The sequence below is a fragment of the Eleutherodactylus coqui genome, chromosome 3 (assembly GCF_035609145.1).
Source record: "Eleutherodactylus coqui strain aEleCoq1 chromosome 3, aEleCoq1.hap1, whole genome shotgun sequence".
NCBI lineage: Eukaryota > Metazoa > Chordata > Amphibia > Anura > Eleutherodactylidae > Eleutherodactylus > Eleutherodactylus coqui.
Window position 1 is genome coordinate 246,055,149 of NC_089839.1, and position 72,089 is coordinate 246,127,237.

The following is a 72,089-nucleotide window of genomic DNA, read 5'->3' on the forward strand; positions in this document are numbered from 1 at the left end:
GTTTTTTACATGCTGACTGGCAGTTCCAGAGTGCACATTTAAAGGAGTCAGGGAGGGTATGCATGGGCTAGCAGTTGGGCTTGGGGATTTTATTAGTGAGTCAGGTAGGGGGTAATAGCTAGGAGCAGTGGAGGGTGGGCCAGGATTGGGAGAGATATCCCCAGCAGCTAGTAACAGCAGAATAGTGAGGGTTAGCAGATGATTAGGAGATTTATAAGGAGGACTGTTATGTTTGTTAGTGACATGAGGGGGTTTGAGGCTTAGCAAGAAGGTAAAGAGTGCATGCGAACTGTGCATTGGTGAAGACAGGAGAGAGGGGCTAATGTGAATAGAGTGCCCCAGAGGTTGGCACAAGAAAGAAGTTCTGAAACTGAGAGCAAGGATGAGAACAGAAGTGACAGCATTAGCGATAGCTTTGAAGTGTAAAGTATTAAGGCAGAGTTTGTGGCCTACCTGTCTCCTACCATGTCAAACTGCCGTGGTCAAACTGTATCATACTTTCTCCAGCCCATACTTAATACAGCTCATATACGCCTGGCAGCCACCCACCATTCTGACAGATAAGGTGCTGGTGCATTTCTTTATATTAAGGCTTCATTCCCACGAGCACATGTACGTTGTGTTTTTACGCCTTGGTGTATATACGCTACCCATGTGAAGCATTGGTTTGCAATGCATTCGTTCACATGGGCGATTATACGGTGCATAAATACATCAGCACTGTGAAAGATGGAACATAAGCAGCTGAAATAGCGTATATACGATGGCCAAAAAGATAGCTCTGGAACTATACGCCGGCTGGTCCCATAGATTCCTATGGGATAAGGGAAAAAGAAGGGGGGGGGGCATTTTTGCAGCATCCAACGCTGCGAAAAGCTTACAGGTGCCTCTATATAGGCACTGGAAGGCATCCCGAGGATTTTGGCAGAGCGAGGGTTGTCCAGGGTGCGGCATATTTTTTTGCTAGAAATGACACTTGCAGTCGTGTGCATGATCGAGAAAATGCTGGCTGTGATCGCGGAAAAATGCCTATTCAGGCACTTGTACGGAGCAGGCATTAAAACGTAAAAATGCCTTTGCCATGTATTTGCTTGTGGGAAAGAGCCCTAAGGTGCATGCATCTACCATATCGTCTGCTGTGGCCATAGTGATTACCATCTCTTTATTGGCACTCCTCGTTTCCATCTAGGGACAGTCTAGGTGACCCAGGTTCGGGACATGGGGCTGTTCCTATCAGAACAATGACCGCACCATAGGAAGGGAGCTTCCCACATAAAGCTGGTTCGACTAGACTTCCCCTTTTTCCACCTTTTGTTGTGTTTGGTGGTGTTTATAGTGTTCTATGCATTATTTACTGATGTATATTCTTCCCATGTGGACTTTGCCTTACATCCGATCATAGTGTGGTGCGTTACTCCTCTGCATGGATGTAACATATAGGCATTGTTTTGAGATGTTCTTGGTGAAGGTAATTACAAAATCCCAGGTGTTATATTTCAATTTGGTTAGATTCCTATCTTGACCAGTCTGGGTATGTATGTGGGCCCCAGACTTCACTGCCATACAGCAGGAATGGGAAAGTAATACTGTCAAAGATTTTATGCCAGAATGTCATTGGTGAATTGAGATAGTACAGCCATCTTTTGAAAGCATAGATTTTACATGCCTTGTTTTTTTTAGAATCTCTATGGCTGATTTAAGACTTACAGATTGACTTCTGTCTAGACTCAAGTAGGTGTACCTGTCAGTTGCTGTAAGTGGGCAGCTGTTCAGCATAAAGGTAGGTTGCCTGGCTATTTTTTTTTTTCTGGAACATCAAAACAACATTTTTGTTTGGGTTGATGTGTAGTGCTGAATCTGTCCATAATTTGCAGGTTGTTCCAGAGCCCTTTCTCAATTGGTGATAGTATCAAGAGGTCAAATGTATATAGTAGAAATTTAATCTTGGTGTCGTGTCTTAGTGAAACCTAGTGCAAAGGACGACTCTGGGACTGTAGCCAACTTTTGATGTAGACGTTGAAGAGCATTGGGCTTACGCTGCAGCCCTGTCTGACTCTTCGATACTGCTGGACATAAGCCGCTCTCTTCCAATTTACCCCCACGCTGCATCTCTTCCCAGTGTAGGAGTTTCTGATGATGTCGTAAATTTCCCCTCCTACTCTGCTCGCCAGTAGTTTCAGGAATAGACCTGGGTGCCCCAAGGAGTCAAAAGCCTTTTTAAAGTCCACGAATCGGGCATAGATATTTCCCTGCTTTGTGTTGTGGATGTGCCTTCTGATGAAGCTGTGTGGGTGTAGATGTGGTCATGGTGCAGTGAACCACGCCGAGGACGTTGCGTTGGGCGAGGAAGCTGGAGATCCTCATGTTAGGGGTGCTGTTGAATAGCTTTCTCTATCTATCTATTGATCGATGTATCTATCAATTTTTTTTTACAGTATATTAAAACAGGCATCTCTCTTCTGCTGTCTATTAGTATATATGTGTTTGTGCATGGACAGGATGTAGATAATTATAACACATCTACAAAAGTACTGAATCCACTATGTAAAATCTTATCTGATATTGCATTAAACCTTTGTTCAGTAAGTCAGATACTTTGTTTCGATAACCTGTTGGTTTTAATTATGAGGCTGTGATAATGCAAGTTTTAAGGGGAATCAGAGAATTAATTTAGCTGCAAGAGCATCCAATTACCCACAGTAAACCAGGTGAAATCTCTATGAATAGTAAATGTAGATTAGATGGAGTGATATGAAATTTACCGTCTCTCTTGTGCGCCGTGTGTGAGATGTAAATCCATTGGCTGAGAGGAAATAACACAGGCATCCAAAGTCAACAAGAAGATGATATTACCAAGAAAAGACTTGGATTTCTTGAGCTCTCTGTATGCAGTGTAATTCTGTGCTATCAAAAGCAGGATAAGCCTCATAATATAGCAGAAGAACATCACCTCCTGTAGAAAGCATTGAGGCTTATAATGACACTTTTCCATTACCATATAGCAAAAACGAGGTTCCCAAATTTAGTAATCAGATAGAGTATCTGCTACCGTCTTTTCTGCGATGGCCTTTTAGGGATAATGGACAGTTGCAAAATTAGCCAAGAAAATGAAGCTACCTAGACTAATATTATAATAACATTACATTACAATAAAATTATGGATGTCTTCTAATTTTATAAATCGATCGTACATTACAGCCATAAAATGCCTGCAAATGGTGAACTACGTATTTAAAAATAATGCTCAATATCCATTTATACATCGCTGTTAGAGAGATTGCTTTTCCTCGACCATAAGCTCTTCATTCTCATGCTCTTTAATATGAGCAGTGGTTTGGAACTAGACTGCATTTAACACAGCAGACTCTTTCTCTCCTGGCTACTATTAGACTAACTGCACACGGGTGAGCGTGATATCGGGACGAGAAACTCAGCCCGATATTGCGCTAGTCAATGTGTGTTTTATCCGCGAATGTGAGGTAATTTTCGGGCAAAAACGGCTTGCGTCGCTTCTGTGAAGTTCCGATCCTCTCGCACGTAGAGGATCGGAAGTGTTTCCCATTCATTTCAATGGGATACTTTGCATCGCCATGCGATGTATTGAATGCCCCATTGAAATCAATGGGTGATGCGTTCTAAGGAATGCGAAAAAATAGAAGAGGCTACAAATTTTTTTCTTGCAGTATCGCTGTGGGTGAAAATATCGCTCGTTTGTATGACTCCATTCAAAAGAATGGAGTTCATATTTTTGTGAGTCTCGCAACGCACAACATCGGCACATGATTAGGGCTCGTGTGAAACTGGTTTCAGACCTTCGTCACACAAGCATTGTGTTGGGCATAATAGAAACGGATGACACATGGATCCATAATGTTCAATGAGGCAGCGCACATTATCCGTTTTTTTCAAGTAGACATGGACTGCATGAAAAACTCATTGCAAGTCCTATTCTTGTCCATGTCACGGACGAGAATTAAAACATGCAAATCTATGTCAATGTGCAAGCAGTCCATGTATTGGGCAGCACACGGACTGGTGCAAGGGTACCATTTTGTTCCACAATGGATGCCAGTAAATTTGTCCTAAACTATTGTTAGTTCTGTATGCGGTGTGGTTGTTTTCTCATAAGTGGTCCTGCCCAAATGCAGATTGTATGACCATTTTGTATATGATGGGGATTGTTTAGGTGTATCACAGCGTAATTGAAAAATTTTACATGATAGCATAGTATAGCACAAGGCTGTATTTATAAGGGAAACTTTCATGTACACGTTCTGTGTATTTGCAGGAAGCACAGAACTTGTGTGGGATAAGAAGTTCCATTATTTTCAATGGGCTCATTTACATGAGAGATTTTTCATTTACACTGAAAGTACCAAATTGAAAGCATGTCCTATTTTTTGAGAGAATTGACCATTCTTTCCTATTGGAGTGTGAAAAAGAAAATCGCATCACACTTGCATGCCATGTGATTTGCATGTGAGTGTGATGTGCTTTTTCCCATTTCAGCTATTGGAATAACATACAAAAATGCCTAGTACAGTGATGAGAATCATGCATTTTTATCCCTAAAATGCACTAAAGAAGTCTGAAAATTGCCGGTTTAGGAGTGCAATATAGGTCCGATCTTTTTGGATCTACATCACACTCACCCATGTAAATTCAGCCTTACAGGAGGACATCTTTTCAAGGGAATGTATCACCTAGATTTTTAACTAATTGAAGCCAGATACTAAAACATTTTAATCTGTTTTAGGGCTGACACCCACTGGCGTTTTTTTTCTCTATTGCACTGTGAGAGCAAGTGAAAACACTCGCCTCGCAGCGCAAGAAAAAAGCCGGGATGACGCCGGGATATTGCCAGTCTTTTCAATGGGGCCAGCATTCATGAATAGCTAAGCACTAGCTGTAATTGGCTGAGTGCTCAGCCAATAGCTAAGCACTAGCTGTTTTTGGCTGAGCGCTCAGCCAATCAGCGCAGACCTTTCAGGAGGTGGGGATTTTTAAATCCCCGCCTGCTGAAAGTGCTGGACAGCAGTCTCGAGGATCCAGCCGGAGGATGCGTCTGAGCAGCGGACAGGTGAGTATTTTTTTTTTCTTTTTTTATCACTTAATGATGATTTATAGGGAAGGGCTTATATTTCAAGCCCTTCCCCGAAAATCATACTGCTGAGTTTGCCACAAACCATTGCTTTCAATGGGACCGGGAGCAGTATTCTCCCTATCTTTTCAATGGGCCAGCACTGCTGCTGCTGGCCCCATTGAAAAGACTGGCGATATCCCGGCCTCATCCTGGCATCTTTCTTGCGCTGCGAGTGTTTTCACTTGCTCTCGCAGCGCAAGAGAGAATAAAACAACAGTGGGTGTCCAGCCTTAGGCTTCTTTCACAAAAGCGCATGTTGGGTGGCATTTTCACGGCTGGCCAACAAACGCTTCCATCTGGGGCAGAGGAGCTCATGAATGGGCGCACAAATCTAACGTTTGTGCGTCCGTTCACATGGCATGGGGTTGCTCATTTCCCCACCCTCCCCATCACAGGTTCACCTCTCGTCTCCTCCCCGCTCGTTCTTTGCTAAGTGGTGGCCGCCCCGCCTCCTTCCATTGATGGCTGTGGGCAAGGGGGGGAGGGGGTGGTAGCTTAGCTCCACCCATGGCCCGCCCCTTGTCCACAACCATCAATGGGAGTAGCTTAGCTCTGCCCCCACCCCGCCCCCTTCCATTGTACAGAACGAGTGGAGGGGAGAAGAGAGGTGAGCCTGCTAAACTCCCTCCCACCTACGGCCTCTGCTCCCATAGGAGCCCATGCAGTGGCAGACTTATTCCAGCCCAAAAGATAGTTCCAGGACTATCTTTTGGGCCCGATGTAAAAACACCCGGTGCTATATTTGCCTTGCCGGGCGCTTTTACATCTCAGTAATACGCCCATGTGATCTGATGCATTGGAATCCAATGCATCAGATCGCAGCGCATATCAGCCGGCCGTGAAAAAGGCGGCCGATATGCGCTCCTGTGAAAGAAGCCTTGCTTTTATGATTGTAGAATTGAACATAGCCTTAGATGGCTGAATGCTTTGAGTGTTTTTTGTCTATTATTTTGTAGGTTCTCTGCCAGTCCTGGATTTGCACAACCATGCTTCTATGTATGGATTCTGGTACCCCACATTAAAAATACCATCTGCAATGCATCAGTGGTTAGAGACTATTAGAGAATCCTCTAGGGGCGTGTGTTAGGGGACAGTTTGTGCAAAGTCTATATTTCAGTATGGCATCTTATAATAATACATATTATGCAGCACTTTACATCACTTAATATTATGGGTTCTGTCCCCATTGGGGCTTATTATTTTTTATTATTCACCTATTAGCATGTTTTTGGAATGTGGAATGAAACTAAAATACCAGAAGGAAACCCACACAAACATGTGGAAAATATAGAAACTCCATGCAGATGTGGTGCCTAGTGTTGCAAGGCAACAGTGCTAACCACTAAGCCACCGTGGTGCCTAAAGGTAAAAAGTCCAAAGTCTTCTTCCTTGTGTGTATTGTAGGCTGCTATCTTCAACTTTTACTGAGACTTACCAAGACTTAGGTCCTCCTACATCTTTTGGTGCATTGGGTGACAAAAGGATGCCATAGTTTGGGCATCATCTGATGAAAGATTGATAGTATGCAAGTCCTCTATATGTGTATATTGCCGGTAATCTTTTCACTTCCCACCAATGCTTCTCATTTTTTGGATAACATGCCATAGCAATTGTTGCCAGTCTTGTCTTAGGGAGGCGTTGAATGTGTCCAGCAAAATAGGTGACCCTTCATTCATAACTAGAGATGAGCGAGCACCAAAATGCTCGGGTGCTCGTTACTCGGGACGAAATTTTCGCAATGCTTGAGGGTTCGTTTCGAGTAACGAACCCCATTGAAGTCAATGGGCGACCCGAGCATTTTTGTATATCGCCGATGCTCGCTAAGGTTTTCGTTTGTGAAAATCTGGGCAATTCTACAAAGTGATGGGAACGACACAGCAACGGATAGGGCAGGCGAGGGGCTACATGGTGGGCTGCATCTCAAGTTCCCAGGTCCCACTATTAAGCCACAATAGCGGCAAGAGTGCCCCCCCCCCCCCGCACTGTCAGCGTAAAGATCGTTCTCCTCTGCCATAGCTGTAACAGCTGTGGCAGAGAAGAACGATGTTTGCCCATTGAATTCAATGGAGCCAGCAATACAGCAGGTTCCACTGAAAGCAATGGGCTGCCGGCGATCGCAGGATGAATTGTCGGGAAGGGCTTAAATATATAACCCCTTCCCTGCAATTCATCCAGAAATGTGTTACAATAAAAATATATACCGGCGTATAAGGCGACGGGGCGTATAAGACGACCCCCCAACTGTCACCTTATACGCCGGCAATACAGTGGAGCAAAGAATAAAAATCATTACTTACTTCTCCTGACGTTCTGCGGCGCTGCTGCAGGCTGTTGCTCCCTCCTGGTCCACGACAGAGTATTGCTTTCTGGACGCAGGGCTTGAAATCCCCGCCTCCAGAAACACAGCCAATCACAGCCATTCAATGACATCATTGTCATTGGCTGTGATTGGCTGAAGGCACGTGTGTTTCTGGAGGCGGGGATTTAAAGCCCTCTGTAGAGAAATCAATGCTCTTCCGGGAACCAGGAGGGAGCAACAGCCTGCAGGAGCACCGCAGAACACCAGGAGGGAGTGACAGCCTGCAGGAGCGCCGCAGAACGTCAGAAGAAGTAAGTAATGATTTTTATTCTTTGCTCCACTGTATTGCCGGCGTATAAGGTGACAGTTGGGGGGTCGTCTTATACGCCCCGTCGCCTTATACGCCGGTATATATTTTTATTGTAACACATTTCTGGATGAATTGCAGGGAAGGGCTTATATATTTAACCCCTTCCCGACAATTCATCCTGCAATCGCCGGCAGCCCATTGCTTTCAGTGGAACCTGCTGTATTGCTGGCTCCATTGAATTCAATGGGCAAACATCGTTCTTCTCTGCCACAGCTGTTACAGCTGTGGCAGAGAAGAAGGATTTGTCTTCTATATGTTCTCAATGGGGTCGGCGCTGCTGCCGCCGGCCCCATTGAGCGCATATAGAGAAGATTTATGGCCTTAAGAAGGACCGTTGGGGTTCTTGAAACCTAAAATACTCCTAACACTCTCCCTATAGCAGCTCCACCAAGATACCACTTTCCCTGAACTAATGTCAGAATGCATCTGTGGCGAGCCGCGGGAGGGGCAGATTTCAATACTCGGGAGACACCTAATCTCGCCAGCCACTCACAGCAGGGGGGTGGTATAGGGCTTGAACGTTGCAGGGGGAAGTTGTAATGCCTTCCCTGTATTTCTATTGGCCAGAAAAGCACGCAAATTTCTCAGGGAAGAAAGTGAAAGTAACTCAAACATCACGTGGTACTCGTTACGAGTAACGAGCATCTCGAACACCGTAATACTCGAACGAGTATCAAGCTCAGACGAGTATGCTCGCTCATCTCTATTCATAACCCAATCATTGTAAGTTACCTTAAAAAAAGCAACAAAGTCATCGGTGTTAGAAAAAAAACAACAAGTCACTGGTTGATCCTTGTGGTCCCTTTCCATGTTTCGGATGCATGTAGGGCCGTTGGTATCACGTACTATATAATATTAATTAATCTACAACCTGCCATGTCTGACCTTCCTGCCAGAAGATTTTCCTGGTCATATCCTTTGTACAATAATACTTTTTTATCTTTATGATTGCTATTAAATTTTATTTACTGGAACTTGATCAACTTCTTTACTGTCGTCAAGATTGATATAAGGTAATATTCCAAGCAACATCGTACAAAGAATACTGATATTAAAACTGCCATTAAAAGTCATGAATACAATTGTGGATATTAATCAGTGTAATTATGCCAGCCTTCATAAATGTACCTCATGGAATTGCAGTCTCCAGTGGACCTTACAGAGGTATAAAGTACATGTGAACGGATCATCAAACCAAGTGGCAGAAAATGGGTTAAGTTTCCTGAGCATATTATCTGCCTGGTTTATACAGCACAAGGGAATGCTGATTTCTAACAATTTGTCTCATTTAGTTTGTACGAACACAATGAGAAAACAACAAACAGATTGGCCTGAACATGTCCCAAAAGATTTGGCTATTTCCGCAGAACAGGATATTTTATGCCAAATACAGAACTTGTTGATGCTCTTTTGCAGCAAGAGAAAAAAAATGGTTTTCTACAATTATATCTGCATTTTATTTATTTGTTATTTTAAGATATTAAGCCATGATGGGGTTAACCTGCAGATATTAAAGGCCATTCGTTATAAAGCTATCCCCAATATATATCAGTGAGCTAGTCTTACCTTGGTTGGTTATTTCTTTCTACCTGAAATTCCCAGTTTTTTTTCCTCAGATGGTCATGTGATCTAAATACTGAACAGCTCAAATTTACTTGGGATTATATATTCATTTTCTAGTCAGATTCTCTATCTGTGTGATGCTGTGACATTGATCTACCCCTGTAACAGTTTACAGGAGGATACAGTGATATTTGTCACAGTTACTGATGATGATCACACAACTCTTGTCACACTGTTATAATAGAGGAGATCACAGCTCATCCTCTTGACTGTATATTTTATAGCCTTTGTTGGATTCCAATGCATCAGATCACATGGCCGTATTTCCGTGATGTAAAATCGCCCGGCTGGCCAATATAGCACCAAGCGTTTTAACCTCAGGCCCAAAAGATAGTTCTGGAACTATCTTTTGGGCTGGGACACGTTGGCTGCTACATGGGCTACTATGGGAGCAAATGACAGCGGCCAGAGAAGGGAGGTGGGAGGGAGTTTAGCAGCGTGACTGCTAAACTCCCTCCCTCTTCTCTCCTCCGGCCAATTCCAATTGGAGGGGGCGGGGCAGGGGCTAAGCTCCTGCCACCTCCCCACCCCTTGTCCGCAGCCAGCAATGGGAGGAGGCGGGACTGGATGGCACTTAACTCTGCTCCTGTACACCCCCCCTCCCCATTGGAAACAGCTAATGGGGAGGAGAGAAGAGGTGAGCCTGCGAGGGGCAGGAAAGGGGAAGGTTTAAAGGCATGGTAGCCTTGACTTATATGCGCCGAGGCCCATGCCGTCGGAACAGGCACACAAACGTTAGATTTGTGTTCGCGTTCGCAAGTTTTTACAGCTCACATCGTAGGGTATATCGGGCGGTCGTGAAAACGACGGCCGATATACGCTTGTGGGAATAAATCCTCAGGATGGTGCATGATAAGCATCGGACAAGATGCTGCACTGCAGGGAAGTTACTGGAGTAATGGAGTACACAGATGAGACCTCTACAGTGTAAAACGCAATCAGGTGAGGGGGCAAGGACGGAAAAATGTGTTTAGACTGGAGTGCCCATTTAAGAATAACAATTTCCCATGCTGCCAATGTCTGCATGTAACTTAAGACCATTTCAGGTAATAAGCAAACAAAATTTCCAGAGAGTAAATAAAGTTGCATCACAGACATATAGAAAATGAACTTACCTCACTGAGGAAAACTGGAAAATCTCCCAATACCCCATCCTACATGTCTGTAAAGATATCAAGCCCTGAATGCTCCTCCAGTCTTGTATGGCAATCAGGAATTCCACCAGAGGTAATTATTTTATGTTTGCGGTAATTTACATTGTGGGTGACAGGAATGTATTAATGTAACAATACATTAGTTTGTTCTACACCAACTGTATCTGCTTTACCATCTCTGCTAAAAATGTTCTGTAGTAAAATAATAATCATGTTCAGGTGCTACATCTAAATCTATGCAAGGAAGCTTCATTCACAGAAGAACTTAGATAGGTTTTATATTCTCACCCCTATAGCGATGTCATGCATTACTTAATGTACGAGTATTTGACATCACTATGCATGGGATAATTAGATTATTCATTTTGGGGGTAAATATTAATTGAACAAACTACCTTAAAACACAATATATAAATCAGTATTGTTTCCTGTTTCTGACTATGTTTCTCTTAAATGGGTTGCCCAGTTGTAAACTATTGATGCCCTCTGTTTATGACAGGCCATCAATACTAGATGGGCAGGAGTCAATCACTCAGGAATCCTGCTGTTCAGCTGTTTCTTGTGCCAGTATGCTAACTCACTGAGCTGATTTCTGCAGGCAGCAGACAGCTCTATTCTCTCTACTGTGGCCAGGCTTGGTATTACAGGTACAGCTCTCATTCACTTCAATGGGAATTTTGCCTGTAATACCAATCATGGCCACTACAGAGAGAATGGCACTGTCTGCTTCCTGTAGAAATCAGCTTTCTGCACAAGCACACAGGTCTGATAAATAGCTGATTGGCAGGGGTCTGAGGTGGCAGACTCCTGTTGAGCTGCTATTGATAGCCTATCCATTGGATATTTCACTGGAAAAGAGCCAAAAAAGCAGTACTTGATAAGTTGCAGAACAGGCACAATCGCAATAAGTCTGGCACAATGGCTGGAGACCCTAACAATATGCAGCAAGCCAGACTATAAACCGGAGGAGCTAAATTGTCCACTGCAGACTTACATGCAGTCACCCACTCAACCCAGCCCAAATTGGAGAGGAGTGACTGCAGATAACCAAATCTGCATTGTGAACGACACCACAGAAGTGGTTTTGTTCACATTGCAGATTTCACCACAGAAGTGGTATCGTTCACATTGCAGATTTGGTTGTCTGCAGTCACTCCTCCCCAATCTGGGCTGGGTTGAGTGGGTGACTGCATAGATGTCTGCAGAGGACAATTTAGCTTCTCCGGTTTATGGTCTGGCTTGCTGCCTATTGTTAGGGTCTCCGGCCATTGTGGCTACTCTACGGCCACTGTGACGACCTTATGGCGATTGTGCCTGCTCTGCACCCTATCAGGTGCTGCCTTTTTGGCTATTTTCCAGTGAAATATGTTTTTGTGTTCCCCATTACCCCTATCCATTGGATAGCCCATAAATAGTTTTACAGTTGGACAACCGCTTTAAATAAGAGCTTCAAAAGGAATTAATATCTCCTCAAGTTTTTAGTAATAAGAAAGCCCTACATATCCCACAAAATAATAGTCTAAAAAGCGTCTGGGACCACACCCTTAGGCCTTAGTCAGACGGGCGTTTTTTCGCGCGATTTGCGCATGCGCATGCATCCGGCGATTTTATAAAACCATTGCTTTGCAATGGTATCGGACACATGAGCGCTTTTTATGCGCTCATCCGATAAATTATAGAACAGAAATCGCAGATCGCACCTATCTGCGATCTGCGATTCCTGTTCTCTTCTCTATATGCGCTCAATGGGGCCGGCGGCAGCAGCGCCGACCCCATTGAGAACATATAGAAGACAAATCATTCTTCTCTGCCACAGCTGTAACAGCTGTGGCAGAGAAGAACGATGTTTGCCCATTGAATTCAATGGAGCCGGCAATACAGCCGGCTCCATTGAAAGCAATGGGCTGCCGGCGAGCGCGGGATGAATTGTCAGGAAGGGGTTAAATATATAAGCCCTTCCCTGCAATTCATCCAGAAATGTGTAAAAATAAAAAATATATATATACTCACCTTGTCTTGGCAGACGGAGTTCAGCGTGGCCGGCCTGCAGTGGGTGTGAGTGGGTGTGAGTGAGAGCTGCCCCTGATTGGCTCAGCGCTGAGCCAATCAGAGGCAGCTCTCACTCACACCCATTCATGAATTCATAACTAAGGCCTTATAATGCAGAATTTCTAAAGATGAAATTTTGCAGTGGGCATGCAGGGCTAAAACACCCCTGGTCATTAAAGGGTTGAATAAATAATAGCGTACTTGCAGCATTCAGTGATATTTTCTTATATCTTAGTTGAGTTTTTCCATCCATGATTAAGTGACTTTAACATGGGCACATTTTCTGCCTGTATACTGTTGAATGATATTAGCATGTTGATTGGCTCTCATTACTTTCATTCATAGATGTAGAAGTGCTATATTAGTGCACTACTTAGTTATTGAGTAACGCTGAGCCATAACTCAGTGGGGCTATGCTAATTGAGTAGTGTGGCTGCTGTTCAAAGTGAATGGCAGCGGTTGTGCTACACAATTAGCATAGTATGGCTTATAGGTACTGTTGGAGTAATCACTTAATTTAGGTGATACTCGAAGGGTATCATAACCATATTAATCAGGTATGCCTAATTGTTTATACAAAGAAGAATACACATGAAACAGTCAAGATGGCATTTCCAGCTTCTTTTCTGAAGCATCGTAATTGCATACACCTTTTATAGCAAACTTTAGCACTTCTCAGGAGCTGGTCACGAGCTTGCCTCGCCTGTCACCATCCAATCATAATACAACAAGCATTTCATAGCAAATCATAGTAAGGTTATGGCTCGTGCACATTCATGTATTTGTATCTGCATGCAAATAGAGAATTCTTATACTGCAAGGACTTGTGTCACAATTCGACGACCGCGACAGCATTGTGGTATAACGGCCACAATGCGGAAATGCACTGGTGGCACTATGTCAGCCCAACCGCGTTATGACACTTTTTAGGTTGCATGTTTGTTATCCCTTTGGGTTCTCCCATTGTTACTAAAGGGTCACTGGAAGTCATATGTTGAAATTCCATTAGGTGGTTTGTGTTTTCCCTTGCTGGTCAATCTACTAGAGAGGGGGTTTATATTTTCCAGCCCCTGCTCTTAGGAGTTGCTGATTATTCATCTCTTGGTGAATTTGGTCTTGTCCTTATTTCCCTTGGTGCTGCCATCCTGATTAAGTTAAGTAGTTGGTGTATTTATTTATATCTTAGGGTTGCTCCTGTCATCGATCCTGCTGCCCATAGTTGTTACCATCTGTTTATAGACATTCCCTGTCTCCACCTAGGCTCATTGCAGGTGGCCCAGGTTCGGGACGTGGGGCCGTCCTTGTCGGGGCAATCGCCCCACTTTAGGCAGAGTTTTTTTCCTCTTCTGGCTGTTACGGTTAAATTCCCACTGTTCCCTCTTGGTTGTGTTTGGTGATGTTTTTTGTGTTATACGTGGGTCATATCGGTGTTTATTTGCCCTGTGTGAACATTGCCTTGCATCCATGCAAGTTGTGGTGCAGTAATATTCAGCAAAGACTAGAGATGAGCGAGCACCAAAATGCTCGAGTGCTCGTTACTCGGGACGAAATTATCGCGATGCTCGAGGGTTCGTTTCGAGTAACGAACCCCATTGAAGTCAATGGGCGACTCGAGCATTTTTGTATATCGCCGATGCTCGCTAAGGTTTCCATTTGTGAAAATCGGGGCAATTCAAGAAAGTGATGGGAACGACACAGCAACGGATAGGGCAGGCGAGGGGCTACATGTTGGGCTGCATCTCAAGTTCCCAGGTCCCACTATTAAGCCACAATAGCGGCAAGAGTGGGCCCCCCCCCAACAACTTTTAGTTCTGAAAAGCCCTCATTAGCAATGCATACCTTAGCTAAGCACCACACTACCTCCAACAAAGCACAATCACTGCCTGCATGACACTCCGCTGCCACTTCTCCTGGGTTACATGCTGCCCAACCCCCCGTGCACGACCCAGTGTCCACAGCACACACCAAATTGTCCCTGCGCAGCCTTCAGCTGCCCTCATGCCACGCCACCCTCATGTCTATTTATAAGTGCGTCTGCCATGAGGAGGAACCGCAGGCACACACTGCAGAGGGTTGGCACGGCCGATAGTCCACAATGCTGTACAGAAGCAATGAGAAATATAATCCTGTGCCACCGCCATCAGGAGCTGCACACGTGGGCATAGCAATGGGGAACCCATGTGCCACACACTACTCATTCTGTCAATGTGTCTGCATGCCCCATTCAGACCGCGTTTTTTTTATAAATAGTCACAGGCAGGTACAACTGTGAATCCCCAACTCCGCAATGGGAATTCCGTGTGCACCCACAGCATGGGTGGCTTCCTGGAACCCACCCGCTGTACATAAATGTATCCCATTGCAGTGTCCTGGACAGCAGAGCTAACGTCAGATTAAATGCTGGTGGGCTTCGGCCCAATCTACATGCCCCAGTCAGAATGGGGTTCTTTAGAAGTGGACACATGTAGTTACAACTCCGTGTGGACCGACAGCATGGGTGGCTCCCTGGAACCCACCGGCGGTACATAAATATATCCAATTGCAGTGCCCAGCACAGCTGATGTAACGTCAGCTGTAATGCAGGTGGGCAAAACATTTATTAGATTACATTGTAGGCGAGGGCCCCAAAAAATTGGTGTACCAACAGTACTAATGTACGTCAGAAAAATTGCCCATGCCCAACCAAGAGGGTTGCTTGGTTAATTGCTTTGGTTAATGTGGCTTAATTTGTAACTAGGCCTGGAGGCAGCCCAGTTAAAATAAAAATTGGTTCAGGTGAAAGTTTCAACGCTTTAATGAGCATTGAAACGTATAAAAATTGTTTACAAAAATTATACGACTGAGCCTTGTGGGCCTAAGAAAAATTGCCCGTTCGGCGTGATTACGTCAGGTTTCAGGAGGAGGAGCAGGAGGAGGAGGATGAATATTATACACAGATTGATGAAGCTAAGAGGTCCACGTTTTTGATGGTGATAGAGAACAATGCTTCCATCCGCGGGTGCAGCCTACGTATTGTTTAGGTATCGCTGCTGTCCGCTGGTGGAGAAAAGAAGTCTGGTGAAATCCAGGCTTTGTTCATCTTGATGAGTGTAAGCCTGTCGGCACTGTCAGTTGACAGGCAGGTACGCTTGTCTGTGATGATTCCCCCAGCCGCACTAAACACCCTCTCTGACAAGAAGCTAGCCGCAGGACAAGCAAGCACCTCCAGGGCATACAGCGCGAGTTCAGGCCACGTGTCCAGCTTCGACACCCAGTAGTTGTAGGGGGCAGAGGCGTCACGGAGGATGGTCGTGCGATCGGCTACGTACTCCCTCACCATCCTTTTACAGTGCTCCAGCCAACTCTGGGGAGCCAGAAAGCTGTCAAAGGCCTTAGAGAGTGTTCCCCTGCCTGTGCTGTACATGCTGCCTGATCTCTGCGCCTCCCTTGCTACCTGGCCCTCAGAACTGCGCCTTCGGCCACTAGCGCTGTCGGCTGGGAATTTTACCATCAGTTTGTCCGCCAGGGTCCTGTGGTATAGCATCACTCTCGAACCCCTTTCCTCTTCGGGTATGAGAGTGGAAAGGTTCTCCTTATACCGTGGGTCGAGCAGTGTGTACACCCAGTAATCCGTAGTGGCCAGAATGCGTGTAACGCGAGGGTCACGAGAAAGGCATCCTAACATGAAGTCAGCCATGTGTGCCAGGGTACCTGTACGCAACACATGGCTGTCCTCACTAGGAAGATCACTTTCAGGATACTCCTCCTCCTCCTCCTCCTCAGGCGATACACGCTGAAAGGATGACAGGCAAGCAGCATGGGTACCCACAGCAGTGGGCCAAGCTGTCTCTTCCCCCTGCTCCTCATCCTCCTCATGCTCCTCCTCCTCAACGCGCTGAGATATAGACAGGAGGGTGCTCTGACTATCCAACGACATACTGTCTTCCCCCGCCTCTGTTTCCGAGCACAAAGCGTCTGCCTTTATGCTTTGCAGGGAACTTCTCAAGAGGCATAGCAGAGGAATGATGACGCTAATGATTGCAGCATCGCCGCTCACCACCTGGGTAGACTCCTCAAAGTTTCCAAGGACCTGGCAGATGTCTGCCAACCAGGCCCACTCTTCTGTAAAGAATTGAGGAGGCTGACTCCCACTGCGCCGCCCATGTTGGAGTTGGTATTCCACTATAGCTCTACGCTGCTCATAGAGCCTGGCCAACATGTGGAGCGTAGAGTTCCACCGTGTGGGCACGTCGCACAGCAGTCGGTGCACTGGCAGATGAAACCGATGTTGCAGGGTGTGCAGGGTGGCAGCGTCCGTGTGGGACTTGCGGAAATGTGCGCAGAGCCGGCGCACCTTTCCGAGCAGGTCTGACACGTGTGGCTAGCTTTTCAGAAAGCGCTGAACCACCAAATTAAAGACGTGGGCCAGGCATGGCACGTGCGTGAGGCTGCCGAGCTGCAGAGCCACCACCAGGTTACGGCTATTGTCACACACGACCATGCCCGGTTGGAGGCTCAGCAGCGCAAGCCAGCGGTCGGTCTGCTCTGTCAGACCCTGCAGCAGTTCGTGGGCCATGTGCCTCTTATCTCCTAAGCTGAGTAGTTTCAGCACGGCCTGCTGACGCTTGCCCACCGCTGTCCTGCCGTGCCGCGCGACACCGACTGCTGGCGACGTGCTGCTGCTGACACATCTTGATTGCGAGACAGAGGTCGTAGGAGGAGGAGGAGGGTGGTTTAGTGGAGGAAGTATACACCGCCGCAGATACCAGCACCGAGCTGGGGCCCGCAATTCTGGGGGTGGGTAGGACGTGAGCGGTCCCAGGCTCTGACTCTGTCCCAGCCTCCACTAAATTCACCCAATGTGCCGTCAGGGAGATATAGTGGCCCTGCCCGCCTGTGCTTGTCCACGTGTCTGTTGTTAAGTGGACCTTGGCAGTAACCGCATTGGTGAGGGCGCGTACAATGTTGCGGGAGACGTGGTCGTGCAGGGCTGGGACGGCACATCGGGAAAAGTAGTGGCGACTGGGAACTGAGTAGCGCGGGACCGCCGCCGCCATCATACTTTTGAAAGCCTCCGTTTCCACAACCCTATATGGCAGCATCTCCAGGCTGATAAATTTGGCTATGTGCACGTTTAACGCTTGAGCGTGCGTGTGCTTGGCGGTGTACTTGCACTTGCGCTCAAACACTTGCGCTAGCGACGGCTGGACGGTGCGCTGAGAGACATTGGTGGATGGGGCCGAGGACAGCGGAGGTGAGGGTGTGGGTGCAGGCCAGGAGACGGTAGTGCCTGTGCCCTTAGAGGGGGGTTGGATCTCAGTGGCAGGTTGGGGCACAGGGGGAGAGGCAGCGGTGCAAACCAGAGGCGGTGAACAGCCTTCGTCCCACCTTGTGGGGTGCTTGGCCATCATATGTCTGCGCATGCTGGTGGTGGTGAGGCTGGTGGTGGTGGCTCCCCGGCTGATCTTGGCACGACACAGTTTGCACACCACTGTTCGTCGGTTGTCTGCACTCTCAGTGAAAAACTGCCAGACCTTTGAAACCCTCGGCCTCTGCAGGGTGGCATGGCGCGAGGGGGCGCTTTGGGAAACAGTTGGTGGATTATTCGGTCTGGCCCTGCCTCTACCCCTGGCCACCGCACTGCCTCTTGCAACCTGCCCTGCTGCTGCCCTTGCCTCCCCCTCTGAAGACCTGTCCTCAGTAGGCGTAGCAAACCAGGTGGGGTCAGTCACCTCATCGTCCTGCTGCTCTTCCTCCGAATCCTCTGTGCGCTCCTCCCTCGGACTTACTCCAATTACTACTACCTGAGTGATAGACAACTGTGTCTCATCGTCATCGTCCTCCTCACCCACTGAAAGGTCTTGAGACAGTTGCCGGAAATCCCCAGCCTCATCCCCCGGACCCCGGGAACTTTCAAAAGGTAGGGCATCGGTCAAGACAAACTCCTTCGTTGGGAGAGGAACCATTGCTGGCCATACTGGGCAGGGGCCTGGGAACAGTTCCTGGGAGTCTGCCTGCTCCTCAGAATGTGTCATTGTAATGGAGTGAGGAGGCTGGGAGGAAGGAGGAGCAGCAGCCAGAGGATTCAGAGTTGCAGCAGTGGACGGCGCAGAACTCAGTGGACGATAGATTTCTGGATGCACTTTCTGCCATCCACGACAGGAACTGCTCACACTGCTCATTTTCTAATAAAGGTCTACCGCGTGGACCCATTAATTGTGAGATGAATGTGGGGACGCCAGAAACGTGCCTCTCTCCTAATCCCGCAGCAGTCGGCTGCGATACACCTGGATCAGGAGCTCGGCCTGTGCCCACACCCTGACTTGGGCCTCCGTGTCCTCGCCCGCGTCCACGTCCTCTAGGCCTACCCCTACCCCTCAGCATGGTGTATTACCAGTAGTGCAGAAACAGAACGCTGTAATTAAATGTGCCGCTTATTGGCCTGTGGTTGGAGGCTGACTTCGCTTACGGAACGCACAGCAGAGCCAGGAAATAATTTTGCGCAAGCCTGCTGTAACACTTAGCTGGCTGCGTATGAATTAGGAGGACAACTACACCCAGCACAGACCCAGTACACTGAGGACAGTCACAGGCAGCCCAAATAGATTTTTTTTTCCCAAATGTTTTTGGAAAGGCCCACTGCCTATATTCAATAAATATATGTCTTCTGTCCCTGCCTCACCACTACTGGCCCTGGAGTATGTAAAATAACTGCAGACTGTTGCACTGTGGACTGGAATACAGCGGTGATGTAACAGCCAACACAGAGCCAGGAAATAATTTTGCGCAAGCCTGCTGTAACACTTAGCTGGCTGCATATGAATAAGGAGGACAACTACACCCAGCACAGACCCAGTACACTGAGGACAGTCACAGGCAGCCCAAATAGATTTTTTTCCCCAAATGTTTTTGGAAAGGCCCACTGCCTATATTCAATAAATATATGTCTTCTGTCCCTGCCTCACCACTACTGGCCCTGGAGTATGTAAAATAACTGCAGACTGTTGCACTGTGGACTGGAATACAGCGGTGATGTAACAGCCAACACAGAGCCAGGAAATAATTTTGCGCAAGCCTGCTGTATTACTTAGCTGGCTGCGTATGAATTAGGAGAACAACTACACCCAGCACAGACCCAGTACACTGAGGACAGTCACAGGCAGCCCAAATAGATTTTTTTTCCCAAACGTTTTTGGAAAGGCCCACTGCCTATATTCAATAAATATATGTCTTCTGTCCCTGCCTCACCACCACTACTAGCCCTGGAGTATGTATAATTACTGCAGGACGCAATGCTCTGCACGGCCGATGTACAAAAAAAAAAAATGTGCAACACTGCAAAAAGCAGCCTCCACACTACTGCACACGGTTAGATGTGGCCCTAAGAAGGACTGTTGGGGCTCTTGAAGCCTAAAATACTCCTAACACTCTCCCTATAGCAGCTCCGGCACCAACAGCACTTTCCCTCATCTATGTCAGAATAAATCTGTGGCGAGCCGCGGGAGGGGCCAATTTTTATACTCGGGTGACACCTGATCTCGCCAGCCACTCACTGCAGGGGGGTGGTATAGGACTTGAACGTCGCAGGGGGAAGTTGTAATGCCTTCCCTGTCTTTCTATTGGCCAGAAAAGCGCGCTAACGTCTCAGAGATGAAAGTGAAAGTAACTCGAACATCGCGTGGTACTCGTCACGAGTAACGAGCATCTCGAACACGCTAATACTCGAACGAGTACGTTTGCTCATCTCTAGCAAAGACCTAACAGACGGCTCTGGCTCAATGGAGTAGGAATATCAAAGTACCACTAAAAGGGCCATGCTTGCTCTCTACAGTCACATTGCAGTGGATATAAGGTGGTTCTTCAATTTCTCTCTCTCTCCTGGAGGATGAAACAAACTACACTTGGAGCAATAACTATGGACAGTGCAAATATATAACTTTTACAGCTCAGTGTCAAACTGGTGATGAATGCTAGTTACTAGTATAGATGTTCCTGGACCTGAACTGACAGCATTTTAGACTAGTTCTTTCACCTTACTATTTTTATACAGGTTCCTAATCATAAGTGCCTGTCTTTTAGCCATGCCATCTGCAAGGTTTTATTGTGTATGTATAAGGACATACCCCCACCACCACCACCACCCATTTGTTTATGGCATTTATTGCATTATGTTATTTTTGTTTAATCCCACTTATTTCAGGAACTGTTTGTGCTGTAAATTGGGTTATAAGAATTATTTAACTCATTTTTAATCAGTTGTTGTAACTTGGGGTTTACTCACTCACAGAGACTGCCATCTTCTTCACCTAGGATGGTTGGCACCACCCTCATATAGAACCGGACTTCTTGAAAACTCTGGCTTCTGCCAGCTTTATTGCACACAGTAAAGGCATCAGCACACTGCATATACAGTTGAACACAATACAACTTCTGGGTTGACAACCCGCAGGGTCTTTGTTGCTATACCTGACCAGGGTGTCTAGGGGGCATTCTCCTCTGTCAGGCTTGTGACAGACACAGTTTGGTGGGCATCGGACCTCAGATTTGCAGCTCCTGTAGCCTCAGCAACCTTTTCAGAGCCTTACCTAGCTCTGGCTTCCAGCCTTCAGCTGGGAACTCAATGTGTCTGGAAGTATTAACTCCTCCAGACACACCCATGCAGCTGTCCCTGCTGATTAGCACACTGTCAAGCTTCCCACTTAGTGTACCATGTTGCAACATTAAAGTATTAGGGTGGATTTAGACGACCGTATATTGGCTCGGTTTTCACGCCGAGCCGATATACGGTGTCCTCATCTGCAGGGGGGGGGGGGGGGAGGATGGAAGAGCCAGGAGCAGGAACTGAGCTTCCTCCCTCTCTCCGCCCCTCTGCACTATTTGCAATGAAAGGAGGTGGGGCGGGGCTAAGTAACAAGAATTAGCCCCGCCTCATCCCGCCTCTCCCCATTGCAAATAGTGCAGAGGGGTGGAGAGGAGGCAGAGAGGGGGTGGGAGCTCAGAGCACTGCTCCTGGCTCTTCCAGGCTCCCCCCCTGCAGAGAGAGATGACGTATATCGGCTGGGCGTGAAAACCCAGCCGATATACGGTCGTCTGAATCCAGCCTTATACAGTGCAGAAGTGCAGTACACATAGTTGTAAGGTTGTAATGTTAAGCTGTAATTCACAGCATAAATATCAGCACCATGAACTAAGTTATAATATTGTTAGGGGACGTAACAGGGAGGCGGGTATGCTATTTTTTATAGTTATCCATTACCTGGTTCTTGCAGTGACCATCAGTGAAGATCACATTGGCACTGCAAATCAGACTCTTATACAAGTCTCACCCCTAGGATGCACACCTATCAGATATTTATGGCATATCTTGTGGCAATACCCCTTTATGTGTCTGATTACATTCTTGTGATTGCACTATTAGAAATGTAGATGTGTTGATAATTATCTACAGCTGTATAACATTATTTTGCCTACATATAAAATGGATTTTGTGCTGCTGGAATGCTCAGAAAATGTTCTGAAACATCAGCGCCGCATGTTTAGCACAAAGGTGGAGCCCACACACCATTATAGTTTGTAGACATTAACATTTCAAAGCTTCAGCTGACAACCAAAAAAAAAACCTTGTGCCTTCTTAAAAGTGTTACTTCGTCATGATTCTAAAACTGATATTTTGCACCTCCTTTTATAACTTGTTGGGAAAGCAAAGCACTGCAAGTGTTTTACAGCTGCTCTGGTAATGAAAAGCCTAATTAAATTACATTACAACTACTTTGTAAAATGTAGCTAGTCACCTTTATATAATGTGATTTATACTTTATGTTTCTCATGCCTCATTTGTAATGAGGAAAACATTAATATTTGAATTCGCTACAATTTTTCTTTAGATCGATTTGCCCTATTGACTATCTAAGGCTTGTCATGTCCTCATATTAGTGGAATCGGCTGCGTAACTTTACAACTATGTCTCTGATGACTCCAACAATGTCTCTCTTTTCCTTCTACCCGTTGTTCCTTCTTAAAGAATCTTCTTGGTCTCAGTTCCCAGAGCTGTGAATGTGTCAAATGGGTGGTCCCTACCGCACATTGTCAATAGGTAATGTTAGACTTGATTGACAGTGAGTAGTGTTGAGCAAATCAAACCAGTAGAACCATGTTTTGGGTTGAACTTTGCTAAAAGTTCAGTTTGGCAAAAATCCAAAACATATACGCTTTGTTTCAACCAAACTGGAAGTTCATAAAAATATTGAACATTATCTCATAGCCATGAAACAATGGTGGTTGTCCTTCAATCCATGTGGCTCACTGTTTCCTTGCAGCACTGGACTTTCAGGTTTAAATCTGACCAAGGACAACATCTGCATGGAGTTTGTATGTTCTCTTTATGTTTGTTGTTCTCCTCCTCCCCCAAAAAAGGAAGGAGAATCATGGTGGCTCAGTGGTTAGTGCTGTTGCCTTGTAGCACTGCAGTTCTAGGTTCAAATCTGACCAAGGACAACATCTGCATGAAGTTTTACAAAGTCTATGCAGATGTTGTTCTTAGTTAGACTTGAACCTAGGACCCTAGTGCTGCAAGGCAACAGTACTATCCACCACCGTTGTTTCAGGGTTCTTAGACAATGTACACTACTGTTTTTATAAACTTCTGGTGTGGTTTGCTCTAGCCAGCCAATCCCCATGCCTCTTTCAGTGTCTTTTTGGTGTCCAGGGTGAGCAATCATATTTCCTTCTGTGTGACTGGTGTCCTGTTACCTTTGCGTTGTAGCTTGCTGTGTGAACTGTGTCCGGTGCTACTGGATCATGTGTCTCGTTAGAATAGGGACCGCGAGACACGAGGAACTTTGTTCGCTGGGCTCGCGGCTTAAATAACTTGGCCAATTCACAAACTAATGTATTTATATTACCGCAATGCCATCTGCTTTAGCATGCGGGGATGCTTGGTGAGTGTGTTCGTTGTTTTTCAGTTCTATGTAATGTCTGTCCGTGAGTCTGTCCGTGTGTCAACACATCCAGTCTGAAATCCATTTTAGGTCCCTGTGTTTGTCAATCCCCGTCCTTTTGGCACGTTTGTGTGGGCCTTGTGCTTATTTGCCCACACGAACATAACACCATCCTAAGGGCTTTTCCCTGTTCTAATTTTTAGGACATATCAATTGTGCAACTGGTGGGAATCCCAGGCAGCGCACTTTTATGGCATTGGCATTTTCTAATTAAAGGTTTCACTCGAACACATTGTATAAATGCCAAATGCACTTTATGGCAAACAAAACCAGAAGGGGAAAGCAGGGGAAATTTTTCTAAACCCTTTCCTGTGCAGAAGTAGTCCAATCAAGGCAATGCAGGTACAGTACATTTTTGCACACCTCCCTTGTTACATGGGAGGAATACAGGTGTATACAAAAACTATTTAATCTCTCCTACCCTCCTACTTCATATTCACAAAAACAGTCCAGATCCAATTCCTAGGTCAACGTGGGTATCACTGCATATACTGCTAATAGAGATGAGCGAGCACCCAAATGCTCGGGTCCGCGTTATTCGAGTCGAGCTTTCCGTAAAATTCGAGAGCTCTACTCGAGTAATGAACCCCATTGACTACAATGGGAGACTCGAGCATTTTTGTATGTGGGACACCAGGTCCCGAGCTTTTTTTTTCTTGGTTTGTGTCCTCTCTCCTCGACAAGAAATTTGCCAATGACGCGTGGCAGGGAGGCGCCAAAACAGGCACGTTACAGTGGGGAGGAGCCAAAAACTGGGGCGGGGTTGAACACGATTTGATGCTCGTTCGAGTAACGAGTACCATCGAGTACGCTAATACTCGAACGAGCATCAAGCTCGGCAGAGTATGTTCGCTCAACTCTAACTGCTAATGCTAGCCTGATTTATTTGTATAGCTCCAACTTATTCCACAGCCCCTAAATCTACTCCTCTTCCACCTCCAACTTACAGAGGATGCCATTTGCCAACTTTACAGAAAAAGTTTGCCTTATAAATAACAATATGGTTACAGCCACTGTAGTAGCCCAGTACATCATCCTGGTTCCCTCCATAAATGTCATACATGTGTGTATTCTGTTGATGCACTCTGCAAAGCTGTGATTTCTAGTATGTGTGTTGCACAGCTACAGCGCTTGAGAGGTTAATTGCTTATAAAATTTAAAGCCTGCATGTAAATGTATCAAGTATGTCATGTGATATGAGAGAAGGTTATAAAAGTGAGTGATTGAGAGCGGAAAAGGAGTCTATGTCGTCAGGAGGGTTGCTGTTCAGGAGGTCCAGGTACATGGGGGCACCTTCACCCTCATGTGCTGAAGCATGGAAGAGGAGGAGAGATTTCCTGTACGAAATGTGCATCTTTGAGCCTGTAAGAGCTGTGTGGGGGTACTAACTTCTGAAGTCTATCCATTTGCCTGCACTGTAAAGTCTATAATTGAACTGCCTTGTATTATCTGTTTTCAAGTTTCAAATAAAGTTTACGCCAGGCTCTAACCGTTTCTAGAGACCCATGATACTTAAGAACTGTCTGTGGCTGAATTTCTTATCCGCTGTGGGTCATACCGGTGTGTGTAGGAACGGTGGTGTCACGTGTGACAATTACCCCCTGTTATCCAACTTGGTGGGCTTTCCCTATCCTAGGGGTGTCCAAAGTGGGCTGCAGTATTACTCTGGCCTTGGCTGCGTGTGTCCCTTCGGGAAGGAGCACAGTAAGTGCCCAACGTGACGAGTCAGCACTTTACCCTCCTTGCTCACTTTTATTTCCCGACCCTGCATGTTTCGCGCCATTTTTTTAGCCAATAAACATGCGGGGAAGGCATTACCACTTCCTGCTGTGACGTGTCAGCCCTGTGCACGTCTACAGCAGTGAGTGGCTGGGCCGATCAGGTGACCGCCGAGTACTTAAACCAGTGCCGCCCGCGGCTTGTCTCAGACGCATGCTGGCAGAGGTTAGGGAAAGAGCTGCAGCTGAGATAGGGAAAGTATTAGAGTAGGGATCCTCTCTTCAAGAACCCCAACGGTCCTTCTTAGGGCTCCTCCTCATTGTGTGCATTAGTTTTGTGGCTAACTGGGAGCAGTAGTGCACCAATTTTTTTTTATTTTATTTTTTAAAGCATCTAGGCCTGTGTAGAGCATTTCACCTATACCATTCTCTGTGTGCAGTGCATTAGGCAGAGTTCTTATCGCTAAACAGGACGCTAATTTTCCTGGGCCCCTGCAGAGCATTTCAGCTATACTGTTCTCTGTGTTGGGTGAAGAAGCCACAGTTATCAAGACTATCCACTGGGTTAATTGTTCGCTGCCCCTGTGCAGAGCATCTCACATCTTACACTTTCCTTGTGTGCGGTGAAGTAGCCGCAGTTATCTGCACTATCCACTGGGTTAATAGTTCTCGGCCCCTCCATACAGCCTCTCTTATATACAAGTCTCTGTGAGTGGTAAATTATCCCTAGCTATCAGCGCAAGACAGCTGTTTCATTTTTTCTGTCAGAGCATAGAGCCTCTATTATATACCTCTCTGTGTGTGGTGAATTATCCCAAGTTCTCAGCGCTATACAGTGGGTTAATTTATTTGGGCTCTGCTCTATCCTTTATCCAACATGATAAGGATTAGGTGTAAGGGTGGAGGTCAAGGATACGGACGCGGGCGTCCAAGTGAGGGTGTGGGTACAGGCCGTGGTCCTGGGTGGGGGGAATCACAGCTGGCTGCAGAGGGATTAGGAGAGCGCCGCGACTCTACGCTACCCTTCATATCACAATTTGCGGGTCCGTGTGGCAAACCTTTATTACAGGAACAGCAGTGCGAGCAGGTCCTGTCCTGGTTCGGGGATAACGTGTCCAGCAATGTATCGACCACCTGGTCTTCCACACAGTCCACTACTACCGGGCTAGGGACTGCACCTCCAAATCCTCTGGCTGCTCCTCCTTCCTCCCAGCCTCGTCACTTCAGAAAAATGACTGATTCTGAGCAGGCAGACTCCCAGTAACTGTTCTCGGGTCCCTGCACTAAGTGGGAAAAAATGGTTCCTCAACCACCTCAGAATTTTGTCATGACCAATGCCCAACATTTGGAAATTTCACAGAGTCCGGGTGATGAGGCTGGGGACTTCCGGCAACTGTCTCAGTGAGGTAGTAGTAAGGGCAGTAAGTCAGAGGAAGGAGCGCACAGAGGATTTACAGAAAGAGCTGCTGGACGATGAGGTGACTGACCCCACCTGGCTTGCTAAGCCCTATGAAGACAGGGCTTCAGAGGCAGAGGCAAGTGCAGCAACAGGACAGGTTGGAAGAGGCAGTGGGGTGGCAAGGGGGAAAGGCAGGGCCAGAGCCAAGAATCCCCCAACTGTTTCCCACAGCACCCTCTCGCACCACGCCGCCGTGTAGAGGGCTAGGTGTTCAAACGTGTGGATGTTTTTTAGTGAGTGTGCGGACAACCGACGAACAGTGGTGTGCAACCTGTGCTGCACCAAGATCAGCCGGGGAGCCACCACTATCAGCCTCACCACCACCAGCATGCACAGGCATATGATGGCCAAGCACCCCACAAGGTGGGACGAAGGCCATTCACTGCCTCCGGGTCACACCACTGCCTCTTCCTCTGTGTCACAATCTGCCACACAGATCCAATCCCCCTCCCAGGATGCAGGCACGAGCGCCTCCCAGCCTGCACCCACACCCTCACCTCCACAGTCCTCCTCGGACTTTAACAATGTCTCCCAGCGCAGCGTTCAGCTGTCGCTAACACAAGCATTGGATCGAAAGCGGAAATATGCCGCCACCCACGCGCATGCACAAGCTTTAAACGTGCACATGGCCAGATTAATCAGGCTGGAGATGCTGCCGTACAGGCTTGTGGAAATGGAGGCTTTCAAAAACATGATGGCGGCATTCCCCAGTCGCCACTATTTTTCCCGGTGTGCCGTCCCTGCCCTACACCAGCACGTCTCCTGCAACATAAATCGTGCCCTCACCAACGCGGTTACTGGGAGGGTCCACTTAATCACGGACACAAGTACTGGCGCGCAGGGCCACTATATCTCCCTGACTGCACATTGGGTGAACTTGGTGGAGGCTGGGACCGCTGACGTGCTATCCACGCTGAGGATAGCGGGTCCTACCTCGGTGATGGTTTCTGCGTTGTATTATGCCACCTCATCCAACCCCCCTCCTCCTCCACCACCAGCTCCACCTCTCAATTAAGAAGTGTGAGCACGTCGCCAGCAGTCGGTAGCGTGCGGTGCTGCAGCACAGCGGTGGGCAAGCGTCATTAAGCCGTGCTGAAACTAATCAGCTTATGTGACAAAAGGCACATGGGCCCCCGAGCTGTTACAGGGTCTGACGGAGCAGACCGACCTCTGGCATTTGCCGCTGAGCCTCCAACCGGGCATGGTCGTGTGTGACAATGGCCGTAACCTGGTGGCGGCTCTGCAGCTTGGCAGCCTCACACACGTACCATGCCTGGCCTACGTCTTCAATCTGGTGGTTCAGCGGTTTCTGAAAAGCTACCCCCACTTGCCTGACCTGCTCGGCAAGGTGCGCCGCGTCTGCGCACATTTCCGCAAGTCCACGACGGATGCTGCCACCCTCAGGACACTGCAACGTCGGTTTCAGCTGCCAGAGCACCGACTGCTGTGCGACATGCCCATGCTCTGGAATTCTACGCTGCACATGTTGACCAGGTTTTACGAGCAGCATAGAGTAATATCAGCTGCAACATGGCTGGCAGAGTGGTAGTTAGCCTCTGCAGTTCTTAACAGAGGAGTGGGCATGGATGGCAGACATCTGCCAGGTCCTCGGAAACTTTGAGGAGTCTACCCAAATGGTGAGCGGCGATGCGGCCATCATTAGCGTTACCATCCCGCTGCTTTGCCTGCTGAGAAGTTCACTGCTAAGCATAAAGGCCGACGCTTTGCGGTTAGAACAGGAGACGGAGGGATGACAGTATGTTGCTTAATAGCCAGACCACCCTCACATCTATATCTCAGCGCGTTTTGGAGGAGAAGAGGGAGGAGGAGCAGGAGGGGAAAGAGACTGCTGGCCACACTGCAGAGGGTACCCATGCTGCTTGCCTCTCATCTGTTCAGCATGTATGGGCTGAAAAGGAGGAGGAGGAGGAAGAGGAGAAGGAGGATCCTGAAAGTCATCCTCCTAGTGAGGACAGTGATGTGTTGCGTACTGTGACCCTGGCACACATGGCTGACTTCATGTTAGGCTGCCTTTCCCGTGACCCTCACATTAGATGCATTCTGGCCAACACAGATTACTGGGTGTACACCCTTCTTGACCAACGGTATAAGGAGAACCTTTCCACTCTCATTCCCGAAGAGGAAAGGGGTACGAGAGGGATGCAATACCACAGGGCCCTGGTGGAAAAAGTGGTGCTAAACGTCCCATCTGACAGTGCTAGTGGCAGAAGATGCAGTTCCTAGGGCCATGTAGCAGGGAAGGAGCAGGGATCAGGCTGCATGTCCAGCGCAGGCAGGGGAACTCTCCACTTTGCCAACTTTATGGCTCTCCGGCAAGACTGTGTCACCACTCCCTAGTCAAGGCTGAGTCGGAGTGAGCACTGTGAAAAGATGGTGAGAGAGTACGTAGCCGATTGTACCACTGGCTCCGTGATGCCTCCGCTCCATACAACTATTGGGTGTCAAAGCTGGACATGTGGCATGAACATGTGCTTTACGCCCTGGAGGTGCTGGTCTGCCCTGCTGCTAGCGTCTTGTCAGAGAGAGGGTGTTTAGTGCAGCTGGAGGGATCATCACGGATAAGCTTACCCGCCTGTCAACTGCCAGCGCCGACATGCTTACACTCATAAAGAGGAACAAAGGCTGGATTTCCCCAGACTTCTCTTCTCCACTGGTGGAAAGCAGCGGATCCTAAAGATTCTTTTAGCTGCAACAGGAGAAATATGCATCCTCTATCACCCCAAAAAGGTGAGAAGTAGCTTGGTCTAATCCTCTCCAATATTACCCCTCTGCTCCTCCTAAAACAGCATGTCATCAGGGTTGCTCTGTTAAAACCAATGTTTTGGGAGGGCTGCCTCCAGGCTCTATTACAAATTAAGCAACAATGAGCTGTACGTTTAAAAAATGTTTATGGGTTTCACCTGCCCTCGGGGTTAAGCAATTTTTCAGGGGTACACTTGTACTCTTGGCACACCAATTTTTCTGGGCTTTTTCTATACTCTTGGCAAACAATTTTTTTTAGGTGTTCGCCTATATTCTTGGTACACCAATTTTTCAGGCCTTCACCTATACTCTTAGCCAACTAATTTGTCCGGTCTTCGCCTATACTCTTGGTAAACAAATTTTTTCAGGTGTTCGCCTATACTCTTGGTACACCAATGTTTCAGGAGTTTGTCTATACTCTTGCCACGAAATGTTTCAGGGGTCCGCCTATACACTTGCTACTGAAAGGTTTGAGGGATTCGCCTATACTCTTGCTACAGAAATGTTTCAGGGGTCCGCCTATACACTTGCTACTGAAAGCTTTGAGGAGTTCACCTATACTCTTACTACAGAAATGTTTCAGGGGTCCGCATATACTGTGGGTGCACAAAGGTTTTCCATAGCGGTGTTCAGCTTTCTGGCACAAATACACTGAATGATTTAGGCAGAAGTGTGGGCCGAGGCCTAGGTCCTGGGCGGGGTGAAACTCTGCCATGTTTGGGCACTCTCATTTCTTTATGTGTAATACTGTCTTTCAGTTTCATGGGCCTGCCTATGCTGTGGGTGCACAAAGGTTTCCCAGCGTGGTGTTCAGCTATCTGGCACAAATACACTGAATGACTTGGGTGGGGTGCAGACGGCTTTCCTATTGCGGTGTTCAGCTGTCTGGCACGAATACACTGAATGGCTTGGTCAGAAGTGTGGGCCGAGGCCAAGGTCCTGGGTAGGGAAAAACTCTGCCATGTGTGGGCTCGCCCATGCTGTGGGTGCACAAAGGTTTCCCAGCGTGGTGTTCAGCTATCTGTCACATACACAGAATGAATTTTGTGGGGACACATATATTTCCCATAGCTATGTAACTTACAGCACCTAGGGTCACACAAGGTGGAGGCTGGGACCGAGCCTGACCCTGGGCCCGCTTACGTGCTTCCCACACAGAGTACTGCGGTTTCTACCTCGGTCCCGGTTTCTCTGGCTTTTTATGCCACCTCCTACTCCTGCTTGGGTTCTGGAGATCAGCACTGGTCGACATGTATTTGCTCTCGTATTACCACAGTTATGTGAGACACTGGTTTGGACCAATCAAAAGAAGCGTAACTGAATTAGTGAGACGTTCACAGCTGTACTAGCATCCAAGTCCGCTTTATGCCCACGATTGCTCAGGATGTGGGCCGAGGTCTTGGGTGGGGTGAAGCTTAACCATGTTTGGGAACTGTAATTTCTTCATATTTAATACTTTCCTTGGGTTTCATGGGCTCGCCTATGCTGTGGGGGGTGCACTAAGGTTTGCTAGAGCGGTGTTCAGCTGTCTGGCACAAATACACTAAATGACTTGGGTAGGGTGCAGACACCTTTCCCATTGCATTGTTCAGCTATATGTCACATACACATAATGAATTGTGTGGGGACACATATATTTCCCATAGTATGCAACTCACGGCACCTTGGATCACACAAGGTGGAGGTTGGGACCGAGCCTGACCCTGGGCCTGCTCACGTGCTTCCCACACAGAGTATTGTGGTTCCTACCTCGGTCATGACTTCTCTGGCTTATTATGCCACCTTCTCCTTCTGCTTGGGGTCTGGGGATCAGCGCTGGTTGACATGTATTTGCTCTCGTATTACCACAGTTATCTGAGACACTGGTTTGGTCCAATCAAAAGAAGCGTAACTGTATTAAGGAGACGTTCACAGCAGTACTATCATCCGAGTCCGCTTTAGGCCCACGATTGCTGTGGGCAGAGGCCTATGTCCTTAGGGGGAAGTGCAACTGTGTCAGGTTTGGCCTGTGGGACTTCTTTGTTGTTCATCCAAAGCAACCGTAACTGATTTAATGTTTCAGGGATCCGCCTATATGCTTGCTACAGAAATGTTTCAGGTGGAGTCTGGGACCAAGCCTGACCCTGGGCCTGCTCACGTGCTTCCCACACAGACTATTGCGGGTCCTACCTTGGTCACGGTTTCTCTGGCTTATTATGCCACCTCCTCCTCCTCCTCCTTGGGTCTGGGGATCAGCTTTGGTTGGCATGTATTATGTCTCATGCTACAAATTACCACAGTTATCTGAGATACTGGATTTGAGCGTTCACAGGAAGCGAAACGGATTGCATGAGACTTTCACAGGGTCACTGTATACCTGTGTTGGTTACTTTCGCGACACCTCCTGCTTGAAACTGCTGCTGCATTGTGGAGATATGTAGAAGTACTGGCACCTGAGTTCCCTTTATGCCCACATTTGCGGCTCCTGACAATTTTGTGACAGAGGTGGCACGGGATTGGAATTATGATCGGACGTCAATTTATCATCAATTCTCATCAGCATTGTGGGCTATTGCCCACACTTTCAAAGAGGGTCACTGCCTGGCCCTGCCAACCCTCTACAGTGTGTGCCTTGGTTCCTCCTCATCCAGTACGCACTTATAAATAGATATGAGGGTGGTGTGGCATGAGGGCAGCTGAACGCTGCACAGGGAAAATTTTGTGTGCGCTGTGGACGAAGGTTCGTGCAGGGCATTGGACAGGAAAGCCAGCATGTAACCCAGCAGAAGAGGCAGCAGTGTCACCCGCAAGCGATGATTGGCCTTGCTTGCACCTAGTGTGGTGCTTAGCTAAGATGTGCCAGCGCGTGCGCTTTGCTGCTTATGGTCTGTCCCAAGTAAATTGTTAGGGGGATGACCGCCAGGCTCTTGCCCTCAATTTAACTTAATAGTGGAACCTGGGAGCCTCAGATGCACCCATGCATGCTGCCCCTGCCGTTCCCTATCCATTTCTGTGGTGCTTCCATAACTTTCTCATGTTTTCAGGTGTTTCACACAACCTCCCCGATGCGGAGCAACGGTCAGCTTGAAAAATGCTTGAGTCCCCCCTTGACTTCAATGGGGTTCCTTACTCGAAACGAGCTCTCAAGCATTACGAAAAACTCGACTCAAGTAACGAGTACCCGTGCATTTTGGTGCTCGCTCATCTCTATTAAACTCCCTTGATATTCATAAGTATCCAGAATGGTCACACTAACATACTCAAAAAGGGCATTAAGTCCCAAATAACAAAGTCCTAAGAGGTTCCAGCATTAGGAAAACATAATAACCAGGTCTTCATGGAAGCAGTCTTAGCACTCCTTCACACAAGCGTATGCGTTTTTGCAGTTGCCCACGCGTGAATGAAGAAATAATGCAATCAAGGCCCAAGCTTAATTAGCGTTTTCTTGTCCATTCGCATGGCCGGGTGCGACATATTAGCGGAAAAATATGCCACGGCCTGGAAATCCCTCGCTCTGCATAAATCCTCGGGATGACTTCAAATGCCTAAATAGAGGCACCTGAAAGCTATTTTTCCAGCTCCCAAAGGAGTCAATGGGAGCGTATATCGGTTGAAAGATAGAGCAAGGCCTTTTTTTCCAGCAGCTATTTTTTCTGGTGCAACGTGTGCCACAAAATCACCCATGTGATCGAATGCTGGTGTAAAAACGCGGCTGAATAGCTGCATAGAAATGCTTGTGTAAATAAAGCCTTATGCTGCCAACAGGGCTTTTGCACTTCTCCCTACGCTTCAATGTGCATAAGCAGAACTATGAGTCAACTTGCACTTCTCCGTTTTTCTTAAAACTAGACCCAAAGCCATTGATAGAAAACAGATCTGCAGTGCTCAGAAGCTGTTATGGAATATTTTAGAGAATAGAGAATTATAAGTAATTATAAGTAATAAGTGAGATTAATAGTAATAACAAAGAATTAAATACCAGCACACAACTGATAACTGGTAGAATATGGGTTACTCTCTAAAATACAAGCATAGGCAGACTCAACACAACAACTGGATGAGGTTGCATGTTGGGAGCTTTGCACAGATAAGCAGATCCATAGATTGCATACAATGAGATTTGCCCTACATCATTCTACTCATTTTCTTGTCATTGGGTTGTTAATGCTTAAGATAATGATTAATGGAAATATGGCTTAAAGTGTTGCTGTGTTAAAATCACATAAGTCACAAATCTTTATGTTACATTAGAACTACAGTGCTGCCTTGGGTTAAGAGTTTAAGTCATTCTGTGACGGAGCTCTTACCCCAAAACATTTGTAAGTCAAATCAGCTTTCCCCATTGAAATGATTGGAAAAGCCATTAATCCGTTTCAGATCGCGAAGCTCTCCCACTGATTTCAGTGAGGATGGTATTGCCCCATTGAAAGCAATAGGACGCCAGCACCCTCCCAGTGATTTCGGGGAAGGACTTTAAATATAAGCCCTTCCATGAAAATCATTCCTAGCTGTTCCTAGCTGTAATAAAAAAATATATATACTCACCTGTCTGCCGGGGCTCAGAGGTGTCTAGCCGCCGCTTGTTCTCTCTGCACTGCTCTGAAGCTTCTCAGCAGGCAGGGATTAAAAATGCAGGGAGAACAACACGTCTGAGCGGCGGCTCCATTGAGGGGAAGACTTGTAACCCAAGTGTTTGCTCTTAAATCAGGGGTAAAATTCGGGAGAGAGCCTGCTGTCAAATAAAAAAGCTTGTATGCTGAGGCACTCTTAACCCAAGGTATCACTGTACAATGACTAAGAAAATTATATTATACAAGCTTTTGGTAACAGACACCATCCACACAATACACTTATTTGTTCACACTTTACTGGACATTTATTTTCCACCTCTTGTTCACAAATCTAGTTAGTTTTTTACAACAGATGTAGCAAAGCTGGTATAGGGCCCTGGGTCAGTGGAAAAAAAAATCCAGAGGCCTTCAAGGGAAGTTAGGTGGGACCATACAGGCTGGCTGTCGGGGCTTGTCGAAGAGTGTTGGGTGGCTGGGAACAACTCCTCAGGTGTCCACTGGAAGAAGGCTTCCGGCAGCCTCGCTACATTAAACAGCCTGCCGCGGAAAGACACCACCTTGAATACGCAGCAGAACCTTATTTTAATCAGACAACAAAATTGATTTTCCTCGTAGTGAGGGGTCAGTTAATCTTGAACTGGTTTCAAACAAACCAATAACCAGTGATCTTAACTCCTTAAGGACCAGGCTGTTTTGTACCTTAAGGACCAGACACTTTTTAGGGATTTTTACCCATGTGGTAGTTTTACTGCCCTGCTTTTTTTCCTTCAGCTACCAAAATTATTTTTGCTGCATTTTTTCTGCAACATGTAGGGCTATTTTTTAACATCTTTTTCACTGACTTTTTAAAAATGTTTTATTGGGGTAAAAATTTAAAGTGTTTTTTTTAACATAGTTGTTTTATTTTTTATTAAATAGGAGCAGCATCCATATGAGCCCCAGTTACTGGAAAAAATCCCCCTGTAGTGACAATAGTCACTGGCAGAGCTGATAGGATCCTGCAGCTCTGCTGTGCCAGGGGGACCCAGTGATCACATGATCATTGAGTCACGTAGTGGAAGAAACACTTCCACTTTCACTTTTTAGTATATAGCACTAATTGAGGGCTATGCAGCCTAGAAAGGAGAAGGCAGAAGCAGTTAAAAACACTTCTCACTTCTCCACCCGATTCTAGCTGTAACTAACAGCTGATAACCCAACCTGCTGCTGCTTGATTGCCAGAGCAGAGCCTTTAATCCCGCGCCGTACTTCTCCTATCAACCGGGATTAAAACTTGAACCAAAGACACATTAACATGGATTGAGATTTTAAAGAAAATCTGTTGCCCTTAGCAACCAATCACAGCACAGCTTTTATTTTACCTCAGCAGTATAACAAATAGTAACCAATCACAGCGCAGCTTTCATTTTACCTCAGCAGTATAACAAATGAAAGCTGGGCTGTACGACACAGACAGACAAATTTTGCCTTACAACTTGAACAAAAGACAGATTAACATGGATTGAGAATTTAAAGAAAGTCTGTCTCCCCTAGCAACCAATCATAAGGCTCAAGGGCAAACACTTAAGGTAGCGGGTGTACATTTAGAAAAAACATGTTTTTCCCATGAGGGACTGTATGTGGCAGCTAACGTGTACACAGCCCACAAAAGGTTTATATGCTAGCAAAAGATGACAAGACCAAAAATGTTGTGTACAGAACTATGCTGACATCGCAGATTACAGTTACATTCCGTTCACCATTTCAACTTTTTATGATTCCATATACAGTAGAACACAGATTAATTAAAAAAATACAAATTCCACGGGCACGAAGCCGCGGGTAACAATCGAGTCTGTGTATAAATATATCCTCTATGTATAACAAAGCAGATCACAGCATTACATGTTACAATCTTAATATTAACGTGCAGTCTTTTACTCCTAAATAACAAGAAACTTTAGCAGCTTAGCTCACATTGTGGTTTAACGATTCTAATTTTTTTATTTCTTGGGCTATCAAAATAATTTTGGCATTTTTTTTATATGCTTATTTTTGTGACATATGATGCTGTTTTATATTACCTTTAATTTATAAAAATGCTTTTTTTTCCTTTTCTAGCTTTAATAAGATAACATAAAATGGCTCCACTGAGATCAATTATAAAAGTCTGCCGGGTAGCATTCACTATGTGGTCCCCAGTTTCAGGGGAAATCAGCTCCTGTGGTGGTATTAGTCACGACTCAGTAGCAAAGCTGATCAAAGGGCACTGTCATCATAGCCATGCCTATATTCACTATATAGTCTTACTGAGAGACAATGTAGGCTATGGAGACAAGGATTTACAGTGCATGATCCTAAACAGGCTAACTGTACAACTATTCGGTATTAGTGTATCTTGACGCCACGGGGAGCTAGGGGTTTGTCAGGGGGAACGCCCCTCTCACACCCCAAGCTTCCGATAGGGTGAAGAGCTGAAGGTCCTGGAAGTAGCAGAAGTGCATTACTGCAAGAAGGGCCGTACTATGTGACAGACCAGACGTCTGTTACCGCAGGTCAGCGGCTGTCCCCCGGCCTCCCAGCTGTCATCCTCCCTCTGGTGTGCGCGGCGGATGCATATAAGTGTCAGTGCCCCCCCGATGTTGCCTCCCTGCTCTCCTAAAGCTGTGTGCGGGGGACAAATGTAAAAAGCTGCTGCTTGCCGCTGTTGTGCTGCTGTGGATGGATGGCATCTGGCACTTAATGCGATGCCGCCCCTGGGTCCTCCGTGCACCAGACCGCAATACAAGACACACCTGGGGGATGTGGGGAGCGGCTTCAGCGTCTCCAGCATGCAAAGGCACTTGACAGCACTGTGCGCTCCCTCGTGCCGAACCTGCTCTACGGTTCTACACAGAGCGGGGTGCCGCCTTCTTGCCCAGCGGATGGGAAGGGTCTGTCAGCTGCAGCAGGCACAGGGAAGGTACTTATGTGCCGGTCGGCCTGGATTGCTGCCACACCACTAGCTTACTGGCCTCGCAGGACCTGCATCCAATACTGCTGTGCAGCCAATCAGGTACAGGAGGTATCACCCCCCTGTTAATCTTGACTCCGGCAGGACTTCCTGGTGGCGTCAAGATACACTAATACCCAACTATTCTATATATTCCATCAAGCCATGTGAAGCTATGCTTCCATTAAAAAGCTTTCGATATCTCTCTTGTGGCAAATATAATTCTATGGCATCTAAAATGTTATTTCAGATGCATTGATAAACTATGTCTGTACCAAGTCACAAAAATAACTCCCAGGGTTTTCTTCTAGGATGCAGAACAGAGAGGGAAAAAAAACAATTATGAGCTGTGAAGAGAGGTGCGAGGACACTGTGGGTGTGAGAGTGTGACTCTTGTTTTGCCTACCTTGTCCCATCATTGCAAGCAACAGACTTGCAGAGCACTCAGCTTTTTTCTCACTTATCCATTTTCAACTATTCTTGGGACTAAAACAGAGCAAGGTTACATCTGTAATGCAAGTTCACACTACACAGAAATAAAACTGTGCTTGCCCTCCCCAGAGTGTAGCAGAGCTATGTTACTACACACTGACATGCAGCGATGTAGGGCTCATAGAAATGGCATTTTTAAATGGAAATATCACCTTTCTGCTCTGCAGTGAGTTGCCTCAATGAGGAACATTGGATAATCTCCTGTAATGTCAAAAGAATCATTACCAGGTCCCAGCTTTGACACTTTAGTACAGTGGCATGAACCCTGTTTGCCTAACGCTATAATCTTTTAATACCCTTTCATAGCTAGAAAGACTTTGTGTGCTTTCAGAAAGTTTTTCCTAGGCTTTTGGGAATCATAATTAGTCCTGTTAGGGTATATGCACACAAATGTTTTTTCCGTCCACTTTTAGGACTGGAAAATCAGTCTAAAAATCGGACAGAAATACACCCATTCATTTGCATGGGTCTATGTACAGCAACTTTTTTTTTTACTTGGACTAATAGTAACTTAATGAAAAAAAAATGGCAGGATGTTAATGTGCAGTGTCCTGCACACTGGACAGCACTCAAACAAGAGGAGGTGTTCTGTCCAATGAGAGTTACACCCAAGAAACTCGGACGCAACTTCTTATCAGTCCATGTGCACATACCCATTATTTGTATTTTTTGCTGCAAGAGAAAAATCATTAGTCTTTCACTTACATCAGAACTTCTGAGTAAAGTGAGAAATATATCATTTTTAAATGGAAAGATGCATGAATATCAATTTAACCCTCTCCAGTCTACTGTCTGACGTCTAAAGACATTATGATTTAAAGCTGTACAGCTCTGATGTTGGAAGACGTCCATTGGGGTTCTCTTACTGTATATTGCCAGCCTCTCTGCTGTCAGAGCCTATCCAATGTACTGGCTTTAGCCAGCATATAGCGCCATTGTATAACAGCAGAAAAAGAGTAAGCCCCTTAGGAAAACCAGGATACAAATTGGATTGGAAAGGGTTAAACTAACATTTCTTCCTGTATCATAATAATAGTCACACATGTACTATGACTTACAGTATACTATCTACAAGCAGGAACTTGCTGAAGTATGAGATTACAAAAGACATGGCTTAAATAGTAACTACACTTTTAACAAACTTTTGCCATGTCAGAGTGAGACCCTTGCCGATTGCTGAAACGAGGGGCTGCAGTGCTCACTCGAGTGCTATTCCCCTTTGGATGTCTTTGTTACTTTTTGGCTCCTCTTGACAAATGTGAATGTCCTTAAGTGGCCCAGCCTGACTTGAACACAATCCAACATCTCTGGAGAGACCTGAAAATGACTCTCCACAGACGGTCCCCATCCAACCTGATAGAGCGTAAGAGGATTTGCAAAAGAAAAAAATGCAAAAAAACACCAAATCAAGGTGTCCAAACCTTGTGGCATCACAACCAAAAAAAACTGGAGTCTGTAATCGGTGCCAAATGTGCTTCAACTAAGTACTGAGTACAGGGCGTGTATATTCATGTCAATGCAAAATGTTAGTTTTTCATTTTTCACAAATTTGCCAAAATTTCTAATATTCTCTTTTCATGTCAGATCCTGGATCTAAAAGAGCATTCGGCAACACTGAGATCCATTGAAAATATGGAAAGGAGTTTGCTGCTCATTGAGCAGGCACTCGCTGCGGTAAATGTGGAGGAGGATGGTAGTTCAGGAAAGCAGGATGAGCACGCAGCTAGCTGCATGACAGTTAGAAGGAGGCATAGAGGGAAGAGAACCAGAGAGGCTAGTCCTGAACTAGAACACCCAAACAAGTTTGCAAAATTGGCAGATGAGGGCAATGTCATTACAGGATTAACACTGCTGCAGCACGTCATGCCCTCTGACCGCCAGGAGGATGTCTGTTTTAGCAAGAAGGGGAATAGGAGCATATTGTTGTCTTCCTGGTGCATCGCAGATCAAGTTCACAGATTACTGGGAGGGCTGGTGAGGATCCAGCAGTCATAGTGCACATAGGCACCAATGACAAAGTTAGAGGTAGGTGGAAGGTCCTTAAAAACGATTTCAGGGAACTAGGAGATAAGCTTAAGGCAAGGACATTCAAAGCAGTATTTTCTTTTATACTGCCCATACCATATGCCACACAAGAGAGGCAGTGGGAGATTTGGGAGGTGAACAAGTGGTTCCAGAGTTGGTATAGGAAGGAAGCGTTTGGGTTCCTGAAGAACTGGGCTGACTACAGATTCTACTGTAGGATGAGCTGCATCTCAATGGAGCGAGTGCAGCTGTGCTAGGGAAGAAGATGGCTAGAAGGTTCGAAGACTGTTTACACTAGGGACTTGGGGGAGGGCAACGGGAGACATGAGGGGGCGAGATAGTGTAAACAGTGTCCTCAGACTAAAGGCCCTTCTACACACAATGTTATAGCTAAAAACTCACAAAAAAAGCCATCTTTTGATTGATAATCATTGTGTGTAAATGTGATCCCATGTGAGTAGCATTGATAACATTCTTTAAAACCTGCTGTCCCACTGGAAAACAATAGCGATGTATTTAGATAACAGACCACCCACTGTTCAGTAAATATATGCAAATGAAGTACTAAAAGGCTGATTACTTATGCAAAATGATCGCTCAAAACTGTCAGTTTCTGACAGATTTTGAGCAATCATCTGTGTGTGTAAATGCACCTTAAGTAATGGATATGGGGGTTGAGCGATGGGAGGGGTTACTACAGTTAGAACTGGCAGAACAGTTAGTAGGGATACATGTAATATACAAAATACAGTAACCAAAACATTCTAAGCTGTATGGTGACTTATGCTAGAAGTCTGACCAATAAAGTAGACAAACTAGAAGTAATAATGTCTGAGGAAAACTGCAACACAGTGGGAATAACAGAGACCTTGTTAGATTAAAGCGGTGAATTTACAGGGTTACAGTCTGTTCAAAAGGAATCCTAAAAACCAGAAAGAAGGAGGGGTTTGTCTATATGTAAAATCCTGATTAAAGCTCACATTGCAAGAAAATATATGGGAGGGGGATGAACATGTGGAGTCTCCATGGGTAGGAATACATGGAGGAAAAAACTGCAATAAAATCCTCATAAGGGTTTTCTATACACCACCAAAAATAACAGAAGCTACTAAAACTCTGTTATTGAAATAAAATTGATGAAGCAGCTAATTACAATCAGGTAATTTTATATGGGGGACTTTAACTATTCACATATAAACTCGGTAGCCGAAACCTGCATATTTCATAAAGGTAACAACTTACTGTCAATTACAAAAGATAATTACTAGAGATGAGCGAGCACCAAAATGCTCGGGTGCTCGTTACTCGAGTCGAACTTTCAGTGATGCTCGAGAGTTCGTTTCGAGTAACGAACCCCATTGAAGTGAATGGGTGACTCGAGCATTTTTGTATATCGCCGATGCTCGCTAAGGTTTTCATTTGTGAAAATCTGCAAAACACAAGAAAGTGATGGAAACGACACAGAAACGAATAGGGCAGGCGAGGAGCTACATTTTGGGCTGCATCTCAAGTTCCCAGGTCCCACTATTAAGCCACAATAGCGGCAAGCGTGAGACCCCCCCCCCCCCCCACTGTCAGCGTAAAGATCGTTCTCCTCTGCCACAGCTGTAACAGCTGTGGCAGAGAAGAACGATGTTAGCCCATTGAATTCAATGGAGCCGGCAATACAGCCGGCTCTATTGAAAGCAATAGGTTGCCGGCGTACGCGGTATGAATTGTCGGGAAGGGCTTAAATATATAAGCCCTTCCCTACAATTCATTCAGAAATGTGTAAAAATAAAAAATATATATATACTTACCTGGTCCCGGCAGAACGATGTTAGCCCATTGAATTCAATGGAGCCGGCAATACAGCCGACTCCATTGAAAGCAATGGGCTGCCGGCGATCGCGGGATGAATTGTCGGGAAGGGGTTAAATATATAAGCCCTTCCCTGCAATTCATCCAGAAATGTGTAAAAATAAAAAATATATATATACTTACCTGGTCCCGGCAGACGGAGTTCAGCGCGGCAGGCTGCAGTTCTCCTGAACTGCTCTGAACAGCTGTGAGTAGTATTCAGCAGACGGGGATTTAAAATCCCCGCCTGCTGAATGAGATGCCTCTGATTGGTCACAGCCTGACCAATCAGAGGCATCCCTCACTCACACCCATTCATGAATTCATGAATGGGTGAGTGAGGGCTGACTCTGATTGGCTCAGTGCAGGGACAGCTGAGCCAATCAGAGGCAGCCCTCACTCACCCATTCATGAATTCATGAATGGGTGTGAGTGAGGGATGCCTCTGATTGGTCAGGCTGTGACCAATCAGAGGCATCTCATTCAGCAGGCGGGGATTTTAAATCCCCGGCTGCTCAATACTACTCACAGCTGTTTAGAGCAGTTCAGGAGAACTGCAGCCTGCCGCGCTGAACTCCGTCTGCCGGGACCAGGTAAGTATATATATATTTTTTATTTTTACATATTTCTGGATGAATTGCAGGGAAGGGCTTATATATTTAGCCCCTTCCCGACAATTCATCCCACGATCGCCGGCAGCCCATTGCTTTCAATGGAGTCGGCTGTTTTGCCGGCTCCATTGAATTCAATGGGCTAACATCGTTCTGCCGGGACCAGGTGAGTATATATATATTTTTTATTTTTACACATTTCTAGATGAATTGCAGGGAAGGGCTTATATATTTAAGCTCTTCCCGACAATTCATCCCGCGTACGCCGGCAGCCCATTGCTTTCAATAGAGCCGGCTGTATTGCCGGCTCCATTGAATTCAATGGTCAGTGCTCGTTTAATCGAGACGAGTACCGCGTGGTGCTCGTCTCGAGTAACGAGCATCTCGAGCACCCTAATACTCGAACGAGCATCAAGCTCGGACGAGTATGCTCGCTCATCTCTAATAATTACTTAACCCAACTTGTACAGGACCTGACTAGGGGGACAGCCATTTGTGACTTAACATTAACCAATAGACCTGATAGAATAACTGGGGTGTAGATTAAGTGGCACCTTGAAATAGTGACCATAATATAGTAGATGTCAACTTGTCCTTCAAGAGAGAGTTTTCTATGGGAGTTACGAAAATACTTCAGGAAGGCCAAGTTCAATCAGCTTAGTTATGCCCTTAACCTTATTAACTGTGATAATGTCCTCAAAAATAGGAGTACAGACAATAAATGGGAAATGTTAAAGAACATCTTAAATACTTACTGTGAGTGTTTCATACCTTACAGGAATAAAAGAGTTAGTAATAGGAGAAAACCAGTGTGGCTCAATAAAGATATAAAGCGGGCAATAAACTGTAAAATGAAAGCGCTTAAACTACCAACATAAGAAGGCAGCCAAGAAGCACTAAAAAGTGAAAAAAGATAAAAAGTTATGTAAAAATAAGATAAAAGCAGCAAAGATGGAGATAGAGAAACTTATTACCAAAGAGAGTAAAACTAACCCTAAACTGTTCTTTAACTATTTAAATAGTAAAAAGATAAATACTGAAAGTGTTGTCCCTTTAGTAAATAATGTAGTAGAAAATGTAGAGGTTGATGAGTAAAAAACAAATCTATTAAATAGTTTTTCTCCAGTGTATTCACAGAGGGAAATAAAATGTCAGATGAGATGCAGAGTGATAATGTAAACTCTCCACTAAATGTCACCAGTCTGACCCAGGAAGAAGTGCAGAGCCTTCCTAAAAAGATTAAAATAGGCCAATTGCCGGGTCCCGATGGCATACACCCCTGGGTTTTAAGGGAATTGAGTAATGTGATAGACAGACCCTTGTTTCTCATATTTAAGAACTCTATAGTGACGGCACTGGATTGGCACATAGCAGGAATGCTGTCTTCCAATACTTAGCACTTTAGAGATATTGTTTCATCTTCCCATTTGCATATTTGCCAGACGAGCATGGACAGCCTTATAAGTGTCCTCACAATTTCTAGGTGCTATCCCTAAAGAGAAATGAAACCTTCCTGAATAACATCTTTTGAAACAGAAGAATATGTGGTGTCTTATAATCGTATTCTGTATTATAAAATGTAATTTATTTTTCACTATATGTTATTTTGCTTCACAAAATTATATTCTATGTCAGAAAAGGGTAGTTTGTATCATGGAATAATGTGTTTTGTGTTGCTAAATGAGGTTCTATAATTCAGAATGGTATGTTGTGCAACTTAATTCTCTTATTATTTTTATTTTCTATAGTGCATACACATTCCGCGGCATGATACAGAGATTATATTGGTCGCTGTCCCCATTGGGGCACACAATCTAAATTTCAAATGAGGCTATTACCCATGCTTTTGGAGTTTGGGAAGAAACCAGAATACCCAGAGGAAACTCATGCAAATACAGGGAGAACATACAGTACAAACTTCATGCAGATGTTTCCTTTGTCGGATTTGAACCCTACTAGGCAAATGTGAATTTTGAAAGTCACAGAATGTCATTTTTGCCTCACAGTTTTGTATTTGAATAAAAAAATGTATTTTCTATCACAAATATACATTCTATGACACACAATTGTATAGTATTTGGTGTCAGAAAATGGTATTCCTTCATAATTTGACCATTCTTTAGGTTTATGTGTACATTTGTCTTTATAGTCATAATCTCATTATTTGTGAATTGCACTTATAAAAAAAAAATTGCATAACAGAAGGGAAATTTGGCCAATTATATTCTGACTTTTGTGCTCATCACACCTGGTAAGAGGTGGCAGTGCCATTACTGGGTCTCTTTTCAGAAAAACCCTTTCCAGCTGTAATTTTGCACCGTGCTCTGGTGTGCGGGCTCGGCGTGTGGCGCTCGCGCTCTACCTCTGTGTTATAGTGGCTGGCTGGGTGCTCCAGTCAGCAGGCTTGATTGGTCTCCTGAATATAGTCTGGCAGCTGCTGATAGCAGTTGCCAGTTATTTGCTCTGTTCCCTGTGTGTCTGACTTCGGTCCTGCTCCAGTGAAAGTTACCTAGTCTCGATCCAGCTCTGCCCGTGTTCTGCGGTTTTCCTGTTGTGTTGGTTTATTCTATCGGCCTAGCCTGTCGGTACTAGTAAGTTGTCATCTGCATAGGTACGGCGGTTCCTTCCTGTCCTGCCACTAGGCAGCATAGAGTCAGTGTTGGCAGCCTTGACCAGTCCACCTTTGGGGCTACCTCCAGGAAGGGACATTGGCGTGGGTGAGGGTCAGGGAGTCCTGCGCCATGCATACCTGTGCACACTACTAGTACTGTAACATAATAACTGGCCCAAAAAAATATATGTTCCTGCGTTTTTTTGAGGAGGGATTCACGGTGTGAATGGAGTCCTACAATATGATTACCAATCAGATTCATGACCTGGCTGGGATGGTTCAGGTCCTGTTGGGGCATCTCAGCCATCATGAGCAGCGGTTGGTTGTGCCCACTGATCCAGTACCTGAACCTAAATGCCCATTACCCAAGGTGTTCTTGGGGGACTGGAAAAAATTCTGTGTCTTCCGAGAGGCTTGTAAGTTGTTTTTTCGCTTGTGGCCTCGTTCCTCTGGGTCCGAGCCCCAACGGGTAGGAATTGTTATGTCTCTGCTCAGAGAAGGGCCTCAGTCATGGGCCTATTCTTTACTGGCTGATTCCATTTGTCTGCAGTCGGTAGACTCTTTTTTTCATTGAGCTTGGAAATATTTTTGATGAACCCGATCGTGCAGGTTATGCAGTCAGTAAGTTGTTGGCCCTACGCCAGGGGTGCCAGTTGGCAGAAGAATATTGCTCTAGTTTCAGGCAGTATTCAAGTGAATCTGCATGGAACGACTGTGCGCTCAAAGATTTGTTTTTGGTAGGCCTGTCTGATGCAGTAAAAGATCTATTGCTATCCCATCTGTCACCCTCTACTTTGAATCAGGCTATGGAATTGTCAGTCAGAGCTGATCGTAGACTCAGGTCTAGAAAGGAAGCTAAGCTAGAGAACCATCAAGAACATGGTGCTAAGTCTCTGGCAACTTCTACAGCCTGTACTCCATTGTCAATCCCCGGAGCTGATGGTATGGAAGTGGACTGGTTGAGTCCTGAAGAACGGAGGGGGTTCTGGGTTTTAAACCAACTCTGTTTCTACTGCAGCAAGGCTGGTCATCGCATCGCGTGCTGCGAGGAACGGCAGATACGGAAGCAGCGGGAGAAACTTCAGCTCCTAGGTGACTGTCGGGAGGGTCATCTAGGAGATCAGGTACTCCCTAAATTACTGGTGCCTTGTAGTGTATCCTACAAGGCTTTTCACAGGGTGGGACAAGCATTTATTGATTCTAGGTCGGCCGCGAGCCTTATCCATTTGCAGTTCGTAAGACCACTGTTATCAAGTTTTACCGTGTTAGGTTTGACGATCCACTTTACCAGTATCGATGCAACCCCTCTGTCCTCAAGTGTCGTGTGTTGGAGGAGAGCAGAACTTCGGTTCATGGTGGGCGCATTACATTTAGAGGTTATTTCATTTCTGGTCATAGAGAAGATGTCCGTGGATATCGTTCTGGGATTGCCGTGGCTAAGGATGCACAATCCTCAGTTCGATTGGACTACTGTGGAGCTAGTTCGGTGGGGAGGGTGCTGTCAGGATCATCTGATACCTGTTACATTGTGCTCCACCGATAATATTAGTATTCCAAACTATTTACGGGATTTTAAAGATGTGTTCTCTAAGAAGCTTTCTGAGGTATTACCCCCACACGGCGAATGGGATTGTAGGATTGATCTGGTCCCTGATAGTCCCATCCCTAAGGGGGCCATATTTAATTTGTCAGGTCGGGCGCATGAGGCTCTTAAATCCTATATTTCAGAGGCTTTAGCCAAGGAACATATCAGACCATCAAAGTCACCAGCTGGAGCAGGCCTAATTTTTGTTGAAAAGAAAGATGGGTTGTTGTGGCCTTGTGTTGACAATCGGGCTTTAAACAAGATCACCATAAAAAAAAACAGTATTCGCTCCCTTTGATCCCTGATCAGTTGAATCAGGTGGTGGAAGCATGCTGGTTCTCTGAGCTTGACCTTCGGGGGGCTTATAATCCTTTACGTATTAAGTCTGGTGATGAGTGGAAGACCGCATTCAACACCCGGTTGGGGCACTTTGAGTGTCTGGTTATGCCCTTCGGGTTATGCAATGCTCCGGTGGTTTTTCAAGGGTTTATGAACTCGGTCTTCCACAATTATCTAAGGGTTTTTATGGTTGTCTATTTGGATGACATTTTGCTGTACTCGTCGGATTGGGACACGCATGTCAGACATCTCCATTTAGTGTTAGAGCGGCTACGGGAGTACCAATTGTATGTTTAATTGGAGAAGTGCTCATTTGGGGTCAAACGCGTGTCATTCCTTGGGTATATCGTTACTCCAACGGAGGTGTGTATGCAGTCAGACAAGGTTGCGGCAATCGCACAATGGGCTAAACCAAAAAATTTGAAGGCTCTTCAGCTCTTTCTTGGGATTGACAACTTTTACAAAAAATTTATCAGAAATTTTTCAGTGATTGCACAACCACTGACCGATCTCACTAAAAAAGGAGCGGATATGACGTCGTGGTCTCCGGAAGCTTCAGAGGCGTTTGAGCAACTTAAGAGGGCTTTTTCCACCGCACCAGTGCTTGTTCAGCCAGACCCTCAGAAGCACTTTTTCGTGGAAGTAGACACTTCAGAGGTTGGGGTGGGGGCAGTCCTCTCCCAGGAATTGGGGGGCCACTAAGGGTATAATCCGTGTGCCTTCTTTTCCCGTAAATTCAGTATTGCCCAGCACAACTACGATGTTGGGAACAGGGAACTGTTGACAGTCTTCACCGATCACAAGAACTTCAATTCAATTTTACAGTCACGTACCTGCCAGAAGATAAACATGTGAAAGCTGACACCCTCTCCCGCAGTTTCGGGACTCCGGAGGTTAAGGACTTTTCTCCGGTAGGCATCCTCCCGCCCAGTGTCGTGGTGGCAGCCTTGACACAGAACCTTCCGGCTCAGCTTCAGGAATATCAACAAGAAGCCCGGGAAGGGGTTCCGGCAGGGAAGTTATTTGTACTGATGTCTCTGCGGTTGTTGGTTCTGGAAGAGTCTCATTCCTCCATTTTTGCAGGGCATCCAGGGGTCCAGGGGACTCTTGAGCTATGTTCCCGATTTTACTGGTGGCCCGGCATGCCACGGGAGGTCCGGGAGTTTGTAAATCGGTGTTCAGCTTGTGCACGTGGTGTTCAGCTTGTGCACCATTTTGGTAGTTGTTGACAGGCTCCCGAAAATGGCCCATTTTGTTGCTTTGGAAAAAGTGCTGTCTGCCGCTGAATTAGAGAAGATTTTCATTAGAGAGATTATAAGATTGCACTAAATACTGGTCAACATAGTTTCAGATCGGGGGGAGCAATTCGTGGCTCAATTTTGGAGGGCCTTCTGTAAAAACTTGGGAACATCTCTGTCTTTCTCATCAGTGTTTCATCTGCAGACGAATGGGCAAGCGGAATGTAAAAATCAAGACCTAGTACAATACTTGCGTCTTTTTGTGGGCGAGAGGGTCAGTCGGTGGGTAGAGTTTTTACCTTTGGCCGAATTTGCCATAAATAATCGTATCAGTTCTGCTACAGGGTGTCACCTTTCTTCTGTGTGTTCGGTCGACATCCCTGGTTCCTGACTTCCATTTCAGTACCTACAACTTGTCCCACTGTTGATGTTGTTACTAGTGAGTTCAGGAGGTCTGGAATGGTGTGCACAAGAATCTGGAGGAAAGCAAGTGGTCGTATGCAACTGCGTAGTTGTAAAAGGTCCACTGTGTCGGAGCCATTTGAGGTCGGTCAGAAGGTCTATCTGTCCACGAAGAATTTAAAATTGAAGCTCCCCCCAGTAAAGCTTGTGCCGCATTTTATCGGTTCCTTTGCCATAACCCGAGTCATTAATCCTCTAGCTTATGAGTTCGATTTACTGAGTTCTTAGAGGGTGCATAGGGTGTTTCATAAAACCCTTTTGAGGTTGTTTATCCCTCCGGTTAAAGCAGCTTTAACTTCAGTTGAAGATTTTTTTTGCTGCTCAGGTTCTATTGTGTGATGAGCATGATCGGCTGGCATTAGCCAAGCGCAAGATTCACGGTCTCTGGCAGGGTAAAGGTCTTGTAGAGGATTATTGTGCAGAGTTTAGGTGCTGGTCACATGACATCCAGTGGAATGACCCAGTACTTAAGAGTCAATTTTGTTTTGGATTATATCTAGTTAAATAGAAGATCTAATTCAGTTTCCTTCACTTCATTCTTTAGGGGAGGCTCTTGCTCTAACCATATGTATTGACAGTGAATTTGTGATAGAGCATGGAAGTCAGCAGAGTACAAATCTATTGTATGTTCGCCCTCGTGCTCTCCTGAGGTATCTGAGTAACCTATACATACAGGAGCTATGAGGAGGAAGGAGCGTCGTGAACAATGACTTGCTAGCGGTTTATATGTTTGTATTGTGGACAAAATTAGCATTTTGTATGTCATTGCCCAATGGTCAAAACTAAAACTTCAGCCATAGGAAAACTAATTGGCCCAATGGAGGTTGAAGATAATCCCCTATATCATCAAGTAGCTGGGTTTTCAACTTCCAAGCCAATGCTCTTGGCTGAATTGACCATTAATGGACATCAAATTCCTATTACAATATTCATTGATAGTGGGTCGGGAGTAAATTTAATAGATCAGCAATTTGTTAAGCAGTTTAGTCGATTTATAAGTTCTCTCAATAAACCAACACCGGCATTTGCAATTGATTCATCATCGTTATCCCAAAGAGACCTTAAGTTTTGTGTTCAAGGGGTGTGTTTAAAGATTGGGTTGTTCCATCAAGAGGTTGCATAATGCAGTTATTGATAGGAAATCTGGAAATATCTGTTTCTGGGGGTAGAACTGTTTTGGTGTGTATTTCTAGTACTTTGCCACAAAGTTGAAAGAATTGTAATATTACAGGCCTAGAATAAATAGCTTTGAAGGAATATATTAAAGAGTTTGCCAAAGCGACATATTCAGGCCCTAAAATTCATCAGTGGCTGCTGTGTTTTTCTGTGTTAAGAAAAAAGATGCAGATTTACGTTCTTGTTTAGATTCACAGAAATTAAACAAGATTACTGTGAAAAATCTATATCTGCTTCCACTCATCCCTGATGTATTTAGTCAATTGGTAGGGGTTTTCCAAACTGGATTTGAGAGGAGCATATGACCTTATCCATATAAGGGAAGGGGATAAGTGGAAGACCGCATCTAAAAACCCTGAGGGGCATTATGAAAACTTGATCATGCTGTTTGGATTAACTCATGCTCCTACAGTTTTTCAAGTGTTTATTAATCATATCCTCAGGGAGAATGTTGGTTGTTTTGTCGACTGCTTTGACGATATCTTAATTAACTCCTCGGATTTTGACTCTCACAAGAAACAATTACATTATATTAGAAGAAGAATAGAGTCTAGATCACGTGAGGGAATTATGCCCCTCTTTTCTTTCTTGGTCAGACCTCATCTGGAATACTGTGTCCAGTTCTGGGAACCCCAATTTAAAAAAAAATCATTGACAAACTGGAGCAAGTTCAGAGAAGAGTTACCAAGAGGTTAGCGGTCTGCAAATCATGTCCTATGAGGAACGGTTAAAGGGTCTCTGAATGTTTAGCTTACAAAAAAGAAGGCTGAGAGGAGATTTAATAGCTGTCTACAAATATCTGAAGAGCTGTCACAGTGCAGAGTGAGGGTCTCCCAACTCTACAGTTTTATGTTTCAGGTCTTGAGAGAGAACTTTTTGTGTGCCAAGACGGAAAAATGCCTGTTTTCAGTGCAAGAGGTTTCCTTGTAAAGGGTACATTATTTTGCCACAAGGTTTTAAAATTGATCCAATAAAAGTGCAGGCAATTCTTGACTGGGTCCAGCAAGAGAATTTAAAGCAGTTTAAAAGTTTCTCAGATTCACAAATTACTATAGATACTTTATTTGCAGATTTTCTGAAATAGTGAAGCCTCTTATGAACCTGGCTAAAAAAGGAGCTGATCATTCTAATTGGTCTTCCACTGCAAGATAATCATTAATTGAAAAAGGCATTTGCTTTTGCACCCATTTTAGTTTAACCAGATCTATCCAAGCCATTTATAGTTGAGGTGGATGAATCTGAGATTAGGGCAGGGGCGGTGCTCTCTCAGGGGGCCTTCTTCTTCTCTAAAAAGTTTTTGTCTACTGAGCAAAACTAAGATATAAGGGATCATGAATTGTTGACAGTCAAATGGGCGTTCGAAGAATGGAGATATTTCCTGGCTGAGGGGGTGATGATTTTGGCTCTCTCACTGGGCTTAGAGGATTTGTTAAAGATGGCTCAGGATATAGCGCCTAATGATCTTCTAAAAGAGAAATTGTTTGTGCCCATCTATTAACAGCTATAGTTGATCAGTGAGATACATGAATCGGGGTTGGCCAGGCGTCTGGGATTAATAATACCCATAAATTAATTTCCAGAAAGTTTTGGTGGCCATCTATTCACCAGGATGTGGAGAGTTATGTGGAAGCTTGCAAGATTTGTGCCTGGTAAAAATCCCCCAGCTCTCCTCCAGCTGGGAGTTACTGCTGGTAATGAAGTTAATGTTTTTTGTGGTTCTTTTAGTCTACTTTCTGGTTGAACTGTATTCAACTTGAGTGAGATACTATTTCTAGGAAAAGGGAGTTGTGAACTGGCTTATCATCTCTTAAGCATATGGGAAATTGCAGCTGTTAGAGAGTATGCCACAATCATGGTGAATAACAAGCAACTTTAAATTATGGTTTACATGCCAATTTTTGTAAGAACCCAAAATACAGATGTGAAAAATATGTTCCAACAAAAAATTGTTGTCAACTTTGATTATTTTGTTAATTTATTGTCCTATTTACTCAAAACCTGATTGCTAACACATGTATAACCATTACACAATATAAAAACACCTTAAGAGAATGGCATTTCCCAGACTCTTACTGAAACAGCATCTTGGTCTGATTCATTCCTGGCTCGCTGATCTATCTAACTATTTATAACTCTTTTTAACACTTTGTTCCACAAAGTCTGGAACAGTATTTAGAGTTGCTTTGTTTTGGATAGACATAAATATTGGCCTTCCTTTCTGTCTCTGGCCAAATTTGCTTTAATCAGAGTCTGGAATCTACTGGCACTTCGCGGTTCTATTGTAATTACAATAGTCACCCCTGCTTTTGGTCCTTTCTTTGCTTTTTTTTACCTGATGTCCCAGAGGAAAATGATTTCTTGTCTCATGGTGTAGAAGGAGGTTCAGATGAACCTCAAATCCTTAGTTTTGGAGTACAACAAAGTGGTAGACAGAAAAAAATTGTTAGGTCCTAGTTTTTCTGTAGGGGAGAAACATTAAACTAAAACGTCCTTCTTTAAAATTAGGACCTAGGTTCATTGGCCCATATAATATTTTGGAAATTATCAACCTTTAACCTTTCGGATTGAAGATCCCTCAGTCCTTCAAAATCTCCAGTGTTTTTCACAAATCACTGCACAAGAAATATCATCCTCCAATTAATGACACAGTCCTTCCTTCTCTGCTAATGGTTGATAGTAGTTTACAACTTGAAATTCAAAATATATTGGACTCTTGTCATATCCGCAGTTTGTTACAGTATTTAGTGTATTGCGCGGATATGGACTGGAGGATAGAACATGGTTGCTGGAGTAGATATTGAAGCCAAGCTTTTAATTAAAGGGTTTCCACAAGAAGAATTCTTCAAAACCAAGTCTTTAGGCTTCCGAGGCACCTCGGAGGATGTGGGGTACTAACATAGTATTGGTTGCGCTATAAATCCTGCTTTTGTTTTGAGCTGGTATGCTTTTCACAAGTCTCAGCAGGTAGGGGTTAAGCACGCTTTCTGCTTTTTTACTGCTGGGTTGGCTAAGGTTATTGATAGCTCAGCCAATCAGTTTCTTTATTAGCTTAGTTTTGATACTGAACTAGCTGGAATGATTGTCAGTTGAGCCAGTCAATCAGATTCTTTTTTATGCCATTTTATTCAGCTTTCCTGGATACACCTTGCTAGTTATATTGCTTGTGTACTGGCCACATGTTATGCCAGAGAATTGTGCTATAATTCTCAGCATGCCAGCTTCTTAGTTTAGTTTCAGCCAGCTTTTGTAATTCACATCTATTAGTTTTAGGTTTTTCGTATCACTGCAGTTGTTCTCAGATTTGGATGTGCATGGGTAGCAAAGGCTCGCCTATCTCATCTGATCCCACAGAAGAGTTGCTATAGTACAAATTGCTAAAAACCTTAATGCTGGCTATGATAGAAAGATGCAGTGCATTGCACCTTGCTGCGTATAAGGCTTCTGTAGTCAGAAACTGGTCAGAGTGCCCATGCTGACAAATGTCAACTGCCAAAATTACCTATACTGGTCACAGAAGCAACATAACTGAATCATGAAAAAAATGGAAAAGGGTAGCCTTGTCTGAGTAAACAGGTTTTCTTTACAGTTCATGTGGTCAGTTATGTGTGTGTGTGTGTGTGTGTCACTCACCTGAGAAAGAAAGGCCAGCCAACGGAAGCAGTATGATATATTGGCCAGTATTCTACCGGGAAAGCTTGGGTTCTGGCATTCATGTGTATGTTACCTTGATGTGTCCCACCAACCTAAACATTGCTGCAAACCAAGTACAATTCTTCATGTTATCGGTATTCCTGAATTGCAGTGACCTTTTTGAGCAGGATGATGCACCCCACCGCACTGTCAAAATTATTTATGAATGGGTTTAGAAGCATGACAAGGTCTTAATTTGTTAAGCTCAAACTGTTGACTTAGCCTCCAAATTCCCAGATCTCAATCCAATTGAATATCCTTTGTATGAAAAAACAAGTCCATGAAAGCTGTACCTCACAAGTTACAGGACCTAAAGGATCTGGTCCTTAGGCCTCACTCACATGGGCATTGTGGTAAGTGCCGTCATTTAAATCGCGGCGCTTTCCAGCAATTTTACTTTCGCTTTTGGCCACAGGGAGCTGCAGCCGCCAGCAGAGTTTAGCATAAAACAGACTCCACTTGAAAACTGAGTGGCTGTCTGAGAGGCTCCATTAAAAGCAATGGGAGCATTATACCATGATTAGTGCACCACTGGAAGCTCCATGGTAATCACGGTAAAAAATGTCTGCGTGATGGAGGCCTAACAACTAAGTGCCAAATACCACAGGACACTTTCACAAGTCTTGTAAGTCAAGTGGAGTCCATGCCTCAATAGAGCTATTTTGGCAGCACGCACTAATAGGCAGGTGGTTTTCATCTGTGTACTAGTGCCCATTTTCTGATGGTATCTTATCAGGGCTGGAGAAAGCTTGATGAGATATTGTCAATACAGCTCAAACATCTGTCTACTTAATTCTATGTATCCACAAGTAAAAAGCTTCATTTACCCATTTTCAAATTATCTCCCTACTCAGGTGGCCGAGATGAATAGAAATTATTCAAAACACTTGTCTCATTGGGCCACAATGTGATTTTTACAGTGTAAAATACAATGACTTATACATTGCTTTGAATATTACTTAGGTTGCACATCATTTATCAGATTATTGATCAATTAATAACATTGATTTTTTTATATTACTGTGGTAACAGGGCAAGATCTTAGAGTACTAGGTTATATACTCAACATTGCCTGGATAGTCTTGCTGCCCTTGATGCAGTGGCTCTACCTTTCTCTTTGAATTCAGGCCTGGTGCTGTTCCCCAATTTCTGCAACCTTTGATGTAGTGGCTCTTCCCAGCAATAATAGAAGTCAGGCCTCACATTGTGGCTTATGATGCCCTTTAAGTATTGATTTTTCCCCTCACTTTTTGAATTCGGACCTCATACTATTCTGAGGTCTCCATAACCCTTGATATCCCTTTTCTCTTACTTTTTGAATTCACACATCATGCTGTTTTGGGGTCTCAGCAGCCCTTGATGTCCTGGATCTTTCCCGCTCATTCTTAAAGGAAGTTTACTACTAGAGATGAGCAAGCACCAAAATGCTCAGGTGCTCGTTATGCGATGCTCGAGGGTTCGTTTCGAGTAACGAACCCCATTGAAGTCAATGGGCGACCCGAGCATTTTTGTATGGGACTTATGCTCCGCTAAGGTTTTCCTTTGTGAAAATCTGGGAAATTCAAAAAAGTGATGGGAACGACACAGAAACGGATAGGGCAGGCGAGGGGCTACATGTTGGGCTGCATCTCAAGTTCCCAGGTCCCACTATTAAGCCACAATAGTGGCAAGAGTGCCCCCACCCCCAACAATTTTTACTTCTGAAAAACCCTCATTAGCAATGCATACCTTAGCTAAGCACCACAGTACCTCCAACAAAGCACAATCACTGCCTGCATGACACTCCGCTGCCACTTCTCCTGGGTAACATGCTGCCCAACCGCCCATTTCAGTAATAGTAGCAGTCAAGACAGGCCCCAGTAACAATTCCAAAGCAGCAGTATAGGGGGATCACAGTATTAGTTCCATTTCAGTAGTAGTAGCAGTCTAGACAGGCCCCAGTAACATATCACTAGCCGCAGTATAAGGGGAGCACAGTATTAGTTCCATTTGAGTAGTAGTAGCAGTCTGGACAGGCCCCAGTAACATATCACTAGCAGCAGTATAGGGGGAGCACAGTATCAGTTCCATTTCTGTAGTAGTAGCAGTCTAGACAGGCCCCAGTAACATATCACTAGCAGCAGTATAAGGGGAGCAGGAAAAAGCCCACTGCCTATAAAGCCTGTATATGGATTTCCCTGTTGGAGGAGGACTGTGGTTATTGAAAGCACAGTGCAGCCAGAAAAAATTATGCGCAAGGCTGGGTAATAATGAGCGACTACTACCCCCAGCAGACACGCAGTAAACTGTAGACGGTCACAGGCTTAGCTGGGTAATAATGAGTGACTACTACCCCCAGCACACACGCAGTAAACTGAAGACGGTCACAGGCAGCCCAAATATAGTATTTTTTTCGAATTTTTGGGAAAAAGCCCACTGCCTATATAGCCTGTATATAGATTTCCCTGTTGGAGGATGACTGTGGTTATTAAAAGCACAGTGCAGCCAGAAAAAATTATGCGCAAGGCTGCAGTAACACCTAGCTGGGTAATAGTGAGTGACTACTACCCCCAGCAGACATGCAGTAAACTGAACACGGTCACAGGCAGCCCAAAGATTTTTTTTTCCAATTTTTTTGAAAAAGCCCACTGCCTACATAGCCAGTATATCTATTTCCCTGTACCACTGTCCCTGCCTCACCAGTACTGCCCCTATACTCAGTAAAATGACTGCAGACTGATGACGCTATGGTCTGCACGCCCGATATACAAAAACAAAAATGTGCAAAACTGCTAAAAGCAGCCTCAACAGTACTGCACACGGTCAGATGTGGCCCTAAGACTAACACTCTCCCTATAGCAGCTACAGCAGGACGGCACTTTCCCTAATGTCTCTCAGCGTGCACCTGAGGCGAGCCGCGGCCGGCCCCAGTTTATATACTCGGGTGTCACCTCATCTCCCCAGCCACTCACTGCAGGGATAGGGCTGGAACTTAACAGGAGGAAGTTGTAATGCCTTCCCTGTGTTTCTATTGGCCAGAAAACGGCACAAACTTTTCTGGGAAGAAAATGGAAGTGACTCGAACACCGAGTGGTGCTCGTCTCGAGTAACGAGCATCTCGAGTACCCTAATACTCGAACGAGCATCAAGCTCAAGCATCAAGCTCGGACGAGTACGCTCGCTCATCTCTATTTACTACCTAATTTTTGGGCTTCTAACTAGAGATGAGCGAGCACCAAAATGCTCGGGTGCTCGTTACTCGGGACGAAATTTTCGCAATGCTCGAGGGTTTGTTTCGAATAACGAACCCCATTGAAGTCAATGGGCGACCCGAGCATTTTTGTATTTCGCCGATGCTCGCTAAGGTTTCCATGTGTGAAAATCTGGGCAATTCAAGAAAGTGATGGGAACGACACAGCAACGGATAGGGCAGGTGAGGGGCTACATGTTGGGCTGCATCTCAAGTTCACAGGTCCCACTATTAAGCCACAATACCGGCAAGAGTGGGCCCCCCCCCCTCCCAACAACTTTTACTTCTGAAAAGCCCTCATTAGCATGGCATACCTTAGCTAAGCACCACACTACCTACAACAAAGCACAATCACTGCCTGCATGACACTCCGCTGCCACTTCTCCTGGGTTACATGCTGCCCAACCCCCCTCCCCCCTGCATGATGCAGTGTCCACAGCGCACACCAAACTGTCCCTGCGCAGCCTTCAGCTGCCCTCATGCCACACCACCCTCATGTCTATTTATAAGTGCGTCTGCCATGAGGAGGAACTGCAGGCACACACTGCAGAGGGTTGGCACGGCTAGGCAGCGACCCTCTTCAAAAGGGGTGGGGCGATAGCCCACAATGCTGTACAGAAGCAATGACAAATATAATCCTGTGCCACCGCCATCAGGAGCTGCACACGTGGGCATAGCAATGGGGAACCTATGTGCCACACACTATTCATTCTGTCAAGGTGTCTGCATGCCCCAGTCAGACTGGTAATATGTACCTTAACAGTAACCGCGTTGGTGGTAATGTGGTGGTGACTGCGGACCTAGTAGCGCGGTTGTATTTTGTTGGTTTTCGGAATGTGGCAAGGATTAAGTTGGCCGTGGCGGGGGATGTTTTTGAGGCACTACGTGTCCTCTCCACGTGTCCGTGGTTATATGCACCTTAACAGTAACCGCGTTGGTGGTAATGTGGTGGTGACTGCGGACCTAGTAGCGCGGTTGTATTTTGTTGGTTTTCGGAATGTGGCCAGGATTAAGTGGGCCGTGGCGGGGGGATGGTGGGGGGGCTCTCTTGTTGTGTCGGTAAAGGTGAAATTCTTGGACTGCCACCAGATGAACCAATGCAAAGGCATTTGCCAAGAATGTTTTCATTGTTGGAGGAGGAGGGGGATGTTTTTGAGGCACTATGTGTCCTCTCCACGTGTCCGTGGTCATATGCACCTTAACAGTAACCGCGTTGGTGGTAATGTGGTGGTGACTGCGGACCTAGTAGCACGGTTTTATTTTGTTGGTTTTCGGAATGTGGCCAGGATTAAGTGGGCCGTGGCGGAGGGATGGTGGGGGGGCTCTCTTGTTGTGTCGGTAAAGGTGAAATTCTTGGACTGCCACCAGACGAACCAATGCAAAGGCATTTGCCAAGAATGTTTTCATTGTTGGAGGAGGAGGCGGATGTTTTTGAGGCACTATGTGTCCTCTCCACGTGTCCGTGGTTATATGCACCTTAACAGTAACCGCGTTGGTGGTAATGTGGTGGTGACTGCGGACCTAGTAGCGCGGTTGTATTTTGTTGGTTTTCGGAATGTGGCCAGGATTAAGTGGGCCGTGGCGGGGGATGTTTTTGAGGCACTACGTGTCCTCTCCACGTGTCCGTGGTTATATGCACCTTAACAGTAACCGCGTTGGTGGGAAATGGCCTCGCCGCCATCATGTCTTTGGGAAGCCTCTGTTTCCACACCCCAGAGACATACCATTAGCAGCGGTATAGGCAGAGCCCATAATTCGTAACATTTCAGCCGTAGCATTAGGACAGGCCCCACTAACATATCACTAGCAGCATTATAGGGGGAGCACAGTATTAGTTCCATGTAAGCAATAGTAGCACTCAAGACAGGCACCAGTAACAATTCCGAAGCAGCAGTATAGTGGGAGCGCAGTCTTCGTTCCATTTCAGTAATAATAGCACTCAAGACAGGCCCCAGTAACAATTCCGAAGCAGCAGTATAGGAGGAGCATAGTCTAAGTTCCATTTAAGTAATAGTAGCAGCCTACACAGGCCCCAGGAACAATTCCGAAGCAGCAGTATAGTGGGAGCGCAGTCTTAGTTCCATTTCAGTAGCTGCAGTATAGCCAAGGCCCAAGTTACATTTATGTAGCTAAAGTGTAGGCCAACCCCACACACCTTTCTGTACCATGAGTGCAGGCGAAGAACATAGAAATTGCTATGATTACACTGTAGGTGAGGGCCCAAAAAAATTGGTGTAGCAACAGTACTAATGTACCTCAGTAAAAATTGGCCATGCCCAACCAAGATGGCAGGTGAAACCCATTAATCGCTTTGGTTAATGTGGCTTAAGTGGTAACTAGGCCTGGAGGCAGCCCAGTTTAACGAAAAATTGTTTCAAGTTAAAGTTCCAACGCTTTTAAGAGCATTGAAACGTATAAAAAAAATTTAGAAAAATTATATGAGTGAGCCTTGTGGCCCTAAGAAAAATTGCCCGTTCAGCGTGATTACGTGAGGTTTCAGGAGGAGGAGCAGGAGGAGGAGGAGGAATATTATACACAGATTGATGAAGCAGAAATGTCCCCGTTTTGGATGGTGAGAGAGAACGATGCTTCCATCCGCGGGTGCAGCCTACGTATTGCTTAGGTATCGCTGCTGTCCGCTGATGGAGAAGAGAAGTCTGGGGAAATCCAGGCTTTGTTCATCTTGATGAGTGTTAGCCTGTCGGCACTGTCGGTTGACAGGCGGGTACGCTTATCTGTGATGATTCCCCCAGCCGCACTAAACACCCTCTCCGACAAGACGCTAGCCGCAGGACAAGCAAGCACCTCCAGGGCATACAGCGCGAGTTCAGGCCACGTGTCCAGCTTCGACACCCAGTAGTTGTAGGTGGCAGAGACGTCACGGAGGACGGTCGTGCGATCGGCTACGTACTCCCTCACCATCCTTTTACAGTGCTCCCGCCGACTCAGCCTTGACTGGGGAGCGGTGACACAGTCTTGCTGGGGAGCCATAAAGCTGTCCAGGCCCTTAAAGACTGTTGCACTGCCTGGGCTGTACATGCTGCTCGATCTCACCTCCCCTGCTACCTCGCCCTCGGACTGCGCCTTCTGCCACTAGCGCTGTCGTATGGGAATTTTACCATCAGCTTGTCCGCCAGGGTCCTGTGGTATAGCAACACTCTCGAACCCCTTTCCTCTTCGGGAATGAGAGTGGGAAGGTTCTCCTTATAGCGTGGGTCGAGCAGTGTGTACACCCAGTAATCCGTAGTGGCCAGAATGCGTGTAATGCGAGGGTCACGAGAAAGGCATCCTAACATGAAGTCAGCCATGTGTGCCAGGGTACCTGTACGCAACACATGGCTGTCTTCACTAGGAAGATCACTTTCAGGATCCTCCTCCTCCTCCTCCTCCTCAGGCCATACACGCTGAAAGGATGACAGGCAAGCAGCAGGGGCACCATCAGCAGTGGGCCAAGCTGTCTCTTCCCCCTCCTCCTCATCCTCCTCATGCTCCTACTCCTCCTCCTGAATGCGCTGAGATATAGACAGGAGGGTGCTCTGACTATCCAGCGACATACTGTCTTCCCCCACCTCCGTTTCCGAGCGCAAAGCATCTGCCTTTATGCTTTACAGGGAACTTCTCAAGATGCATAGCAGAGGAATGGTGACGCTAATGATTGCAGCATCGCCGCTCACCACCTGGGTAGACTGCTCAAAGTTTCCAAGGACCTGGCAGATGTCTGCCAACCAGGCCCACTCTTCAGAAAATAATTGAGGAGGCTGACTCCCACTGCGCCGCCCATGTTGGAGTTGGTATTCCACTATAGCTCTATGCTGCTCATAGAGCCTGGCCAACATGTGGAGCGTAGAGTTCCACCGTGTGGGCACATCGCACAGCAGTCGGTGCACTGGCAGATTAAGCGATGTTGCAGGGTGCGCAGGGTGGCAGCGTCCGTGTGGGACTTGCGGAAATGTGCGCAGAGCCAGCGCACCTTTACGAGCAGGTCTGACAAACGTGGGTAGCTTTTCAGAAAGCGCTGAACCACCAAATTAAAGACGTGGGCCAGGCATGGCACGTGCATGAGGCTGCCGAGCTGCAGAGCCGCCACCAGGTTACGGCCATTGTCACACACGACCATGCCCGGTTGGAGGCTCAGCGGCGCAAGCCAGCGGTCGGTCTGCTCTGTCAGACCCTGCAGCAGTTCGTGGGCCGTGTGGCTCTTCTCTCCTAAGCTGAGTAGTTTCAGCATGGCCTGCTGACGCTTGCCCACCGCTGTGCTGCCGTGCCGCGCGACACCGACTGCTGGCGACGTGCTGCTGCTGACACATCTTGATTGCGAGACAGAGGTTGCGGAGGAGGAGGAGGAAGGTGCTTTAGTGGAGGAAGCATACACCACCGCAGATACCAGCAGCGAGCTGGGGCCCGCAATTCTGGGGGTGGGTAGGACGTGAGCGGTCCCAGGCTCTGACTCTGTCCCAGCCTCCACTAAATTCACCCAATGTGCCGTCAGGGAGATGTAGTGGCCCTGGCCGCCTGTGCTTGTCCACGTGTCCGTTGTTAAGTGGACCTTGGCAGTAACCGCGTTGGTGAGGGCGCATACAATGTTGCGGGAGACGTGGTCGTGCAGGGCTGGGACGGCACATCGGGAAAAGTAGTGGCGACTGGGAACAGCGTAGCCTGGGGCCGCCGCCGCCATCATACTTTTGAAGGACTCCGTTTCCACAAGCCTATACGGCAGCATCTCAAGGCTGATAAATTTGGCTATGTGGACGGTTAACGCTTGAGCGTGCGGATGCGTGGCGGCGTACTTGCGCTTGCGCTCCAACAGTTGCGCTAGCGACGGCTGGACGGTGCGCTGACAGACACTGGTGTATGGGGCCGAGGACAGCGGAGGTGAGGGTGTGGGTGCAGGCCATGAGACGGTAGTGCCTGTGTCCTGAGAGGGGGGTTGTATCTCAGTGGCAGGTTGGGGCACAGGGGGAGAGGCAGCGGTGCAAACCGGAGGCGGTGAACGGCCTTCGTCCCACCTTGTGGGGTGCTTGGCCATCATATGTCTGCGCATGCTGGTGGTGGTGAGGCTGTTGGTGGTGGCTCCCCGGCTGATCTTGGCTCGACAAAGGTTGCACACCACTGTTCGTCGGTCGTCAGGCATCTCTGTGAAAAACTGCCAGACCTTAGAGTACCTTGGCCTCTGCAGGTTGGCATGGCGCGAGGGTGCGCTTTGGGAAACAGTAGGTGGATTATTCGGTCTGGCCCTGCCTCTACCCCTGGCCACCGCACTGCCTCTTGCAACCTGCCCTGCTGCTGCCCTTGCCTCCCCCTCTGAAGACCTGTCCTGCGTAGGCGTGGCAAACCAGGTGGGGTCAGTCACCTCATCGTCCTGCTGCTCTTCCTCCGAATCCTCTGTGCGCTCCTCCCTCGGACTTACTGCCCTCACTACTACCTGACTGCAAGACAACTGTGTCTCATCGTCATCATCCTCCTCACCCACAGAAAGGTCTTGAGACAGTTGGCGGAAGTCCCCAGCCTCATCCCCCGGACCCCGGGAACTTTGCAATGGTTGTGCATCAGTGACGATAAACTCCTCTGGTGGGAGAGGAACCACTGCTGCCCAATCTGAGCAGGGGCCCGAGAACAGTTCCTGGGAGTCTTCCTGCTGCTGAGCATGTGTCATTGGAGTGGAGTGAGGAGGCTGGGAGGAAGGAGGAGCAGCAGACAGAGGATTCGGATTTGCAGCAGTGGACGGCGCAGAACTGTGGGTGGACGATAGGTTGCTCGAAGCACTTTCTGCCATCCACGACAGGACCTGCTCACACTGCTCATTTTCTAATAAAGGTCTCCCGCGTGGACCCATGAATTGTGCGATGAATGTCGGGACGCCAGAAACGTGCCTCTCTCCTAATCCCGCAGCAGTCGGCTGCGATACACCTGGATCAGGAGCTTGGCCTGTGCCCACACCCTCACTTGGGCCTACGCGTCCTCGGCCGCGTCCACGTCCTCTAGGCCTACCCCTACCCCTCAGCATGCTGTATTACCAGTGATTTGATTTCCCAGGCAGGAAAGAAATTGGCGCAAGCCTGCAGGCCAAATATACTTTTTTCCCTTTTTTTTAAAAGGAAAGGCCCACTGCGTCTATTCAATGAATAATAAGTTTAATAACTGTGTTGTGCCCCTGCAAATGTGTCACAGAACTTTAGTGTTGCAGAGTTATTAACTAGAGCAGAGCAAGGAATTTCACAGGCAGGAAAGAAAGTGGCGCAAGCCTGCTGTAAAACGTAGCTGGCTGCTTCTGATTTTTTTACGTTCTCCGCGCAGCACACACGTACCCAGAGCCCTGAGGACTGACAGAGGCAGGCCAAATATACTTTTTTCCCTTTTTTTTTTAAAGAAAAGGCCCACTGACTATATTCAATCAATAATATATGTCTTCTGGCCCTGCCTACACAATTCTGTCCCTGTAGTATCAATGCAGGGTGCAATGCTCTGCACAGCCGATTTTGAGAAAAAAAAAAAAATGCAACACAGCTAACAGCAGCCTGCACAGTACTCCACACGGTTAAATGTGGCCCTAGAATGGACCGTTGGGGTTCTTGAAGCCTACACTCACTCCTAACACTCTCCCTGCCTAACCACCACTTCTGTCCCTAATGCAGGGTGCAATGCTCTGCACAGCCGATTTTGAGAAAAAAAAATATATATCCACTGCTAACAGCAGCCTGCACACAGGTAGATGTGGCCCTAAGAAGGACCGTTGGGGTTCTTGAAGCCTACACTCACTACAAACACTCTCCCTACAGCAACTCCAATACAACTGGACTTTCCCTCAGCTAACTCACAAGGCATCTGACGCGAGCCGCGGGAGGGGCCGATTTTTATACTCGGGTGACATCTGATCTCCCCAGCCACTCACAGCAGGGGGGTGGTATAGGGCTTGAACGTCACAGGGGGAAGTTGTAATGCCTTCCCTGTCTTTCAATTGGCCAGAAAAGCGCGCTAACGTCTCAGAGATGAAAGTGAAAGTAACCCGAACACCGCGTGGTACTCCACTGTTCGTCGGTCGTCTGCACTCTCAGTGAAAAACTGCCAGAACTTTGAGCACCTCGGCCTCTGCAGGGTGGCATGGCGCGAGGGGGCGCTTGGGGAAACAGTTGGTGGATTATTCAGTCTGGCCCTGCCTCTACCCCTGGCCACCGCACTGCCTCTTCCAACCTGCCCTGCTGCTGCACTTGCCTCCCCCTCTGAAGACCTGTCCTCAGTAGGCGTAGCAAACCAAGTGGAGTCAGTCACCTCATCGTCCAGCTGCTCTTCCTCCGAATCCTCTGTGCACTCCTCCCTCGTACTTACTCCAATTACTACTACCTGAGTGATAGACAACTGTGTCTCATCGTCATCGTCCTCCTCACCCACTGAAAGCTCTTGAGGCAGTTACCGGAAGTCCCCAGCCTCATCCCCTGGACCCCGGGAACTTTCCAAAGGTTGGGCATCGGTCGCGACAAACTCCTCCAGTGGGAGAGGATTCGGAACCATTGCTGCCCATTCTGGGCAGGGGCCCGAGAACAGTTCCTAGGAGTCTGCCTGCTCCTCAGAATGTGTCATTGTAATGGAGTGAGGAGGCTGGGAGGAAGGAGGAGCAGCAGCCAAAGGATTCAGAGTTGCAGCAGTGGACGGCGTAGAACTCTGGGTGGTCGATAGATTGCTGGATGCACTTTCTGCCATCCACGACAGGACCTGCTCACACTGCTCATTTTCTAATAAAGGTCTACCGCGTGGACCCATTAATTGTGAGATGAATGTGGGGACGCCAGAAACGTGCCTCTCTCCTAATCCCGCAGCAGTCGGCTGCGATACACCTGGATCAGGAGCTCGGCCTGTGCCCACACCCTGACTTGGGCCTCCGTGTCCTCGCCCGCGTCCACGTCCTATAGGCCTACCCCTACCCCTCAGCATGCTGTATTACCAGTAGTGCAGAAACAGAACGCTGTATTAAATGTGCCGCTTATTGGCCTGTGGTTGGAGGCTGACTTCCCTTACGGAACGCACAGCAGAGCCAGGAAACAATTTTGCGCACGCCTGTAGTGAGACGTAGGTGCGCATGACTGAGCTAGTGGAATTCACAGCGCAGAAGCAGTCAAGTGGCCAAAGGCCAGTAGTAGGCCTTAAGTATTTTGCTTCTATTTTTTTAAAATGCTGAGCTGATACAGCAGACAGATACTGTAACAGAGACAGTAGATCCAGGAAACAATTTTGCGCAAGCCTGCTGTAACGCTTAGCTGCATATTAATTACGACTACTACCCCCAGCAGATAGATACTGTAGGCAGCGTATAATATTATGTATACTGTTTCCCTCTGGCGGGATGACGGCGATCATGTAACAGAGACAGCAGATCCAGAAAACAATTTTGTGCAAGCCTGCTGTAACGGTTAGCTGCGTATTAATTAGGACTACTACCCCCAGCAGACACGCAGTAAACTGAAGATGGTCACAGGCAGCCCAAATATAGTATTTTTTCCCAATTTTTTGGAAAAAGCCCACTGCCTATATAGCCTGAATATCTCTTTCCCTGCCTCACCAGTACTGACCCTATACTCTGTACAATGACTGCAGACTGCGGACGTAATGCTCTGCACGGCCAATATACAGAAAAAAAAAAATTGTGCAACACTGCTAAAAGCAGCCTCCACAGTACTGCACACGGTCAGATGTGGCCCTAAGAAGGACCGTTGGGGTTCTTGAAGCCTGAAATAACTCCTAGCACTCTCCCTATAGCAGCTCCGTCATCAGCAGCACTTTCCCTGAGCTATGTCTGAATGCATCTGTGGCGAGCCGCGGGAGGGGCCGATTTATATACTCGGGTGACACCTGATCTCGCCAGCCACTCACTGCAGGGGGGTGGTATAGGGCTTGAACGTCGCAGGGGGAAGTTGTAATGCCTTCCCTGTCTTTCTATTGGCCAGAAAAGCGCGCTAACGTCTCAGAGATGAAAGTGAAAGTAACTCGAACATCGCGTGGTACTCGTCACGCGTAACGAGCATCTTGAACACGCTAATACTCGAACGAGTATCAAGCTCGGATGAGTACGTTCGCTCATCTCTAATTCTTATCCATACAAAACACTGTTTCAACCGAATGGCAGTCTGATGTACACACTGAGTATCTCCTTAGATAGGTGATTATAACTGTAAGAAACATTTCAAGATATTTATCTGATTATCCGTGCACCTAAATCAAATGCCAGAAGGCCATATAATGTTCATAAGACCTTCTAGATTTAGCACGTTTTGTAAGTTAGTTATTAAGCAGGTATGGTATGAATTTGTATTTTACCGACATTGTATTTTTCCAGTTGCCTAGAGCTTTCCTACAATTGTATCTGCTTAAGATATGATCCAGAATGCCTAAGGCTTCTCAATATAACTAATGTATAAATTATACAATGATATAATGAACTCCAAACAATTGTTATTCTTATACAGAAGCTCAGCAGAAGCAAATTATATGGCAATTAATAAAGTTGTATTTACTACATATGAAAGTTTACTAAATGGCTGGAATAACTCCTAAGGTTTATGACTTGATATTGAGAAGTTTGCACTGTATCTCCAGGTAATAAACACAGTGCAATACCCTGAGAATTCACTAATGCTAGGTACATCATCTTTATTCCTTTGAGAACAGTCAAGCACAGTTTTATGTTAGTATTCTGAAATATTTATAGTGGTTTTTTTACTCAAGAGATGAGAGCCCTCAATGTGGAGTCTTGAAGTCTGAAGAACAAAGGCCAATGTGCTATCTTCTAATGTTATTAAACAAAGAACCTGTTATTTTCTTTTTCTGTGTCTTAACCTCCTAATCAGCTCTTCTGTTTAGTCAAAGTTCAGCAGTAGAAGTTAACTATGTGCACAGGACACACTGACAGATCAATTTGACTTTACTATAAGTCTATAACATCCTGAATATCAGATCAGTCTGCTTGTCTAAGTATTTATGATGAGGAAGTATTATCATTCAAAAGGACAAAGCTGAGGAAACTAATCCAAAGAAGTCAAGTTCAGATTATTGAAATGCGTTTGATGGAAATAGAGAATGTGCTTCCCTTTTCTACTGAAAATTCAATATTTAATATTTCTTTATGAAAAAATAGTTACAAAGTTAAGGCTGAGACACATAATACACCATGTTCAGAAATAACATAATAACTAGTAAAGCTAATTTAACACATTATACTAGAGAATTCACTGTTTGTTTGGTCTCTTAGGAGGCAGGTGGTCAAAAAACCATTGAGTGAATGCAAGAGACTTACAGCAAAATTTGGTGGCAAAAGGCACCGATGTTTCCATTTGCGCAGTAAGGCGCATAGTAAATGCTGAAGGTCTTCATGCCCAAACTCCAAGACTTACACCTCTACTGACACAAGAAAAGTCAGCTCCAATGTGTTCAAAACCTCATAAATAAGGCGCAGAATTTTAGGAACTTTGTTCTGTGGAGCAGTGAAACAAAACTGGAACATTTGGGCCCATTAATTAGCGGTATGTATGGAGAAGGAAGATTGAAGAATATGCTGAAAAGAACACTGCTGATAGTGAAGCATGGCAAATTCTCGGTCATGCTCTGGGGCTGTTGTGCTTCCTCTGACACTGGAAACCTGCAACGTATGGAGGGCATTATGGATTTAAGCATATGGAAATCCTACGAGAAAACATCATGCCTTCTAGGAGAGAGCTTAAGCTTGGGCGTCATTTTACCTTCCAACAGGACACTGATCCCAAAAATATCTCAAAGCCCACCAAGGTTTGGATTCAGAAGATGTCCTGGAAGATTCTGAAGTGGCTGTCAAATTTGCCTGACTTGAACTCTGTACTTTGGTATGATTTGAAGAAGGCAGTTGCAACACACAAACCTAAGAAAATCGGTGAACTGTATGTCATTCCCTATGAATAGCTTGAGATTCCTCAAGAAAACTTGGAGAAGCTAGTATCTGGCTGTACATCACATTTGCAGCAGGTTATAATGGCAGAAGAATGTTTTACTAAAGCCATACTCTGCTTGTCCTGAAGGAGTTGAATAATTCTCAGACTGATATAGTCATTACCCCAGTTAATAGCCCAGTGTCTCAATGTTTGCACTCCTATCTGTCAACTGATATCTGACAGCAAGCAAAGCATTGCTTAGTCAGAGAAGATAGCCTTGCCCCCAATTCTAGCAGCATGTCTCCATATCCCTGCTAGGGTGGTTTCACACCTGCGTTTGGAGTTCTTTTAAAACTGATCAGTTTTTAACTAGATGTGGACTAATTACAAACTGAAGCAGAAATGATGCATTTAATTCAGTTTTAAAGAGATGTAAAATGGAACAGATATATCAGTTTGGCTGCTTTCCCATCTGCAGTGGGGATTCCGTTTTCCTGCTCCATTCAGGGAACAGAAAAGGGGAAAGCCCTGGCCAAATAGATCCATATTATGATGAAACAGAATGGTGCGAAAAGAGCCCATTGACTTTAATGGGGTCTGTTTGGTCATCAGTCAGCTGTCTGTGTTTTACTGAATGAAAAAGTCCGGCATACAGGACATTTCCTTCTGATATTTTGCGCAGGATCTGCGACTGAACCTCCGAAGGGAGGTTCCAGCGCGCATGTGAAGCATAACATACTTGCATGCATGCGTTCAAATACCTTTTTTAGTGTAGAGTAGCTCATTATTGGATATGCAGATCATTGCACACTCCACAAGTTTCACTCTGCGAGGTCTGCCAGAGCTCTTCCTCCAAGCGAGCACAATGCACACAGTACATACTCCTGGCTGGTGGGTGGTGGCTGGGCTTCTCCCTCCTCCTCCTCCTCTTCCCCGGGCTTCTCCCTCCCCGTCCTCTTCCCCGGGCTTCTCTTCCCCTCCCCCCTTCTGTTCCCTCTCTCTTCCCCTCCGATCGCCTGTTGTTTTGCTTTGCATAGTACTGATAAAAAGGATCTGTTCAACGCTGAAGGCAGATGGAAGCCCTTTTCATTTTGCTTCCCTCTGTCATTGACTTTAATGCATAAACAAAACTGAAAGGTGCCTTCCATTCGCTTCCCTTTTTTTTGGACAGGAACAATAACGATGCAAGCTGTGCTTTTTTTCCGCTTAGAAAAACTGAAAAGCAAATGGAACGGAGTCAAGCTGAACCCAAACTTAGAGCAAAAAAATGTATTACCCTCCATGGGTCCAGTTTGCTCGCATCTTTTTCTTAAAAAAATCCCGGAAAACATAGAATGAGGCCTCCAGCACACTGGCAATTGCGATATCACTGCGGTTTTTTTTAACGCAAATGTCAATAGGACTTTCTAATGTTAAAAACACATCGCACAAAAGTGCTTTTAACATTAGAAAGTCCTATTGACATTCGCGTTAAAAAAAAGCAGCAATATCGCAATCATCAGTGTGCCGGAGCCCTGAGGGACAGATGCAGATGGGAAACCAACCTTACTTGAGAAGCTGAATGGCTAACTACAGGCAATGGATTGCAAAGATGCTGCAAAGAAGACCCCTAGTGGCAGCCACGGTAAACTAAAATATAGTCCCATCACTACCCATTCTAGATACAGATGGAGCATGTATATTTATATGACAAAAACAGAAACTTGGAGAGCTTCAAACTATAGGTATATACAGCGACAGTGAAGAAACAAATTAACATAAGACGTTTGTCCTATTTCTTCAGAATGCAGGCATAAGGCTATATGCTGCTTATACATAAACTTTCAGCTTAGTTTCTGCATGGCTTAACAGATGCTTGGGTGGTCTTCATGTTGAGAGAAATATTAATCATACTGTATGTAGATAACCCATCTACAACAAAGCATGCATGGACCTAGAATTTCTCCTGTGAATTTATTGACTAAAGCAAGCGCCATAGAACCAATTAGCACTTTACAGGGAATGCCCAGCTATGTTGATGGCGCCATCCATCTCCTGTCTACTTAGCTAGTTAGCGTTTGCTGGTCACATTTGTCACCGTCTTGTATTAGCTGCATTTCACATGAACGGTTCTGCTTTCAAAGCACCTTGGAATCTGACAACACACACCTAGGAAACCCAAGTACACAGAAAATTACATCTACTGCATATGCAGGTATATCAAGTAGATTTCATAGAATAGAATCACACAACAATTATCTCATAGTTTTATGGAAGGAACATCTATAAAGGTATATTATTAGAGCATATTACATAAAGAGTAGAGATGAGCGAGCACCAAAATGCTCGAGTGCTCGTTACTCGAGTCGAACTTTCAGTGATGCTCGAGAGTTCGGTTCGAGTAACGAACCCCATTGAAGTCAATGGGCGACTCGAGCATTTTTGAATATGACTGGTGCTCCGCTAGGGTTTTCATTTGTGAAAATCTTAGCAAATCACCAAAGTCATGTAAAAAACACAGAAATGGATAGGGCAGGCGAGGAGCAACATGCAGGGCTGCATTTCGGGCTCCGAGGTCTCACTATTAAGCCACAATAGTGGCAAGAGTTAGATACCCCCCCCCCCCCCCGCACTGTCAGCATAAAGATCGGTCTCCTCTGCCACAGCTGTAACAGCTGTAACAGCTGTGGCAGAGAAGAACGGTGTTAGCCCATTGAATTCAATGGAGCCGGCAATACAGCAGGTTCCACTGAAAGCAATGGGCTGCCGGCGAGCGCGGGATGAATTTTCGGGAAGGGCTTAAAAATATAAGCCCTTACCTGAAAATCATCCTTAAGGGTGCGTTCAGACGAGCGTGTTTTGGTGCGTGCATACACACGCACAAAAACACGCTTGTATTTACAACACTGCATTCCCTATGGTGTGTGCACATGTCCGTACTTTGCAGGTGGCTGCCTGCAAAGATAGGACATGCGTGCACCATAGGGAATGCACGCATTGTTTTCAATAGAGCCGCGGCTGCTGCCGGCGCCTCCATTGAAAACAATGGCCTGCTGGCTCCCTGCATTCCTTTTTAGGGAAGGACTTTACATATAAGCCCTTCCCTGAAAAAGAAAGATTTTAGTGTAAAAAAGAATAAAAATGCAGGCATTCTCTTCAATGGAGCCGCTGCTGCTGCCGGCGACTCCATTCAAGACAATGGTCTGCTGGCACACCTGAATTCTTTTTCAGGGAAGGGCTTTACATATAAGCCATTCCCTGGAAATAAAATAAAAGTTATTTAAAAAAAAAAAATAGATACTGACCTCCCTTCCGCTGCCAGGGCACAGCCGCGTCTTCTCCTGCTGTCCCCTGCACTGTGGTGCTGAACTGCTGATCCATCACCAGCCGTGGATTTAAAATCCCCGCCTGCTGAAAGAGCTGAATGTGATTGGCTGAGGTGCTCAGCCAATCACAGGCAGCTCTCCCCGAATGAATGACAGGTGAGAGCTGCCTGTGATTGGCTGAACACCTCAGCCAATTACATTCAGCTCTTTCAGCAGGCGGGGATTTTAAATCCACGGCTGGTGATAGATCAGCAGTTCAGCAGCACAGTGCAGGGGACAGCAGGAGAAGACGCGGCCGTGCGGTACTCACCTCCCTTCAGCTGCCGGGGCACTTCCGCGTCTTCTGCTGTCCCCTTACAACTGAAGGGAGGTGAGTACCTATTTTTTTTTTTTTTTACTATTTTAAAAGGCTTTTCAGGGAAGGACTTATGAAGCCCTTCCCTGCAAAGCCACTAACAGCTGCCGGGGCTCAGCAGGGACTTCTGCCGCTGTCCCCGGCTCTGTAGCGCTGCTGAGCTATCAGCAGCTGGGTATTTTAAATCCTCGGCTGCTGATAGCTCAGAACTACAGAGCCTGGGGCAGTGCTAGAAGTCGCGGCTGAGCCCCGACAACTGAAGGGAGATGAGAATTGTTTTTTTTTTAATTTTTTGCACTAATTTAAATGGCTTTTCAGGGAAGGGCTTATGAAGCCCTTCCCTGAAAAGCCATTGACAGGATGCCAGCAGCAGGATTCTCTACCGCAGCTGTCACACATGACAGCTGCGGTTGAGAACTGAAGAGTTCCTTTTGCTGCATCTGCCACAGATGTGGCAGATGTAGCAGCAGGGAATTCTTTTAACTAGCGGGGGTGAAGGATACATCTGCCGCATTCGGCAGATGTGTTCTTCATGCCCGCGGGGGTCACAGCAGCAGCGGAGAGGTACGTTTTTTTTTCTTCTTTTTTTGTTTTGCACTAAAATGTTTCTTTTTCATGGAAGGGCTTATATTTTTAAGCCCTTCCCAAAAATTCATCCCGCGCTCGCTGGCAGCCCATTGCTTTCAATGGAGCCGGCTGTATTGCCGGCTCCATTGAATTCAATGGGCTAACATCGTTCTTCTCTGCCACAGCTGTTACAGCTGTGGCAGAGGAGAACGATCTTAATGCTGACATAATTTTTATTTTTTATTTTTACACATTTCTGGATGAATTGCAGGGAAGAGCTTATATTTTTAAGCCCTTCCCAAAAATTTATCCCACGCTCGCCGGCAGCCCATTGCTTTCAATGGAGCCGGCTGTATTGCCAGCTCCATTGAATTCAATGGGATAAGATTGTTCTTCTCTTCCACAGCTGTTACAGCTGTGGCAGAGGAGAACGATCTTCATGCTGACAGTGTGGGGGGGGTCTCACTCTTGCCACTATTGTGGCTTAATAGTGAGACTTCGGAGCCCGAAATGCAGCCCTGCATGTTGCTCCTCGCCTGCCCTATCCGTTTCTGTGTTTTTTACATGACTTTGGTGATTTGCTAAGATTTTCACAAATGAA